This window comes from Dryobates pubescens, chromosome 4 (genome assembly GCF_014839835.1).
Source record: "Dryobates pubescens isolate bDryPub1 chromosome 4, bDryPub1.pri, whole genome shotgun sequence".
NCBI classification, from domain to species: domain Eukaryota; kingdom Metazoa; phylum Chordata; class Aves; order Piciformes; family Picidae; genus Dryobates; species Dryobates pubescens.
The window spans coordinates 2,176,260-2,244,451 of NC_071615.1; the positions used below are offsets into that span (position 1 = coordinate 2,176,260).

Consider the following 68,192-nt stretch of genomic DNA (forward strand, 5'->3'; position numbering starts at 1 on the left):
GTCTGCATTGGGCAGTGCTGTGTCCATCCTGGGGTGTGCAGGTCCTGCGAGCCACCAGTCCCCTGCCGGGGCTCACAGGGTTGTCCCACAGCTGGACTTGAGTATTCCCAGCCTCTTTCCACCCAGTGCAGAGGGGTGAAAATTGCAAGGCAGGAGCTTGGAGTGTGAATTTGGGGTGTCCCTGAGGAAATCTACCCCTGCAGAGGGAAGTGCCCTTGTTACCACTGGGCAAACCCAGTCCTGGACGCCTGCTGGCTCTCGGACGCCTTGTGGTGACTCAGCACCCTCCCTGCCATTATTTACAAACAGTCAGTTAGCCACAAAACACGTGCCCCCAGGCACACGAGGCAGCGGGGTTTGCCCTCTCTGTATGCAACCATGGCCTTGAAGCAGTGCTGCAAGAGCCTTCACCAGTGCCCAGGGCCCAGCACAGGCAAGGAGTTCTTCCCTCACCTCCTGGATGCACACCCTGCACCTTGGGAGGGTGATGGAGCAGGAGAGACAGCACATATGTGTGTATGCCTGGACACACACATCCCTCTGTGTGTGTGTGTGTGCATCCCTCTGTCTGTGTGTGTGTGTGTGCATCCCTGTGTGTGTGTGTGTGCATCCCTCTGTCTGTGTGTGTGTGTGTGCATCCCTGTGTGTGTGCATCCCTCTGTGTGTGTGTGTGCATCCCTCTGTCTGTGTGTGTGTGTGTGCATCCCTGTGTGTGTGCATCCCTGTGCTCATGTATCCCTCTGTGTGTGTGCATCCCTCTGTGTGTGCATCCCTGTGTGTGTGTGTGTACATCACTCTGCTCATGAGTCCTGTGTGTGTGCATCCCTGTGTGTGTGCATCCCTGTGCTCATGTATCCCTCTGTGTGTGTGCATCCCTCTGTGTGTGTGCATCCCTGTGTGTGTGTGTGTACATCCCTCTGCTCATGTATCCCAGTGTGCATCCCTGTGTGTGTGCATCCCTGAACTTGTGCATCCTGACTTGCACTCCTGTGCTCCTTCATCCCTCTGTCTGTGCATCCCTAAGCTAGCTCCCTCCTTTTGGTGACCATCTCTGGGCTCTCTTTGGCAACTGCAGCTGAGCCCAGAGTCCCAGGGTGCTGCTGAGCCCCATGCCTGGAGCTGCTTGTCCCCCTCCTTGACCACACTGGCAGCTCTCGGCCGTTCTTGGGGCTGGCAGCCCAGGAGGCAGCTTGTCACGGTCAGGTGTCCCCGGCCCTAAGGAGCCCTGTTTGCCAAGGGTTTAATGTTTAGCTGCTGATAAACAAAGCATATCGGAGAGATCTTGCTGACCAGGTAGCCAGACTTGCCTAGGAATTTGGTTGGCTCCTGCAGCACAAACAAGGCCAGGATGTGGTGGCATTCTTGCCTCAGATAAAGTTTTCAATGGGAGATAGCCTGTGATTTCCCAGAGCAAGGCTCCCCACATCTCTCCACCTCCATTTCCTCACTCCTGCCCCCTGCCTGGGCATCACCTGGTGGTCAGGTGCACAGCTGTGTGCCCAAAAGCTTTCCTGCCATCCCAGCCACACTCTGCTTTATCCAAGAAGGAGCTGCTTGTCAGAGTGGGATTGGTTTGGGGTTTTGGCTCTGAGGAGCTGTCAAAGAGTAGAGCTTGCTTCCAGCAGCATCAAAATGAGGTTTTCAACCAAAGTCAAGGGGGAAAGACCACTCCTCCTTGTTGTTGTGACTGGAGAGAAGAGTGGAGTTGTCCTTTGTGCCTTTACTCCATGGGTGTTTCTCAGCCTCAGGTTTAAGTTTTTCCTCCAAAGGAACGTGCCTTAAAGCCCAGCTCAGCCAGGTCACCACTGCCTTTCTTGGTAACCATCATAGCTTGATCCAGCCTGGAGCCAGCTTTTGCCCATTTCTACCTTGTGGATAAAGCTGAGCCCAGCCTGGCTTGTCCCATGCTAGCAGAGAGGGAGGCCAGAGCATCATGCAGAGCAGCTCTGTCCATCCCAACAGCTAAAGCCAGCCTGCTCAGCCTGTTGCACCCTCAATGTGAGTGCACACAGCTGTCATTAGAGAGGCACAGTGGCTCTCAGCTAAGCACCTGCCCACCCTTGCTCTTGCTGCTGCACAGAGCCAGGCTGTGCACGTGGGGGTTTCGGTGTGCTGATGGAACCCAGCCCCAGGGAGCTGTGTGTCCAAAGGGGCTTCTCCCACCCAGACACAGAGTTCTTCCTGTGGGATGCAGAGGGCTGGAGATGCTCCAGGCTCTTTGGATGCTCCTGCTCTATTTTGCTCTTCCTCTACAGCACTGGCAGCTCCTGGCAGGGCTGGGCACTGCATCCCACCCGGAGCTGGCCCCAGGAGCTGGCCGCCGGCCGGCCTGTTCCGGCATCGCTCGGCAACTGCTGAGATAATTGCCGTAAGTCTAATTGTTCCTGCTGGATAATGAGCATTTTGCATCATCATCATCCCCAGCTGCCGAGAGCATCATCTGAGCTGCTATTTCAGGGGTGAAAAGCGGCTCCTCTGAGCCAGGAAAGACTGAACCAGGCTGGATCCAGCCACTCAAAGCAAAGCCCCACAGGCTGAGCCCCTGCTGACGGCAGCCACAGTGTGCAAGCATGACTTGGGACCAGGCATGAGCCAGGGACTGTTCCCCAAAGGCAGCCTGCAGATGAGGGCATGCAAACGTGGGATTTGCAGTGTGCTGAAGGAATGGGTGGCTCTCCCCTGCTCTAGAGCTTGCATGGCTGCAGCCCAGCAGTGAGGAGGTAGTGGGGGTCCATGCTCTACTGCCTATGCCCTGTGACTGTGGCCAACTTGCCTTTGCCATACCCTGCCTTACCTGCTGGAAGGGTTTTGGGGACATCAATGTAGCAAAAAGTTGTAAGGTTTTGCTTCCAAATTGCCACTTAAGCTGCTGGTGTCATGCACGAGACTCTGGAAATGGGTTTCGAAAGGATGTTGCTGAGCATTCCTTGGACAAGGGTGAGTCGGGGCTTGAGATAAGAGTCCTACAAGCTGGCTGGGAAAGGAGAGAGAGGGAAGAATGTGTCAGGGCAAGAGGGGGGAGAGATAAGAGGCACATCCGGGCTGGGAGCACGATGCCATCAGCCTCCCTGGCGCCACAGGGCTGTGGGGTGGCCAGATCTGGGCCGTGGCAGCCTTGGATGGAGCCAGCCCCACGACAGAGCCTGCCTGCTGGGAGCCCTCTGCCAAAACCAAAGAGAGCAGGGTGGAGGCAGCCCTGCCCAAAGGCCTGCCCAGCTCCCAGGGGCTGTGAGGGGAAGAGGTGATGGGAGTTGCTCCTTCCAACCCCATGCAATCTGCATCCCACTCTTGGTACTGCTCTGTGCCAGGGTTGCCATTGCTGGGTACATGCCAGGGCCCAGGGATGCTCAAGAGGGAAAGATGCTGAGCACCATGAGCTTGTTCTGTCATTGCCTGAATGTTACACCTTTGGAACTGCAATGTCCTGCATTTCATATCAGCTTGAGGTTTTGAGGCTGGGGGGGGGGTTGGTACTGACACAGCCTTTGCTGCTGCCCAGGGTGGGTTTTTGGGTGGCCAAAAGGGAAAGCTCTGTCCTCAGGAGCCAGCTGGGCCCTCGTGGCTGATTTTGCATGTTGTCTCCTAATTGCAGTTCTTCATATTCTCCCAAAGCAAAAGGAGTAATTAGCTGGAGGATGGGAAACACAGGAAGCTGGGAGCAGCCTCCGGAGCTGCTGGTGGTGAGGGGGTGGCTGCTCGAGGGCTGGGCTGCAGCTCCTGCTTTGGCAGGATCACTCCATCCCCTCCACCACCAAAACTGCTGCTGGCATTTCCCCTGCCAGCATCTCCATCCTTCTCCCTGGATGCACCCGTTCACTTGGGTATCCCAGGAGGAAATCCAGGTGCTGGCAGCAGCTCCTTGCTCCCATCCCAGCACTGTGGCACCCCTGTGAGCACACAAAAGCCTCTCTCATCGCAGCTCCCTCTTTGCAGCCACTGTATGTACAGTATCATCCACCCACGGGGCAGCCAGGCTGTACTTGGCTGGGAAGGACAGAACATCCTTGTGATTTGAAAGGTCACAATGAATGTCAGTACCCTGTCAGCTTGAGCCAGCAAGAATGCCAGAGCTGCCTTGGGGACACACTGTGCTCAGGGGGACAGTTGAGGCTGTTGGGTAGGCTGTTCCCTGCACAACAGGCACAAGGTTCCCTAAGGTGCTCTGCTTACTGCAGGGTGAGCAGGGCAACTATCCCTGATGATAACAACAACCTCATGGTGTGCAAACAGCTTTGTCTGCTCAGCCCAGGGGTCACAGAATCACAATCACAGAGTCACAGAATTGTCTAGATTGGAAAAGACCTTTAAAATCAGCAAGTCCAATCATTAGCCTCACACTGATAAGTCCTTGACTAAACCATACCCCTAAGCACCTCATCTACACAACTCTAAGTACCTCCAGGGATGGAGACTCCACCACCTTCCTGGGCAAGCCATTCCAATGCCTGAAACTTGTTCAGTGAAGAAGTTCTTCCTAATATCCAACCTAAACTTCCCTTGGCCCAGCGTGAGGCCATTTCCTCTTGTCCAGTCACTTGTTACTTGCTTGAATAGATTGACTTCCATCTCTCCACAACCTTTCTGGTTCCTGTATCTGCTGTCAGCTCCTGGACAGCAAGGAGGTAAGCAGGTCTTGATGCCCCTCCACAGCATCCTCCCAGACTCCTCCATTTCTGATTCCAAAGCCCAGCCCTGCCTCCTCCCCAGGGCTGCAGGGCAGGATTGTCCTCCCAGGGCTTGGCCATGGAGGCTACTCCAGATCCATAGGCAAAATGCAACCATTTGCTCTGGGAGCAGCCACCCAGGGCTCAAGGCTGGAGCAGGACCAACATCCACCTTCCTCTTCTTCCCCTGTGGAGAAAAACTGCAGTCAGTTCAAGGTGGGCTGGAGGAAACTCAGCTTGGGGGGATGATTGATTTCCAAGTGACAATGGCAATCCTGTGTCTCTGGAGCTCCCAGCCCTGTGCCTAACGATTTTCTCTGCTAATAATCACTGCTGAGCAGGCACAGCACAAGCAAGCACTGAGCAGGGGGGTGAGTGGGATCACTCAGAGGCTGATATGGCAATGGCAAGGCCATGCTGCTGGTCCTGGTGTAGACAGCCTTTGCAGGAGGGCTGCCCACTGCCAGCAGCACCAACCCCTCTAACCATGGCTCTGTCTAATGAGAATGAAGCCTTCTAGGGCTTGGGGAATTTGGAGGTGAATTAGGAAATTTCTTCATGGTGGCAAGGCAGATCTTGGGAGCTGATGGTGTTCTGTAGCAGGGCTTTGGAGGCTTTGAGCTGTGCTGGGTGCAGGAGGGCTGTGGTGTGTTTCTCCTGGATGCAGCATTCCAACATCCTCCCTTCTCTCTCCCCATCCAGTGCAGGGAGCAGGAACAAGAGCATGGCCCCTGGTGCAAGAATCACAGAATCACTGTGGTTGGAAAAGACCTTCAAGATTCAGCCCAGGCATTATCTAACTCTACCAGGGCCACTGCTACATCATCATATCCTTGAGAAAGGATAGAGGACAGATGGGGAAAGAAAGATGGGGCAACCTTTTTAGCAGGGCCTCTTGTGATAGGGCAAGGGGGGGTGGTTTAAACTAAAAGAGAGAGATTTAGACTGAATAGAAGGAAGTCATTTGGGACAGTGAGGGTGGTTGGACACCGGCCCAGCTTGCCCAGAGAGGTGGTAGAAACCCCATCCCAGGAGCCATTCCAGGTCAGGTTGTTTGGGGTTCTGAGTCACCTGTTCCAGGTGCAAATGTCCCTGCTTGGGGCTGGCCTAGATGAGCTTTAAAGGTCTCTTCCAACCCAAACCATTCTATGACTACGATGCTCAAAACCTGGGCTTTGGGGAATGCCTCTGCTCTCCCCAGCCTGGCACTGCCAGCAAGGAGCTGCAGGGCTGGGCAGGAGCAGTGCCACCCGTCGGTCCCTGCGTGTGCCAAGGTCAGGAGGGTGGCAGGAGCTGGCAGTGCTGCCCAGCCTGGCAGGGCTCTCGCAGCCCCGACCTTTCCGGCTTTACAAACAGGATGGGAACAAGACGCACTTTTGTTTTCAGTTTGGGAGCTGGAACAGGACCTTCAGGCTGTTCCTGGGATGTTACAGCAGCCTGGCTGGCTCTGGGGGGGGACACTGCACACTGGCACCTCGAGGGCGGCCGGTGGCCTCGCTGCACCCTTGCTCTGTTCCCACTTTGTCCTTCGGCGGCGGAGCCCAAAGCTGTTCCTGCGCTGTCCTGCAGCCAGGCTAGCTGGGGGTGCTCCCCCAGGGCCACCAGCGGGTGTGAGTGGCCCTGGCAAAGGGACAGCCTTCAGCTGGAAACCCCTCTGGCTCTCACCACGGCTCACATGCCTGCAGAGCCCCTGGGGGGTCAGGGAGTTTATGCTGCTGCTGCTCGATGCAAAACGTGACTCTTTCTCTTGCTGGCTCAGGGCACTGAGGTAGAAAACTCAGTGTATGAGGGATGTGGGTTCCCCCACCTCGTTTCACCCCTAAAATCCAGCTTGTGGCCAGCAGGCAGCCCCTGGCCAGCGACCCTGAACCATGCTGCAGGGAGACAGCAAGGCACAGCAGGGCAGGGGATGGCTGTGGCTTGTAGCAAGGCCATGCTTATGCCTGTTGCATGGGGGAAAAGGGGTTAGCAGGGTTAGCTAATCCTTACCCAGGGACCTGGGAACCTCCAAGTCACAGGAGTTGGAGACAACATGACCCTCCACCACCAAAAACAGGAAGATGCCCTTGGGGGTGCACAAGGCTGGCGCTTGGTTTGCTGACCACTAGGCAAGCAGGCAGCAAATGATGAGGGCATCATTTCCTCTGATGTGGAAAGGGCTGTTCCTAGAAGAAAAGGCAAATCACAGCATCCCCTCAACAACCAGTGGGCACCTGGCACCTCACTGGCACCTACCACCGGCCCTGGAGCAACCCCAAGGACAAGCAGCTCTCTGCTTCCCGGCCCCACTCCTTATCAGCCTCCCACACCCACAAACAGAGAAATAATCTGCTGGGTTTCCGTGAAAGAGATTGTGGAGCCAGCCGGTGAGAGAAACAGCCAGGGCCCTGCCCCGGCCCTGCCCGTGCCAGGGGCCGCCCGCACGGAGGCTCCTCCGCTGCTTCAGAGCAGATCTCAGCACGTGCCTGATGCAGCTTCCTGAGAGCCATTTGTGCTCACCTGCTGAGGTCACCTGGCCCTCGGGTGCCCAGAGCCCATTTGGAATGGAATGGGATGGGATGGGATGGGATGGGATGGGATGGGATGGGATGGGATGGGATGGGATGGGATGGGATGGGATGGGATGGAATAGAGTGGAATGGAATGGAATGGAATAGAATAGAATAGAATAGAATAGAATAGAATAGAATAGAATAGAATAGAATAGAATAGAATAGAATTAAGCAGGTTGGAAAAGACCTTTGAGATCATCCAGTCCAACCTATCACCCAGCACCATCTGATCAACTAAACCATGGCACCAAGCACCCCATCCAGTCTCCTCCTAAACACCTCCCATGATGGTGACTCCACCACCTCCCTGGGCAGCACATTCCAATGGCAAATTACTCTTTCTGAGAAGAACTTTCTCCTCACCTCCAGCCTAAACCTCCCCTGGCACAGCTTGAGACTGTGTCCTCTTGTTCTGGTGCTGGGTGCCTGGGAGAAGAGACCAACCCCCACCTGGCTACAACCTCCCTTCAGGTAGTTGTAGACAGCAATTAGATCTCCCCTGAGCCTCCCCTTCTGCAGGCTAAAACTTTGTTGGGTGACAAATTCATGGCACCCTTTGCAAGCTCAGGCTTTCATCAGGAGCTGGCACAGCAGGAAAACCATTTCTTTTTTCCCCAAAGTAAATGAAGGTTCCCAGGTGATCTCCCAGGAAAAAAATCAGAGAAATGGTCATCAGGAAAACTGAAGCCTGCCCTCAACTGCCTGTGCCACAGGGAGCTGGTGTGAGGCTGTTTGTGTGTCCTGTGGTCCAAAATCTCCCCAAATCCTTCTGCCAGCAGAGCTCAGCCAGGGCAGGGTAGGGGCAGGTCCTCCTGGGCCAGGAGGTGCTCTGGGGCTGGGAACAGAGGGCTTCACAGAATCACAGAATCAGAGAATGATTTGGGTTGGAAGGAACCTTAAAGATCATCCAGTTCCAACCTCCCTGCCATGAGCATGGACACTTTCCACTAGCCCAGGTTGGTCAACCTGGCTTTGAACACCTCTAGGGAGGGAGCAACTACAGCTTCCTGTGTTACATGTAGGATGTGGGGCTGGGAAAGGGGCAGGGATTGGCAGGGATTGGCAGGGAATCTCCATCCCTGTATCCTTTGGGCACAGCCCCTCTGCAGTGTAGTAACACCCAGCATGGCTTGAACCCCCAATACTGAGTATTCCTGCTCCAGGAATCAGTCCCTTTTCCTGGTGCTGGCACAAGGAATCACGCAGGAGCTGGGTCAGGGACCACATCCAGCTGGAAGCATCTGCCTTGCCGAAAGTTTGTGCTCCAAGTGTTCCCCGCACGGGGCGGGCTGGATGGGTGCCACGGTGCCAGCACCCCGCTGCTCCAGGCTCTCGTTGGTGCCTGAGGGTAATATCAGCCCTGTGAAAAACATGATCTTTGGTTTTGCTGCCTCAGGGTTGAACCATTGCCCTCCCCAGGGATGGCTCCCTGAGGGCTGGCAGGGATTTATAGCTTGCCATGATTTATGGTGGAGGTGGAGCGGGACAAAGCCGTCACAGCCAGCACTGAAGGAATCCAGCAGCAGGACTGTCCTGGCATGACCTTACCAACCCTGTGGGGCAAAGCCCTGGGGACAGAGGTGGAATCCACAGGATGGGTGACAGGGTGCAAGTGTTCACTTTCACCCATCCCCCTCCTGGAACAAACCAGGTGTGAGATATTAAAATGTGAATTTTGGCCTCTGGTTTGGGGGTTTGCTCCTCTGCCCCCATCCAGGAGGGATGCTGTGGGAGCTGGCACTGCCAGGAGGGACACTGGGTGACCCAAAGGCAATGCAAATTGGGGCAAGTGGCAGCAGATGTGGTATTGGACTTGGGGAAATCAGCTGAGCAGTAAAGCAAAACAGAGGGGCTGAAGAAAAAAGGCAATAAAGGCTTGGGGGTTGTATGATTGAGAGCAGCCCTGTGGAGAAGGACTTGGGGTTACTGGGGGGGGAAAAGCTGGACATGAGCCAGCACTGTGTGCTCACAGCCCAGACCCATCTGTGTCCTGGGCTGATCCCTGGCTTGGGCAGCAGGTGGAGGGAGGAGATCCTACCCCTCTGCTGTGCTTTGCTGAGACCTCACCTGTAGTCCTGGGGCCAGGTCTGGACTCCTTAGTACAGGACAGACATGGACCTGTTGGAGCAGGGCCAAAGGAGGCCACAGCAATGATGGAAGGGCTGGAAGCTCTCTGCTGTGAGGACAGGCTGAGAGGGTTGGGGTTGTTCAGCCTGGAGAAGAGAAGGCTCTAGGAAGACCTTCTTGTCAGCTAGGGACTGACTTTAGCAGAGCCTGTTGTGAGAGGACAAGAGGGGATGGTTTGAAACTAAAGAGGGAGATTCAGATTGGAGAGAAGACATTTTTTAACCTGAGGGTGGTGAGACTCTGGCCCAGGTTGCCCAGCGAGGTGGCAGATGCTCCATCCCTGGAACCATTCCAGGTTGTCTGGGGCTCTGAGCAACCTGCACTAGTGGAAAGTGTCCCTGCTGACTGCAGGCAGGCTGAGCCAGAAGATCTTTACGGGTCCCTTCCAACCTAAAGCAGTCTTTGACTCTAGAGTTACCAGATCCTGGGGACAACCCCCAGGCACCTTTTCTCCTTGCACCATCACCTTCCTCTCCAAAGCAAACCCTGAGAACCAGCCCCAAGGCCCAAACCGCTTCCCGTTGGCCCTCGGCCGCCGCCGCTCCCTTCCCGCTCGGCTCCTCCTTATCTCGGAGGGGTTCTGCGGCCAGACCAAACAGCCACCCCCGCTGCCGCCGCACGTGGGGCAGCACGGGCGAGGGTGGCAGCCAGACATGAAATAAAAGCATCTTGTCTTCTGCAGGCTGGCAAAATCCAACCGTGGGTGCCCCCAGGCGGCTCCGCTTTCCTCCCTCCTCCTCCTCCTCTCCTGGGTGAGAGGTCTGTGGCTGCTCAGCTCTGTTTACTAACCAAGGATTTTCCCCTCCAGCTGTTTCTTTATTTTCACTGCAAAGCGATGCAGAACCACCTTGGCTGGAAGCAGGTGAAAGCTCAGGGCTGATGCCTGCACTGGTTCAAACCAGCAAGGAGCTGGGCACCCTGCTGGGGAGGTGGAAGAGGTCCCGAGGGGACACAGGGTGGTCCCTGTGGTGGCACTGGGGGCTGCCATGAGCTGGTGGACACCTGTGGTGCTGGGTAATGTGGGAATCACACCAAAACCAGTGCTGGCTGAGGCACTGCTGGAGACCTCTGTCCTCCTTGGCATCTCAGGAGGGTCCTGGAGTCATCAGGATGGGGCTGTCCTTCCAGTCTGAGAGTGGAGGTGTCTCACACCTCCCAGATCACCAGCAGCCCTCCTGGGACATTCAGGGACAGTGGCTAACTTTCCAAAGAGCCTTTGCTAATGAAATGCCTCTTGAGCAGCTCTGTACCAGTGTGGCTGAAATAAAGCAGCCTGCATCAAGGTCATGCTCTTCCCACTGGGATTCTACCAGCCAGTGAGTTATTGCAGCAGGAAAAAGAGATGATTTATCTTTAGTGTGTCCCTGCCACAAAGAGCTGAGTGTCTTTCCCCACAGCCCCAAACCTGCATGGATCCAGGGTGGTGGGACCCTCACCCTGTTCCCTCCATGCCCCCCATGCATCCCTCACTGCTTCACTCCCGTGATCTCCCTGCCACCAATCTGTTGTGTTTGGGCCCATGTGGATCCCCCCACATCACAAAATGCATCCAACACACTTCCCACTCACTGGAGCCTCTCAGGGACCTGGGCAAAGCCTGGATCATCCCCATTTTGGGTCATTCACAGGTCCCCAGGCTGCCCCACTGCCCAAGCAAAGGGAAGGCAAAGGGCACCAGCACACAGGGGCTGTGCCAGCCCTGTCCTGGTCACTGGTGCTGGGGAACACCCTGGAGAGCCTGCAGGTTTGTACTCAATGGAGTATTAAGCAGTCCCTGTTACTGATAACAGCTTTTTATGGCTCTTACCTGAGCTTTCCAGGAGAGGTGAACTGGTTCAGCCCTAGGGAGAGGGAAGGGAGGTGCAAAGAGTTTGGGGAGATCCAGGGCCAGACTGTGCCAAGCCCTTCTGCCTTCCCAGCAGGTATCAAGGCAGGCATCACACCCTGGGAGAGCCCAATTTGCCTGCCACTCACCCCCTGCTAATGTTTTCCAACTCCAGTGCTCATTTTCACCCAAATTGCCCACAGAGGTAGAAGTCAAAAGGCTATTTCTATGCACACCAGGAGAATTGCTGATGGAGAGCAGAGACAGCTCCTGCTGAGAAAAACGCTGCAGCGTGAGCCCAGGCCTTTAGCAGGCACCGGAGCAGCCCCCGAGCAGCAGAACTTCCCAGGGAATTCGGCTTTCTTGGGCTGGCTGCTCACGGTGCTGTGGGGTTTGCTTTGTTCTGGGCTTGAGATACTGGTCTGACAGGGGAGGGGGGGAAAAAAAAAGAAGAGAGAATACTGCTTTGTAAGTGCTGAATTAAGCAGGATGATGCAAAAGCTGCGGGGTGCTTTGGCTAGGAAACGTGAGGGGTTTGCAGTTGGCCGTGGCGGAGCCATGGCTGTTTGGAGAACATGGGGTTCCTGTGGTTATTAGCCTGCTCTGTGACTCAATATATAACCAGCAATTGCACACAAGATTTAATCTGGGGTCAAAAGTCAGGGACCATTCAAACCACGCAGAAAACGTTGCCCACACGCTCGCTGGAGCTGTGGTTTTCCCCCTTTTGCTACTCTTTGTTTAGCCCAAACAATCTCTGCGGAGCAAAGGCGCCCTGGCTCCAGGCAAGGGTGGGTGGGTGTTGCTTCTGCTGGCTCCTGCCCTGACTGGAGGGAGCTCTGCTCCTGCTCCAGGAGCTGCTTGCTCTGCCTGCATCCCACACCCAGCTTGCTGAGGCTCATTTCATCTATCTCGTGCACTTGCTAGGTGGGGGGACCACAAAGGGAGAAGTTTTGCCCTGAACCTCCCGCTGGAAGCACAGTGCTGGGCCTCAGCACAGTTGTTTGGCAGTTTGTGCAGGGGACAGCAGGAAATCACAGAATCAGCCAGGTTGGAAAAGACCTTTAAGATCATCAAGTCCAATCTATCACCCAGCACCATCTAACCAACTAAACCATGGCACCAAGTGCCTCATCCAGGCATTTCTTAAACACCTCCAGTGACGGTGACTCCACCACCTCCCTGGGCAGCACATCCCAATGACCAATCTCTCTTGCTGGGAAGAACTTCCTAACTCTCAGCCTAAACCTCTCCTGGTGCAGCTTGAGACTGTGTCCTCTTGTTCTGGTGCTGGTTGCCTGGGAGAAGAGACCAACCTCCACCTGGCTACAACCTCCCTTCAGGGAGTTGTAGAGAGCAAGAAGGTCTCCCCTGAGCCTCCTCTTCTCCAGGCTAAGCAACCCCAGCTCCCTCAGCCTCTCCTCACAGGGCTGTGCTCCAGACCCCTCCCCAGCTTTGTTGCCCTTCTCTGGACACATTTGGAGGTGCCTTCCTCACCCAAAATCAGCAGGGCTGTGGATGCTGCCTGCTGTCCCTGCAGCAAACTGAGTACCTGGCTCAGCACATTCTCTGTTTCCATCAGTCCCTCTCGGGTGCTGCCCCAGTTTCTTGTTTTGGCCAGTTTCTTTCCAAGGCAAGTCATGAAAGCTACTCTGGTATCAAAAAGATGTCACAGGGATGCTCAGGAACATTCTCCCTGGCCAGGTTAATGGAGCAAAGGATTTCAAAGCAGTGCCTTGCAAGCATCGCTCAGGGTAAGGATCTTGTGCTCCGAGCTTTCGGTGTGGGCTGTGGGCATTGGCTGCTCTGTGCATCCATGAGTGGATTGTGGCCTTCTCCCTGCTTTCTGGAGGCAGCAGCTGTGATTTCTTGTGAGCTGCTTCTCTGGTGAAGGCTTCACTGAGCAGGGAAGGGAGAAGCTGTCCCACAGTTTTGCAGAATACCATCTTGCAGGGATGGTTATTTGTAGGGAATGCTTTGTCCCATCTGCCAGTGGCAGCAGACGTCACTGCCTGGCTGTTGCATGGGGACAAGGGCCTGTCACGGACTACAGCTGAGCTCATCCATCACTGATCCTCCTCTGTGCCTTGGGCTCCTCTTAGGTCATTAGGAAGGATGAGTGATCCCTCCCTTCTCTTGCAAAACCTTCTTGCCATGCAGTGACAGAGAGGATACAAATAGCCCCTGCAAGCACGGGAACGCTTTCTCCTGTGGCATCATGAAGGGAGGCAGGGAGGCAACATTCTGTCCAGTTTGCAATCAGGAGAGGCAGCAGGACAACCATCTCACCCTTGCCTGGGCATAATGCTAAACCCCATGTCTGGACAGAACCTCCCTGTCCCCACCTGCCCCTGCCCTTACCACGGAGTCCCAGTGGCTCCAGCCTGGTGATGCTGGAAGAACTGGAAGGTATTTGTCAGCAAACTGAGGATCTGAGCTTGGGCTAGAGCCAGCCAGAACCTGGGAGGGCTGATTCCTCTTCCCAGCCTCAGCACATCTGCACAGGGAAGTTGAAAAGTCCTTTGGGACAAGGAAGAGAAAGCACTGGAACAGGCATAAATAGCTTAGTAATAATACTAATGATAGCACTTAGCACGTAGGCAGCAGTTTGCAGAGCAGAGAGCTTTACAAACATTAATTAGTGCTGGTAGACAGTTCAGCGATATGGCTCCCATTTTGCCAACTACCAAGAGCAGAGAACCAACCATCTGCTTAAATCCTCTTTAATTTAATCCTGGGGCATTTGCAGGAAAATCCTGAGCCCGTTTCAGCGTTGGGTGAAACTGCCTGAGCATGCATGGACCCTCCAGAAGCTCTTGGAAGCGTGGCAGGAGAGCAGCGTCTCGGGAGAGGGATGTTTTGAGAGGTGTTGGTGGCTTCAGGTTGTGCCCTGGGCACAGAGCTGGAAAACACGGAGGTGGCTGGCTGGTTTCCCTGTCCATAAATACATGAGGTGTAGTCAGGCCCTTGGTGGTTTCCCTGAAGACATGTTGTGTTGTTGGAGCCTGTGTTGGGGTTTGGCAGCTGGGGATGGGAGGCCTGGTTGAGCTCCTCTTGCTCTTTGCTGGTCTCTGCTTGACCTGTGGCAGTTTTATGAGCTCTTGGGACATCCAATTTATTAGCAGAAATTAAAGCAGCTGCCAAGAATCATTGGGCCAAGTCATAGAATCCCAGAATGGCAGGGGTTGGAAGGGACCTCTGGAGATCATCCAGTCCAGCCCCACTGCTAAAGCAGGGCACCCACAGCAGCTTGCCCAGGAGCACAATGTCTGGGTGGTTTTGGAATCTCTCCAGAGAAGCAGACTCCACAATCTCTCTGGGCAGCCTGCTCCAGGGCTCCAGCATCCTCACAGCAAAGAATTTTCTCCTCCTGTCCAGATGGAACCTCCTGGGTTCCAGTTTGTGTCCCTTGCCCCTTGTCCTGTCCCTGGGCACCACTGACAAGATCCTGGTCAAGAATCAGGTGGGTTACAGCTGTAGCTGGGGCTCAGCTCTGTGGCCATCCTGGCCCAAAGGGACACACAGAGGAGCACTGGACATGCCAGCTGAGGATGCTTGGCACCAAGATAAGCTAAAACTCCTTAATTTACTGTAGCCAGAACTATTTTTTCCCCTTCAAAGATACCTGCTTTGTATTGCCCAGCAAATGACATCCCTGCAACATGCTGCAGCAGGGTTTTGCTAAGGATGGGGGTTAGGTCTGGGGGCTCAACCAAGGGACTGGAATCAAACTGACCTCTAGCATGAAATGGATGCAGGAGCAGCATCCCAAAAAACCAACCTGGGTGAAAGGCAGATAGCACAGGGTGCCAAGGCAGGAGGGTGAGCAGCTGTGGGCAGCAGCTGGCCGGCACTGGCACAGCTGGGTTGGAAGCAAAGCTGCAGAGGGTGTGTGAGGCATGCAGCCATGCATGGGCTTCATTTGCAGCCTCCCCTCTCTCCACAGATGATTTTCAGGCATGAAAGGCTGTCGATGAAAACACAGGAGATGGGCAAGGCCAACCCACCCTCGAGATCCCCTTCCACATTCAGCAGCAGGAAAAAAGAGCAGAGTTTGCCTGCTTCTAAGCTAATCTTGGAACCTGCAGCCCTTTCCCAAACCCTGCATTTCCATTTCCCACTGCAGATGAACTCATCAAGCCTACAGATGGGAAGCCCTGCTCAGCTATGACACCAGCTACTTTTCTCAGGCTGATTTGTTAGGATTAGTGGCCTTTTTTTATTATTATTAATATTAGGTATAGATTTAAAAGCCTGAAATGATGGCATTCTTCCTCCTCTCTTGGGAGATGGGACCTAACTCAGAGCATGGAGGAAAGGGTCAAGTAGGGCTTACAATGCATTTTATTTCTTCTCCAGTCGAAAGGAGCTCCTGAGTCACTTTGTCCCTGCCTGAGCACACCACGTATCTTGCTTAAATCCCTTGCTGAGTCGAGCTGGACCTGCAGCTACATTGCAGTTATGCAGATGCTTAAGTGCTTGGCTAAGTCAGAGCCTGCTGCCTGCTCATCATCTCCAGGGCCTTCCCAAATTATCCCACATCTTGGGTCCAGGATAGTACAGGGGGTCCAGACGAGGCAGATTTCAGCAAGATGCTCTAAGCTCAGGCGCTCCTCGGCTTTGCCTTGCGGATGGCTTCCCTGGGCAGCTCCTGCATCCCAGCTCCACACCAGGATGCCTTGTTAAGTGCCTGATTTTAATTTCTCTCAATCAGGAGCTGGGCCTGAGCAATTACATAATAACGAGCTATTCATCCGGGGGGAGAGCGTGGATCTGGGTTAATTGGGCTGACAATTGAACCCAATCCTTGCCGGTTTTGCCCAGTTTTCCTTATTTTTCTCTCCTTCTGCACGGTATCTGCAAGGCTCTCAGCCTTGTTAATTAAGAAGGTAGCTTCACCCCCAGGGTTGTTTTGTTCTCTTCTCCCTCCTTCAAAAGCAAGAGCAGAGAAAGCAGCAAGAATTAGCTAGCCTGGGATGAAGCAACCACCTCTGAGCAGGATGGAGCCGGTTGGGTCTGACAGGGTTCAGCCCACATTTGAGCTGCTGCTGTTCTCCTGGGCTTTGGGGAAACAATGCTGCATGGTGCAAGCAGGTGCTGGAGCAGAAACACTTCTGCTGGCACGTTTGATGTGTGCAGTAGACACGTTGCAAAGCTGAAAACAACAGAGTCCCTGGGGCAGGCTGGGTGCTGAGTCGCTCCCAAGGCTGCAGTGCTGCATGTCCGGGGGGAGAGGTGCAGAAGGCTTCATGGCTTCTTGGAAACATGCAGCCTTAAACGTTTGAGCACTGCTGAAGCATTTTTTTAGCCAAGAAACAAGGCTGCAAAAGCCTCATGTGCAGGGGGCTGATGAGAGTGGGATGCTGGAGTCCGGCTTCACGCCCCAAGGCTACATCACACAGAGCAGAAATGAAGTTTGCCTTTCTCATGGACTCTCTGTGGTCTCTGCTTCTGGTCACCCAAAAGTGGGGACCTCCTCCCAGAGCCAGGCCCTGACCTGTGCTGATGAGGGTGGGACACAGCTATTTATTTCTCTGTCACCCACAGGTGACAGGCCAGTCTCAACCCCACTACATGGGCAAAGACTTTTGAGCAGGGCCTGTTGTGACAGGAGCAAGGGGTGATGGTTTTGAAGTCAAAGAGGAAGATTCAGACTAGAGAGAAAGAACAGATTTACACTGAGAGTGGTGAGACCCTGATCCAAGTTGCCCTGAGAGGTTATAGAAGCCTCATCCCTGGAGCTATTCCAGGTCAGTTTGTTTGGGGCTCTGAGCAACCTGCTCGAGTTGCAAATGTCCCTGCTGACTGCAGGGGAGTTGGACTGGATGACCTTCAAAGGTTGCTTCCAACCTAAACCATTCCATGATTCTGTGAAGGAACTGGAACATGTATGGTGCTTTCATTTTCATCACCTGGGAAGCCGTGGGTGCCCCAGAGATTGCTTTTGAACTAAGCAGGGGTTGGACCAGCAAGTCAGGGATGTTTCCCTGCAGACTGCTGTATCTTGCAGGCAAACTGGCATCTGCAGAGAGGAGCCCCACTGCAAGAACCAAGTGGTCCCAACATGGTAGGACTTGTGTCCTGAGCTGCAGTGGGGGGTTGTGCCTGGCCAGGCTGCAGCTGCCACCTGCACCTGCCTGTCCCCAGGAGCCAGCCCAGGAGCACCTTCCTTATGATCAAAAGAACACGATGCATGAGCAGGAAGCACAGCTGTGAGACCACACTGCTGGGCTGGGAAGGGAAAATGTGTAACAAAATGGGCAGCCAAGGCAGGAGCCAAGCTCTGCCAGAGGCTACAGGCAGCCGGGGGGAGGTCTGGGACCGAGAGCAAAGGCGATGCCTGCAAGGTGGTGAGGGGAAGTGGGGAGGTGGTAACACCTGAACAGCTCCAGGGACCTGCTCCCTGTGATGCCTCCTCAGGGCTGATAGAGTCATCAGCTGGCATGGATGTGACTGTGAGAAGCAGCAAGAAGGGCCCTGCAGCAGGATAGAGCACAGCTCACCCTGGCAGCCCCCACTGGGTTGGGGTGATGAGCCAGGTGCTTCCCAGCTGCTGCCCGGCCAAAACCTTCATGCAGATGGGCAGGGTGCTGCAAAGGGCAGCAGGGACACCAGTGAGCACAGTCCCACTGAGGGGCAGAGCTGGCTGAGAGCAAGCAGTGCCTGCTGCCTGCTCCCAAGCCAGTGTCTTCAGCAGCACTATGGTGGCACTGGCTACATGTGCAGGTGGCTTTGCAGCACTGGGTGCAGCAGGTCCCTGCCTTTCCCATCTCTTCACCCAGGAAGGACTCACCCCAGGCAGGAGGAGCTGTTCCCTGTTGTGGTACATCCCAAACACACACAGTGAGGCCACCTTGCTACCCCTGTACTGAGCAGAGCCCAGTTGCTGGCATCCACAGCTGCCACTGCTTTGTCTCCCAGCACTCTCTAGGAGTTTCCCCAACTCCACTGGCATTTTGGAGAGCCCCCAGGAGCCATTGGATGACTCACTGCCATCCCTGCCATTGCTGGCAGAGGTGCAAGCGTTGAAGGCAGTGCAGGTGCTGCCCAGCCAGGCTCCCACTAGGCTGGCATGATGGAAACATGCCATGGGCAGGGGACCTGTGGGACCTAGGGACAGTCAGTTGTGCTTCCAGAGGCCCTCAGGTGCTCTCACATAATATTCCACTAACAGCTTTCAGTTGCTGTTGTTAATATCCCTTTTCCCTGGATCTCGAGAGACCAGACACAGCTCTAGTCCTGGCTGCCTGGGGATGCTGAATGCAGACTCCAAGACTTGGGGATGGGCTTGATCCAGACTCAGCCAAGGCAAGTTTCCCCCAAAGTCTGGCAATTCAGGGTGAGAATATTCAGAGTGAGCCTGTTCTGGGAGAGGAGCAGCACTATGTCCCCAAGGCAACCTCCTGGGAGCATTGCTGGCACCCACCAGCCAAGGAGGAGTGGGCAGACAAGGGATCTGGGGATGAGCTCAGCCCCATGCAGGGTGGCTGTGGGAGCAGGGTGTGCAAACTCAGCTCCACAGGTGTCTACCTATGGGGTGGCCTGAGACCAATGTCCTCCCCTGTGATGGGTATTTATTGGGCAGAACAGGATCCTTGGAGGCTTGGTGTCTATGACCCAGCAGCTGCAGGGCACCAGGGCTCCATGAGGTTGTGGTCAGACCCTTCCCCTGGCTGCATCTCCACTCCAGGACCATGAGCTAGGAAATTCCAGGAAGGAGTGCCTGATGGGACGTTCCTGGCAGGTTTGGTGGCCTCATGCTCGGGGTTGCCAGTCACAGCAGTGTGCCTGGGCACAGAGTCAGCAGCTGGGTTTTGGCAGCCGTGAGCCCTAGCCCCACATCACCCCCAGGCTCAGCCCCAGGGAGGCAGGGAGAGGGTGGCATGCTCACGTCTGAACTCAGCATGTTCCACAAGCCTGTTTGTTACCAGTCACAAACAAACATTTTGCAGGAGCTTTGCCAGGAGGATGGGCTGAATGTGTGTGGAGCCTTGAAGGACGTGAGAAAGCTGATGCAGCCCATCACAGTGGGCTCTGCTCTGGCCTCCCCAGCGCTGCTGGGGCAAGGGAAGCTTCACTCCTCTCTGGGGAGTGCATTGCTTAACTCCTTGTGTGCAAACAGAGAAGCAAAGCCCATTAATCCTACCGGGAGGGAAATGATGTCGTGGTTCTGGGGGACAAGGGGAGGGTGAGAGGAAACCACCAGAAACTGCCCTGGTTCTTCCTGCCCTTGTCACCTGTGGCTCTGCCCCCCACAACTGGCTCCAGCTTCAGGGTGAGCAGGGAAGAAGCAAAGAGCCCTGGGTCCTTGGGGAATCTGGGACTTGCAGGGACAGGATGAACAGACTCAGCCCTGGGAGAGCTGTGGGATCCTGGTGGGGCAGTGGGGGCAGAGATGAGGAGATGACCTGGCATACTGGGGGCCTGCAGCCTGCATTCTTTCCGGGGATATTTCTGAGATGGAACCCCAAGTTCCTCATCTAACCCACAAGTTTTTCATGCTTTCGTCCAGCTCATTCCCTGTCCCATCCAGCTGGGATGAGCAGCTGGGTGAGGGCTCAGCTGGTGGCTGGGACCAGCCCAGCACATTTCCCAGCACCTGCTTTCTCGGTATCCCACAGTGCTCCACTTAGCCCCAGGTGAGCTGTGCCAGCCCCGGGCAAGCTGTGCCCAGCGGGAGGGATGTGAAGGACGTTGGGAGCTGTGATAACCGAGAGGGCTGAGGGCTGGAGGAGCCGGATCCTGCTCTGCGGCTGCTGCAGGCTCCCACACACGATCACACAGTCCCCTCTAGTGGATATTTCTCCTCCATCAACACTGCTCACGGGCAGCGCTGGGCTCCAGACCCCGGTCCTGAGCAGTGAGCCTGGGCCACCATCCTGCTCCTCGCCCCAAACCAGACACGGTGGCCCTGAAGAACCACAGCCTCAGCCAGCTGCCACCATGGGCTTGAGCCATCCATCTCTGCCTTCACTCCCTCCCCTCCTGCGTAGCTGTGTGATTCATGCTGCCGCCAGCCCCTGCCCCGGCTCCGTCCCACAGCACCGCACCGCCCGCTGCCCTTGCGCCAGGGCTGGCCCCGCTGGGCCCCCGCAGCCCTCGCCCTGCCGCTCCGCTCGGTTTCACACCAGCCTGAAGCTGTCTGGGCGCTGGCCAGCCTGAGAACGACCTCACCAACACCCGCCTGGTGACAGCTTCCGAGGGGTGCAGGAGGCAGCGCTGCTTGCTCCCCACCCTGCAAGCATCGTCCAGCGTGGACGGGGACGAAGGAGCTGCTCCCAGGGGGAATTCCCTCACACACCTGTCCCACTCCCCAGCAGCTGAGGGGGGGTCCATGTGGTGGCTGCCGGGAGGCCACCCAAACCTCACTTTGCCAGTGGGTCTGGGCAATGCCTGACGTCTCTGACATCTCTTACAAATTGGAGATGGTGATGTCTTTGCTTTTGTCACCCTTTCCTCTGCAGTCAGCACTGCTGCTCTGGCCAGGGTCACCTTCACCCAGCAGCTCCCTGGCCATGGAAAGGGGGTGAAGCTCCCACCAGCACCAGTCTGGAATGTTCCCGTGTGCTCAGGGCCAGGCCAGGTCACCATCACCTCCTTCCCACCTCCTCCTGCCTTGGAAAGTGTGCTTGTCACCTGGAAGATTTGTGGTATCTGCAACCTGAGGCTTTTCAAGGGGAAAAAAGGCACACAGGAGAGAGTGGAGGAGTGAACACAGCTGCAGAACCACAACTCAGCTGCATGCTGGTGGCTCATGGTGCTCCACCAGCCCAGGATGTGTTCCCTCCACCTTGCTCAATTCTTTGCTGGGAACCATGTGGCCCTGGTCCCAGTGCCACCAGCTGGCAGCCCCAGCTTGGGACAGGGCTGGTGCCAAACCTAGCTCCAGCAGGGTGACCTCTTCAGCTCACAGATGTGATCCCGTTCACACCCCATGTCCTGGAGTCACACCAGTGTGAGGTCCACACATCTCAGCCCCAGAGCAAATGCCCCATCCACCTCCCCACTGTTTCATGGTGCACTGGGGCAGGTCACTGCTTCCCATGGGATGCTCCTGCCTACAGCATGAGGGCAGCAGTCAGACCTTGTGCTGACACAGCTGAGCACAACTGAGGCCCAGAAATGCAGATCTCAGAGCTGAATGATGCCACAGACCACGATTTCCCTTGCTGCACCATCTAGGCAGGGGCTGAGCTGCAGCAGGAGTGGACTTGGCAGTGAAAGGGCTGATTTAGCCTTCGAGTGCTTGAAACTGCATTCAGAACCCTGACCTGCAGGAGACAAACCAAGCTGGCTTGAATGGGGTGGGGAATTACTGCTGCTCTGAACACCAGGGCAAACCCAATTCCCTTGTTTTGTTCCAGCATCAGTGCTCACTTCCTCCATGCTGTGCTGAGCCTGATCTGGGCAAGGAGAGCCTTGGATGCGCTTCACTACCTGGCTGGAGCACGCCTCCTTGGAGCCCAGTCCAGCCCTGTCAGGATAGCCCTGCAGTCCTCCCTCCCCACCTCTGATCCTACCTGTCTGAAAGGGCTATGGCATTGCTCACTGCCTGCAAGGGCTGGGCAAGCAGAGGTCACCTATGGCATGGCCCTGCAGAGGGCAGGGGAAGCCTGTGGGCATCTGAGGACTGCATGTGTGGATGTGGATCACCCCACAGCAATGGACAAGGTACCAAATCCCAGGGAGATACAGCCCATGTGACAGCTCCAGCCTCTTTCATTGCTTCTGCTCTGTGGCCCACACACTTCACAGCTTGCTTTGTTATCACAGATCTTTAGGAAGCTGATTGCTACCTAACCCCCACCCAAGTCCTCACAAGGACTCTGTCTGATGGGGTAAGGGCACTGATGTGGGCTGGTTTCAGGCTTTTTGAACACAAGGACTTGCCCAAGCCTTCAGGTCCCCAGGCAGAGGGCAGAGCCACAGGTGGGAAACTGCAGAACCCAAACTCCATTGCTAGGAAGCTGGATGCCAACAAACCTCAGTGTTTATTGCAGTGCTCCTCAACAGCCCTGGGTTTATAAACGTGCAGTGACAAACCAAAGCTCTGTGCATGTGAGCTGGCCACAGAAGGGCTTGAATGCTGAAAGGGCTGATCCTTGGGCAACAGAGAGCCACCTCCCAGCCCCCTGCTCAGCAGCTGCACACAGGCCAGCTACCTGCTCTGCACTTCTGTGCTGAGTCAGATCCTCAGGCATGAGAAGCTCCAGCTCTGCTTTCAAGTATATTCAGTGTGAAGCCACACAGGCTCTCCAGGACCACCTCCCACCGAGGGGGAAAGACACACTGGGGCCAGAGAGCCACATGCCTCACGTCCAGCCCAGTCTCCACGTCCATCATCCCACCCTTGGAGGAAGGTGGCTGCTTTGGGCAGCTGCTGGAATGACATGCCAGACCCAGCTTCAGCTTGAGGACAGGCTGTGAGAAGACTGTGGAGAACTTGATGAACTCACATTTAAATGGTGGGGAAAAAAACCAAGCAGCTGGGACCTCATGAGGCCACCCCAGCTGCAGGAAGGAGCTAGTAGCTGCTGGGACTCCATCTGTGATGCTTGGTGGCCTTAGTGGCTGCCCATGGTGCTCTACCTGCTGTCCCAGCTCCCCATCTACAAAGCCCCAACCAAGGTGATTCTTGGCTGCATCTCAGGTGGCTGCTCCCACACCAAAGCCCCCACCTGGAGAAGTACACAGTGGTTTAAACAGAGAAAAGGAAGAAGAGGAAAAAAAAAAGAAGAAAAAGTAAAAAAAAAAATCTTCAAACTAATAAAAGATCCTTGTGGTAACTCCTACCAGCCTGGGCCAACCACAGCAGCTTGACACCAACCATCCCAAGAGACAGCAGCCTTCAGAGACACCCAAGATGATGCAGACCCTGGCCCTGGCCCCACAGCAGCTAGAGAAGGCACAAGTTTGAAGCACCGACTTCAGGAGCCCCTCCAGGGGGTGGGGGCAGCTGCTGCAGCTGAAATAGGTCATTTCTTGTCTATGCAGCTTGAAACTCACTTTTTTTTTGCTGATGGGGGGGGCCCATAGAAGAGAGGAGAGGCAAGTCAAAGGTATGAGCAGACAACACAGCAATGCCTGTCCCTTGCCAAGCCCTGGCTACCACCCCTGCCCACGGGGCGAGATGTCCCAACAGGAATTTTAGTCCTTGGAGCCAGCAAGTCCTCAGGCCAGGAGAGCAGGAGCAGGCTGTGGGATCCCAGGTGGCATGGGGGCAGGCAGGAGCAGGGGCAGAATGGTGCCAGCAGTGATGGGCACCACATCAGTCCTGAAGCACCCAACACATCCCCAGAGCTTTGCTGGGGCAGTCCAGCATGGGGTCCTGTTTGGACTGGCCAGGCCATGTCCCCAGCAGCTGGGATGTCTCTTCTCTGAGTTCAGGTGGAGGCTGATGGCTGCTTTCTGGTGCCAGCTGGGTCACTGCAGGTCAAGGCCAGCCTGGTGCAGGCTTGGGGAGACAGAAATGAGTCAGGCAGCGAAGGAAGAGGCTGTGGGCACAGCTCTGCAAAAGCATCCCTCCTGGAGCTGCTCCTTGGTGCAAACGCTCCACTTTTTGTGCCCAGCAGCCCTGGCACAGTCACCTGGCAGTGGGTGGCTGGTACAGGCCCATATGCTGCAGGCCCTTCACACTGGCCAGGCAGCTGAACACCTCACTGCAGGGTGAGGCGAGTGGGACTGGCAGCACGCTCTGTCCCCAGATACCCAGCGGTGGAGCTGCAAATGAACCAACCCTGTGATACAACCTTGTGGGCACCTCTGATGGGCTCCCCAACTGTAAACAGCAACAGCCCCCCAACATGTGGTACTTGAGGACTGAAAAGAGCATCCACAGATGCAACCATGACAGTCCTTGACCAACGCAACCTTCAAGCTGCCCTCTGGACCTCCATGGTGCCTCTGCTTTGCTCACTTCCTAGCACTGCCAGAGCTCCTCCACCAGCCTCACTTCTCCACCCAGCAGCATCCTTCCAGGTGGCTTCACCTGCACTGTGGCATCAACTGTCCCTGTCCCTGATGGGATGCAGCACTCAGGACCTTCTGCATGGAAGCAGGGTGCCCAGAGGATGCTTACCCAGAGCTTTCCTGGCAGGCTGAGGTCAGACACTACCAGGAGGAGGAAGATGAGGTGATCTGGGCATGCAGCCTGCATGTGCAGTCCTTCCTGACCTTGAAATCCTAGGAGTTGCTTTCAGATCCCTGGCAGGGTGAGCCATGAGCTCCTGCAGGAAATGCCCACTTCCCAGGAAGGGTTCTTGCTGGCTCTGCTGCCACCTGCTCGCTGCCCCAGAGGTGCCCTGGGCAGGCTGCCCCTGCGCAATGAGCTGATGAGCAGGTGGGAGAAGAGCCTCCTCTCTTCAGCCCAAATCAGCTCTAAAGCCCCAGCTCTAAAACTGTGGCAACTCCTCAGGGATGGGGGCAGGTGGGGATCCCTCTGCTCACTCCTCCTGCCCTCTCCCTAGACCCAGGCACTGACCAGGAGGAACCACGGCCCGAGACAGCCCCTCGATGGGAATTCCTTCAAGGACAAAACGAACCACCTGTGTGATGCCCACTGTCATGCAGAGGAGGAGAGCTGGTCTGTGCCCCCTGTGCCCCAGGCAAGGGCAGTGACACCATGAGGGTGACCTCATCCATCAGAAACACTGGGCTGGCCTCACAGTGGGTGCAGATGCAGCACAGAGACCCCAGGAGCCAGAAGCAGAAAGCCCCCCAGCTGGGCTGCCACATCCATGGGTCCAATCTTGTTGCTGGGCTCTTGTGGAATGGCCAGGCTGGGGTCTGCTCTCCAGGTCAGGGTGGCCATGGTGCTTCAGCTCACCCTCCTCTTCCTCCCTACAGCAGGGACAGCGTGTCTGTCTGTCTGCCCAGCTTTCAGCAGGACTCCATGGGGACACAAGGGGGTGGCACAGCCCGGGGTGGCTGTGGGAGGCTGGTGTTTAGGTGGCTGGGCGGGGGGGCAGGCGTTTGCTGTCCAGAATGGCCTTCCAGTCGTCGGTCCAGGACTGCAGCCTGCGCCTTGGGGGCTTCAGCTGCAGGTGCTTGTTGTGGCAGGCTGTGAAGAGCACGTGCTCCCAGCTGGGGTTCAGCTCAGCCCCTGCAAAGCAAGGTGAGAGGTTGGATCTCCAGGTAACTCCTCCAGGTTGAGCTTACTCCACAAACCCCTAATGAGAGCCTAATTGAGCAGAGAAGGACCAGTGGCCATCAGCCCATCAGGGCTGCCTCCAGTCACTCCTGCCACCCCACACCTGCCTTACCTGTTATATCAGGTCTGTCATCTATAAGCAGGTCAGCAGAAACCACAGTCTTGTCTCGTGTCAGAACGATCTGCTCAAGGAACTCGGGGCCAAAGTGCTTCTCCACCCAGGCATACTGGAAGGCAAGAGTGAGTGGTGAGCACTAGGAAGGCTGATGGATGGGGCAGGAGCTCCAGCATAAGCCCTGGCCCCACACAGGGAGGACATCTCTCTTAGTAAGTTCATTACAACTTAAGAGAGGTGCTGGAGCAGGTCCAGAGAAGGGCAATGAACCTGGGGAAGGGTCTTGGGAATAAGTCTTGTGAGGAACACCTGAGGGAGCTGGGGTTGGTTAGTATGGAGAAAAAGAGGCTGAAGGGAGAACTTCTCACTCTACAACTCCCTGAAAGGAGGTTGCAGAGAGTTGGGAGTTGGTCTCTTCTCATGAGTCACAACTTGGAAATGGCATCAAGTTAAGCCATTGGGCATTAGGAAAATCTTCTATACTGAAAGGGTTATCAAAGACTGGAACAGGCTGCCCAGGGAAGTGATTGAACCACCATCCCTAGGTGTATTCAAAACCTGTCCAGATACGGTGCTGAAGGATGTGGTGTAGTAGTGGCCCTGGCAGAGTTAGATAATGCTTGGAGTTGATGATCTTAAAGGTCTTTTCCAACCACAGTGATTCTGTGATTAGTGAGTAAGATCTGGATGCTGCTGGAGCACAAGTTCTTTAAAGCCAAGCAGCCTTTGATGTCATGATGAAATACTGAGACCCAGCGCCTCAGCGCATGCAAATGGCAGAGCTCAGCTAATGGCAGAGCTGTTGCTGTGCAGAGATGCTGAAGAACACAGCTGGAGGAGCAGAGTAATCTTGCTGCCATTTTCCACCTGGAGGCACACAGGGGCACAGCAGTGGGGAGCTGGGACTGGGACCTGCTCACCTTCTCATAAGGGCAGTAGCGATACTTCTTGATTGGGCTTGTGCAGATGAACACATCAGTGCTGTCACGAAGAGAAACACAGGGGCACAATGTCACTCTGTGAGACCCCACCTCGTGCCTCAGCAGCCAGGTGCCCAAAGCAGACCCCTTGCCACGCACAGATGAACCTGGGGTGATTTAAGATGTTCATCCCCCACCTCACAGCCCCAGGACACGCACCCACAGCCATGCACAAGCACGTTCCCTCTTTCACCACCCTTGCTGGCAGCAGAGAGCTAAAGGGAAGGGGCTGCACGTGGCTGATTGTCTTGACAACTGCTTCAGGAGTCAAAGCCCTCCTTTTCCTCCCATGCCTGGTGGGCCAGGAGGTATTTTTGATGCTGATGTTGTATTCAGTGCTCGTGCCAGGAGGCTGATGAGCCTGCAAAGCCAACGCTACTCCCCCAGCCATTCCCAAATACCACAGGCAGGTTCCTACTCACTCTGCCAAACTTGCCATTTGCTTGACAGCTTCCACAGCCCCAGGGAGTGGGTCCAGCTCAATGAAGAAGTTTTTGGATTCCCAGATGCTGATGGCTTTCTCCTGTGAGGGCAAAGAGCACAGTTACTGCACAGGTCTCTTGGTGTGTGTATCCCCCGCCACCCTTTGCTAGGAGAGAGGATGGTGACAGTGAGAAAGGTGGGAGTGCTGTCTCTGCTGCCTTCCTGCTAACCTGCCTTGCCCCTGTGGCTGCCTCCATTCCCCACCTGCCAGCCTGCATCCATCCCATACAATTGAGATGGGAGACGCTTTGGAGCAGACTTGGTTTTGCCTGCACAGCCCCAGACGCAGAGGGAACAGAATGTTCCTTCAAGGCAAAACACAGGAGATTGTTCAGAGCTGAACCAAACCCCAGGTCTGCATCCAGAGAGGCACTTCCAGCTGACGTGGCCCTGCTGTAACACAAGGCTGCTCAGCTCCAGATGCTGTCTGGCCCATTTGTCTCAATCAGATCACTCCAAATAGCAGCCAGGCTGCTCTCAAAGGACAAAGCGTATTATAGGATGAAACGCACGTCGGGATGAATGCAGATGCTCTTCCTCAGGGATGCCTGGGCAAGGTCTACCAGGCAAATGCAGCACCTCCAGGCAAGGGTTTGAAACATTTACAGCCAAGTTGTCAGCTGAGGTGCATCAGTATGGCGTGAAGGGAGAGCAGGGCAGAGAGAGACCACAGGGAGTAAAACCTTGGGATGAGGGCAGAGCCTGTGGTCTGCCTGCAATGGAACCAGCACAGCTCTAAAACAACAGCATCCTCTGCACTCCCTCACAGAGGTAACAGCTTGGCAGCTGCCAAGCAAAGCAATTATTTTGCACAGACACTGGGTCTTGGGGGAGGAAAGCCTGGGAGTGCTGCAATGTGGCTGCAGGCAGGGGAGCAGCCTTGTCCTGGTGTTGTAGTGCAGCTGCAGCTAGGAAAAGTTTGTCTGAAGGATTGATCTTCATTTTGAGCACCTCTGCTTCTGCATTTGAAGAAGTGGAAGAGGGACAAAAAGAACTGCATGCCCATTTTGGTCTTCTAGTATTGCACAGTGTGCAGGAGCTGGTAGAGCATCAGGGTAGGAAGAGCAGCCTCAGTGATGCTTTTTGCTGGTTCTTAAAGCTCACAGCAACAAACTGGCTGGTTGGACACCTCAGCTAGATGTGCAGCTCCCTCCTGCCCAGTGAGTGGGAATCTAGTGGGGCAGCAACATGTTTTGCCTCTACTATGCCAGTACTGGGGAAAGAAAGTAGGCAACCATGAGCCACTGGGGCTTTGCTGGAATCCAGGCTCAGGGCAGCAACACCCCAGAGCAAGCACAGGGCTCACTCAGCGAGCCACATTCTGCTCCAGCCCACAGCCTGCCCGTGCCAGAACACCAGCTGCCCACCTTGGCTGCTCTCAGGAAGATGAATCCATGAACCCACTGAGCATTTAATATGACATGTCAGAATTAACCCCAGATCTAGCTAAGATTTCCTGCTCACTGCAGAGGTTGGACTAGATGACCTTTAAAGGTCCCTCCCAACCCAAACTAGTCTATGATTCTATGATCTATGATTTCTCCAAATTCCCAGATAAACATGAGAAGAGCAGACACCCAACTTCAAAGCAGACCACTCAGATCAACTGTTGCATTCTTCCATTTCGCCTGAGCAGCAGAAAGCACCAGTGGTTCAGAGCAGGGGGGGAGAAACAAAAGCCTTCTTCACATGTGTTCAATGCTGATCTGGTGCAGGAGAGCCAGCAGAAATACCTCCTGGCACCGTGACCAAGACAGCTACCCTAAACAGTTTGCCAGTGTTGGCCTGGCCAACACTCAAAGTCCTGTTGCTTTGCCTCAGACCAGTGAGCAGCAATGTTTTATTTTTAAGACACTGGCTGTAGTTGCACAAGAGACATGTGAAGAAGATGGCCTGATGCAGAAAAGCACTTCAAACTGCACTGAAGTGTTTTCTTCCAGCAAAGACTTCCGCAGCTATTCTGCTTCCACTTATGTCAAAAAGCATTTTGCAATCAAGCTTGATGGGGAAAGAACTAAGCTCATCTTGAAGAAAAGATCCACTTGGCTCCCAGAGCCAGAGTAACTCCCTGCAGCACTGCAGTCAGCATGCTGCCCAGCATCTGGAAACAAGAAAACCAGGCTGGAAACCCCACCATGGCCAGGCAGGACAGAGCCTCCATTTCCTTCTTCTGATCCTGCCCCACGAGCAATCTCCCTGACTTATCAGGGCTGCCCATCCTTCAGGGTTTGTGTGCTTGGTGTTTTGATGAACTGTGTCCTCCATTTCAGAGCTGGGACCTTCAGCTCATCTTTGGCTATTTTCTGGTCTCCTACAGCAGCTTGATGGTGCTGAGGAGCAGGGACTAGAACAGCCACTGTGCCTATAGCCACTGAGCAGCTCTTACTCTCTTTATCCACAGTCTGAAACCACTGGTGAACTCAGGGATGCCCTGTGGAAGTTTTGCTACTTGTTCAGCCTGAGATTTTACATGTTCACAGCAGATATAGGATGAGCTCACTTCATTTAACACATCCAAAATAGTTAAGATCAAGAGAAAAAGAAGAAAAAAAAAAGATAAAGAAAAGTTACTGTGCATTACCCCCAACAAACTTCACCATCTGCCTTACTCCTCCATTTCATTTTCATCAGCCCCAACTAGAGAGGACACATTATTCCTTCACCTTTTCATACTGCTTAGGACTCTGTCAATGGAAGAGCCCTGGACCTTGAAGAGCCCTGGACCTTATTCATGCTCCCTGGTTGCCATCATACCACTAACAACTGGAGCACTGTTATCTGCTCTAACACCTTTCAACTCCAATCCACAGAGGAGACCACAGACATCCCATTGAGAAGGGAAACTTGCAGATACAAAACCTGACTTTCTGCAGTGGCTCAGCCCTTCATTGAATGGTAAAGTACAACACAAAGAGAGCTTTAATTATTAAAATGAATACAGTAACTTCCAGGCATGGGAGGGCTTGAGGTTGATTTAAATAAGCCCTCACATGAAGCATCAATTGCATGGTTTGTTCTCAACTTTTCTGCTGCATCCCCCTTCCAACCCAGTGCAATCTGTGAATCCCACCTCTCCTGTTGCTGTTGGAAGAACTAAACAATTCATCCAGGAGCAGTATCAAACCACACAGCTTAGCCATTCTAGAGCTACAATCATTTCTGTTGGAAAAGACCTTTAAGGCCATCCAATGCAACCACTATCTAACTACCAAGTCTGGTGCTGAGCCATGTCCTGTGAGACATCTACACACCTTTTAAACCCAGGTATGCAGTTTGGTGTATTCTACAACAGCTGTTCTGAAAGATCTCCTTCCCTTGCATCTATCTCCATCCACACATGCAAGGGTAAAGAGACAGACGTACATGGAACCCACTGGATCTCTGGGGGAGAGGGGGAAGGCCTCCTGCCTGCAGACCCCTGTGCCTGTGTTTCAGTGGGAGCTGTGGCTAGCACCCACAGCCCTCCCCAGCATTGCACCCATGTGCTGGGACCCAGCGGGTGCCAGATCTCCAGCTGCAGGAACAAGAACCACGCGCAGAGCAGGGGAAGGAAGCAGAAACTCACACTCAGCTCACGTCCCAGGCGCCCGTATTGCTCTGACACCCAGAAGCCCCTCCGGTCCTCGAGGGCAATGTAGGGCTTGTCGGGGTACCTGGCCCTGAACTTCTTGAGGAAGCCTCCCTCGAAGTCAGCCAGCACCCCGTCCATGTCCACCAGCACCCGCAGAGCCCGGCTGGACCCGGCCGTGGGGCTGAGCCCCCTGCCCAGCCCTGCGAAGGGGCCGCAGCGCCGAGGGCGAAGGTGCAAGAAGCTGCTCAGCAAAATCATGGTGGCAGGGAACGAGGGGCAGGGGATGGAGGGGATCTCCGGGCAGGGATGGGGAGGGGGTCCTTTATTTCAAGCACGCAGCCTGCAAGCAGAAGGAAGGTGCGGGAGGGATGCAAGGGGGACGCAAAGGGGAGCAGAGGGGCTGCAGGAGGGGCGCGGTGGGGATGCAGAGACCCGACCTCGCCCCACCGCTTCCTCCCCCTCCATCCCTCCCTTGCAGCGAGCGCGAAGCAGGCAGGAGCAGCTGCGGCAGCAGCGGGGCTAGGGGGAAACTGGTGCCGCCCGGTGCTCGGCCCGACCCGGCAGTACAAAGCCCAGTTCCTCTTCCCGGTGCCTGACCAAGCTCGGAGCGGCGGCACCGCCTTAAAGCGGCACAAGCGCCTTGCGACGGCGCGGCAGCACCGCGGCTCCCGCCCGCTTTAAGCGCCGCTCCCTCCCCTTCCCCGGAGCTGCGGGGTACGGAGCCTAGTGGGGTGCCGGGTACCATGCCCCTGCCTCAGATTCCCTAACAGCCTCGGAGGCACCCCCCGGGGCCGCTCCCTCTCTCCCTGCCTGCTGCAGACCCTCTCTCTGTCCATCCCCTGCCCACACTCCCCTCTGTCCCCGTGCCCGTCCCTGTCTGGAGCAGGGGGGGGGGGTATTTCTTTGGGGGCTCTTGTGCCTGTTTCGGGGTGATTTTGCAGCTGAGCCTTGACACAATGTACCCATCTAACCCGTTCACGGGGATTAGGCACACTTTGCCCAGGATCCTGCTCACTGTGACACTGCGGTGTCCCCACGGGTGACAGGAATCTTTAAAAGACAATGCCCAGACCTGAAAGGAGAACTGACAGCACACCGGGGAAGGTTTGTATGTTCTAACGCAGGACCAAAGATCACTCTGGTCAGAAAACACTGCGGAGATTAAAGCTGCTGAAGAAGGGGGAGGCCTCTGAGTGCAGCTAACAGGATTAGGCAACTGCTGAGCTGGGAAAGAAAAGATTCTGGTTGACAGCAATAAAATGGCTTTAATGGGTCCAAAATATTTCATCTTTCAATTCTGGAATGGTTTCCAGTGAAACACATTGCCCTTGCTCCCAGAAAGGGCAAAACGAGCTGTGGAGATCAGGTGACTTGGGGAAGGTCACAGCGTGAATGAATGAAGGAGAAGCACTGGCAGCCAGGCTGTACACGATGGTGATCGTAACAGTGAGGTTAGGAGGGGGAAATGCAACGTTTCAAGTCAGTGTTCTGCTTTGGGAACGTGTTGTTTACGGCAAGGAATGGGATTTGAATATAACTTGGTGTTTCTGCCCAAGCAGCAAGGGAATACATGCACGTTTCCATGAGAGGCAGAAAAAAAATCTTGCTTCTTCATGATATATTGAAGGACTGACAAACTCCCTGCCTGCAGCTGCTCAGGACCACGTTATTTCATCACTTCAACTCCTGCAGGGATGGAAAATAAGGTTTTTATTTATATAAACCCAATGAACCCGAACGAAGAACGCAAATCCTGCTCCCTGATAGCAAGGTGAGCGTTACACAGGATCAGACGACAGCCACCACGTTCAGCCACCGCATTACGCCCGTCAAAGAGGATTAAAGGAATTAAGTCCCTTTGTAGGCACGGGCGGGCCTTCAACACTCGGAGCAGGCCCCCGCTGAGGGCCCCGTGTCGCGGTATGAAGGGTTGGCGGCTCGCCGGTCGGCAGGCCGCCACGCCGCCACCCCCTCACACCGCGACAAGGAGCCCTGATCGGCGTGACGCCATCGTGACGTCACTAAACCCACCCCCCTGCAAACCCTGCTGAGTCACGGCTTCTCCCTTTTGCTTACCGCGGGGTCGCCACTTCCGGGCGGGCGGTTGCCATGGTGATCTCACTTCTCGCGAGAGTTACCGAGGCGCTGGAAGTGACGCACGGCGGCGGGCCTCGCGCGGCACCCGCAGCGGCACCTGATTGGCTGGAAACGGCGGCGGCGCCCGTAGCGGTGGTTTCCTTCCCGCTTCCCGCCCCCCTCCCCTCCGCCCGCCGCTCCCGGCCCGCGCCACCCCCCCCTTCCCTCCCCGCTCCTCCTCCTCTTCCTCCTCCCTCGCCCCGCCTGTCCCGCCGCCAAGATGGCGTCGGCCCTGGAACAGTTCGTCAACAGCGTCCGGCAGCTCTCGGCCCAAGGTGACCGTGGTGAGGGGGGTGGAGGTAAAGCCGCGTGTGGGCCCGGGTGGTGGCGGGGAAGCAGCGCGGCCTGTGGAGGGGGCGGCGGCCAGTGGAGCTTACCAGGCCCTGAGCGGCGGGTTGGGGCCTGGGCTCTCTCATGGCTTTCCCTCAGGTGTGGGGCCGGTGTTCTGCTCCCCAGGGTGTCTCGCCCGGCTCCAGTGGACCGTCGGCGGGATCCCGGCGGGGTTTGACAGGGCGAGAGGGCGCTAGACTTGCAGATTCCTCCTGCCTGATGAGTGGGAATCCGGTGGGTAACCACCACGTTTTTCTTTACTATATCTGTACTGGGGGAAGGAAACAGGCAACCGTAACCACCTGGGGCTTTGCTGGGAGCTTCAGGCTCACGGCAGCAACACCCCAGAGCAAACGCAGGGCTCCATCCCGCAGCCTGCCTGTGGGGCACTGGCTGCCCACCTTGGTTGCTCTCAGGAAGATGAATCCATGAACCCATTGCATGTGTGGGCACTAAGCATTTAACATTAAACGCGACGTCAAGCCCTTTATTTCTCTGGAACGCCTAGATAACATGAGAAGACCAGACACCCAGTTTAAAAGCAAAGATCAACAGAGGAACAGTTCCACTTTCCCCTTTTGCCTGAGCAGCAGAAAGCATCGGTGGTTCAGATGGGGCCTGGCCCCTCTCAACTTTCTTTCTCAGGCACAGAGCCAGTGCTCTGCAGCCCCAGGAGGCTGGCATGGTCCTTGCTGCACACAGAGGTGGTCTCAGAAGCATCCTGGAGGGGTTTGACAGGGCATGAGGGTCTAACTATGTCCTTCATGGTGCTCCATGCTTTCCCAGCAAGGGGTAATGGCTTTTGGTAGCCTGAGGTTCTGGATTAGTGGAGTGAATCTGGGAGCAGTGGTCTACTGAAATCCAAGCCTTGAGCATGAGAAAGGAAAAGCAGGCATCAAAGGGACTTTGACTGGGATTGTATATCCCAGGCTGTCACCTAACTGATGAGCCTGTAAGTTGTGGGATGTGTGATTTAAAATACGTTTCAGCAGTATTAGCTTTATTAGAACATGATCAGAAGAGTCCTGCCTTACCACAAAAGTGTATGGTGGGAGGTCTGAGACTGCAGATCAGAACTGCCATGAGCAAGTCTTCAGGAAGTGTTCTAATATCTGTAGTTAGAATCCCATATTTTCATTGCCATTCTTCCTGTGTGCTTGCACAGCATTTCCTAGTTCTTGAGCTTCCACTTTGCATTGATTCTCCCTGAAGTGTGTTCTGAGTGTTTCTAAGACGTGGGATGCTTGATCCCTGCAACTGATCAGAAAATTGATGCTTTCCTGTGTGGCCCCAGGCTTTATCTCTGGCAGTTACTTTTGGGTGGAGCCCAAACTTGCTCTTGCTCTGATTTAACTTATTAAGTAATAGAGCATTTTTATGGGGATGTAAGGTCCAAGAAACAAATTCTACCTGCAAGGTGCAGGTACAAATCAGATGGAAGATGATTCTTTGGTAGTTTAGCTGGAGAACTTTTGCATCCACAAAACCTTGTAATGAAAAGGTTCAAGGAGAGACTGGTTGAGTTTATGGAAGGTCTCCTGTCAGGGATGAGCCAGATAAACATTCTCTGTGAGAAAGTAAATCAAGACACCAAAGAGGCTGCTGGAGAGCATACAGGAGTCTGTGTACTCGTGGTGGTGTTGATTTCTGATTATCAGCACTTGGCTGCATGGGAGGTGGCATAAATAGACATTTAGTTGGGCCTGGTGTGGGTATCTCTGCTTACCCTGGAAGATGGCTGGGGGGGGCTTGGGGGCCAAGGGGTTTGGGGGGGGGTTTGGTTTTGCTCTGTTCTTTAGGGGAGTGCTTGGTGATAAAATCATAACACGAAGCACAGACTGGTTTGGATTGGAAGGGACTGTCAGTGGTCATCTCTGCCAACTGCCCTGCTGTTGGCAGGGACATCTGTGACTCAAGCAGGTTGCTCAGAGCCCCAGACAACCTCACCTGGAATGATTTCAGGGATTGAGGTGTCTTCCACCTCTCTGGGCAACCTGGTCCAGGATCTCACCACCATCAGTGTCAAACATGTCTTCTTTCTCTTTAGTCTGAATAGCCTTCTTGTAGTTTCAAACCATCACCCTTTGTCCTGGTGCAGCAGGCCCATAGAGTAGCTGCAGAGCGGGTGGATTTCTCTACAGGGAGGACACAGCAGTATGATATTGCAGTGCTTGAATACCAGTATCAGCCCATCAGGGGTTTTACAAGCCCTGTTCCTTTCCATCATCATGCTTGGAGTTTTGGGGAACATGGTTTTGGGGACAGGTTTCTGGAGTTCCTAGGCTCTGGTCACCCATTTGGATTTATTGATCCTTCCATTGCTTCAAAGCCTGGCAGGGCTACAGGGCTTCCCAGGTTTTCAAAGGAGAAGGCCAGAGAGATGGGGGCAGTGTAAATCCCTGTGAATAGAGGCACTATTCCTCATGCCATGAAGATTTTTGTAAGGGTCAGAGAACCTCTGGTTTGGCTGTTTGGTTTTTTTTCCTCTCTAATCTGCAAGGATTGAACATTGAAACAATACTCTGCTTCAGAAAGGAGTAATTTTAGTTCAAGTAATTGAGGGAGAGAGAGAGTTTTAAAGCACTTCATGATGATGGGTCCGCTTTCTTTGTGAGGGGTTTGGAGCTTTCCCTACCTTCCTAATCCAAAGTAGTTGCCTTTTGTGCTGTGCTCATGGCTCACAGCAAATAAAATAGCATTGTAGTTTTAATTATACAAAGTACATTTAAAAAGAGATGCTTTAATCCTTTTGTTGTAGCTACTTGGTTGTGATTTTAATGTCTGCTTCCAAAAGATGCTCTTGAGCAGGCCTGAGAAGTGGATAGGGACCTGGAGATGCAGCAAGGACTGAGCTTACTATTGGGGTTTTCTTAGGAAGCAGAGAGGATGTTTTGTTTACTGTTTTGTTTTGGGTTTGTTTTGGTTTGTTTTTCCCTTCAGCACCCAGAAAGCACAACTGTGGATAAATAGATCCACGTGAGGCAAAATTCTGCATCAGTTCTCTGGGCAGAGTTTTGTAGATGTAGTTTAGATGGAGCTTGGCTTTGCTACGAGACCCTTTCTAAGGAGGTGAGCCCATGGTGCTTTTCATGTGAGTTTGTGTCCTCTGGGCATCCTTTGCAACCCCAAAGGTCAGAAGCTTGACTGTCACCTTGGTAAAAATACCCAGTGGCCACATCACTTCTTGCAAATGAACATCTCTGAAAGAAAATGGAATCCTCAGGGTGATGCTGTTCTCTGCTCAGGTGTGATGAAGTGTGGGCATGCCTGGGTGCTCTCTGGTGAGAGTCTGACACTGCTGTTTTGTGTTTCAGGACAAATGACCCAGCTTTGTGAACTGATCAATAAAAGTGGAGAACTGCTAGCAAAAAATCTGTCCCATCTGGATACAGTGCTTGGTGCCCTGGATGTGCAGGAACACTCTCTAGGAGTTCTTGCTGTCTTGTAAGTGTTGCTTTCTTTTAGCTAAGCACCTTCAGGTGAAAATTTCAGGCAGCCTGCTGAATTGTCAGCCTCAGGGTTTTCTTCTGGACAGAGATATTTTCAGTCTGCATTTCCTAGCATGGTGCATAGTTTACTTTGGTGAGGCACATTTTTATTAATGAAAATACCAAGGCAAAATTGTCTTCTCAGAAGAGAAATGGAGCTTGTAAATGCCATTACTGTCAAATGGTGATACTGTGGGGGGTTGTTTTCATTAAGGTTCTTGTGTTCATAAGTATTTTACCATATGTGTTCAGCAAAAAGGCATACAATCAACTTTTAAGACTTGGTTGGCAGGACATTGGCATGCTGAACTGTAAACATGAAGGTTCTTATCATAGTTGTGGGTTATTTGTCTCTAGACAGCACTGAGGCTCTTGCTGCTGCCTGTAGGTTAAGATAGTACTTGAATTGCTTTGGTAATGCTAAGTTAAAGATATTTGGCCCTGATGAAGGGGTCCAGCAGTTGCAGTATGGACAGGATCTGGTATCTTCCAACAGCATCACAGAGAGCTTTTTCTGTGTGTGTTTGTGCCATTTGTAACATACATAGCCAGAGGTTTTTGTCCTCAGATGAGTGTAGTCATAGCTCATCCTGCAGAAGCAGCAGTGTGCAGGGCTACAGCTTATAGGATGCTAAGGAACCCCCAGAGATGGAAAGAAACTGGAAGTGAGGAGAAAGAGATTCGATCAAGAGATGCACATCTAATAAGAGAAGAGTTGAGAAATCTTGAGCAGGAGATGGTTGTAGGATAGACAAAGCTGTCCAGAGAAGTTCTGTGGCTGGGTGTTACAGTTCATCATCATTAGCCACTGTTCCCATTGTGATTGTAAGTGTTGTACCAGATAAGATGGTCTCTGTCCTCCACACTTTGTTCTGAACTGAGGTTTGCACTAGGCCGAGAATGGGGGTGTGCACAGCAGCCACCTGCCGTGAGCACTTGGGGTTTGTTTGCAAACATCCACATGCATTTCTAAAGACTGAGTGAAGCTTCTTTTATTCAGCTCCAAACTTTGAGTGCTAAACCTCTTTGTTTGTTTGTTTTAGGTTTGTGAAGTTTTCTATGCCCAGCATCCCTGACTTCGAAACCTTATTCTCGCAGGTGCAGCTTTTTATCAGCACTTGTAACGGGGAACACATTAGATATGCAACAGACACTTGTAAGTTCAGTTGCTTTCAGACTTGGTGTATGTTTTGGGTGGTTTCATACTGCTGCTTTTTCACTGTGGTGTTTTCTTTTTTCCTTTTTTCTTTTGCCTTAACTGTATTCAGTTGCTGGCCTGTGCCACCAGTTAACAAATGCCCTTGTGGAGAGAAAACAGGTGAGCAAATATCATCACAGAATAACTAGTACAGTAAGCTACCTACTAGTAGTACAGTGCAGTAGCACAATAAACTAGTAGTGTCTACACTAGTACAATAAGCTACCTACACATCCAGCTCATAAAGGGGATGTTACCACTCTCTTACTCTCATCATAAAGGTTTGCCACTGACTTCATGTTGAGTATTTTTGTGCAGCTCCTTACTTGTGACTTTCAATTGAGAGGTAATGAGCTAAACCAAAATGTTAAGGTTTCTTTAAGCACAGCTGAAAGAAGATGCATTTGGGGGGAGGGGGGAGGGACATTGCCTGAAAAGGTGCTCTTGCACAAACTAGCAAATCTCTAGTACCTCGAATGTTCTCCAGATGATGTGTGTGTGAGTAGGAGAGAGCTGCAAAAGTTGTTATCCCTGGTGAGTCAGCGATGCTAGTTTTGGTGTTACTCTCACCAGTGTTATATAATGCTCTTAACAAAATGCCTTAAAATGTAAAGGAGGCCTGGTTAAGAGCTAGTTGACCAATGGTTTTGTTGCTAAGCTACTGACTTTCAGGCTACTTGAGCAAAACCTAGCCTGAAATAGAAGTAGAGACCAAATCTGGTAAAGCAAAAGCCTCACCTTTGTTATTTGGTGGGAGTCAAAATAGTGTCATGGGGTCAAGAAAGATTTTCTTATTGATCCAAATCACTGTACTCCTGATGAGCTTGGCTCTGGGGAGCTGAATTGATGACTTCATTTAGTTTATCAGCAGAAATTATATAGCCAAGGTTAATTTTATTTTTGGAGAGCCTTCAATACCCTACAAAAAGGGAGCCTCAGGTTAACTATTACTTAATGGAACCTGTCAATTAGTGTTATTTTTCATTTGTAAGTGTCAACATAAGATCCAATGTGCTGCCATCTATGAGAAATTATCTGAAAGAGATGTAATTTCTGACAGCCCCTGCGAGGAATTAGCATTCTCAGACAAGCCATAGACAAGATGCAGATGAACACAAACCAGCTGACCTCAATACATGCAGATCTCTGCCAGGTAAGGGGAGCAAAAGGGCTTTTTATGAGACATAAAGCTTTTAAGATACTTAAAACCCTTTGAAGAAATACATGTTCGCATTTTGCAGTGAAAAATGTCTTTTAACTGTTGGGGTTTTACTTTGGTCCCAGAAATAAATGATACAATCTGCTGCAATAAAATCCCCTTCTATTAATTTTAAGTGTTCAGTGCATGTCCCCAGATTGTGGTTCTGCTGATAACTTCTGAAAGTCCTTTGAGATCAGTTCTGTCTGGGCTCAAAGTCAGCCACAGCTTCTCTTAGGCATTTTTAAGTGTAATATCCAGATACTGTTTGCTCAGCGCTGACAAAAGGCCTGTTTGTCTCGGTGTCTTTGGCCTGGATTTGCACTTCTGTCTCACTCTTGGCTCCTGGGATTTAGGGCTGGACAGGAATGTTTAGTGCAATATTTAGTGCTGCCAGCTTGGTAGCCTGGAAGGTCTGGAGTTTCAAACAGCTTTGTCAGAGTCTCATTTCTTTAGGATTCAGATCATTCCTAACAGCTCACAACCACTGATGAGCAATCTGTGTTACAGCACTGATAGCTTTTCACCCTTGGAGGAATGAGTTTTCTTTGAGTACTAGGTGAATTTTAGTTTCAGCTTCTTCCTCGTGGATATTTGCATGAAAATGGCTAATCTCTTAAAACTTGCTGTATTTTCTTGTAGCTCTGTTTGTTAGCAAAATGCTTTAAACCTGCCCTCCCATATCTAGATGTGGACATGATGGATATTTGTAAAGAGAATGGGGCATATGATGCGAAGCACTTTTTATGTTACTACTACTATGGTGGGATGATATACACTGGGCTAAAGAATTTTGAAAGAGCACTCTACTTTTATGAACAGGTAACTTTTAAATCAAGTGGTAAGTTTCAAAATGTGGTGAATTGAAAGGCAAAAGCAGGCTCTCTAGTAGCACTGAGAGAGCAGATCATCTGTGGATCTGCCACCCAGGACAGCAGTAAAAGCCACAAAGCTAACCTAAAACTCAAGCAGCCTCCAATTATTTCTGTCCTTCACCTTAAGGATGTCATTCTGCTAACAGATCTGTGCTGCAGTTCATCATTCCCATAGGTTTTGGGTTAGCACCTGCATGCACTGTAGTAATGCACAAAAGCTCAGTTGGGTTGATGTTTGCTGTTAGCCCTTTTATGAAGGGTACACCCTGAGCACTACTCCTCAGCATAAAAAGTGAGGTAATGAGCAAGCTGTCTTTTGAGGTGTTTTTCTTTAAGAAGATCTCTTCCAGCCAAGTACCTCATGTCCCATGAAACTATGCAACTCAAAGGTTGATGTTAAATTTATCTCACTATAAATATTTCTTTCAGATGCCTGCTTATTACTGCTCACAGGCTGGCATTCAGATTTATGTGTTCTTAAAGGAAAAATAGTCCTGTGGTTTTGACAAGACCTGTGCTAATTTTAGGAGGCTGTTATGCTTCTTTAGGGCTATTACAATATTTGCTACTTTTACTTTGTGTGAAAGAAGAGAAAAATGGCAAAATTGGGAAGACTCTGGGGGTGTGTCAAATGTGCAAAATAAGCTGGTGCAGCATTTTTCTGTAAACAAGGGTCAGCTCTTGAGCTGTATTCCTAGTAAGCTAAAGTCCTTTCTCCCTGCTCTGCAGACCTCTTTCAGCATTCTGAAATATGAGATCTGATGACATAATAGCTTTATAAAGGTCTTTAAGGATCTGTGTCAGTCCAGGTTCCACAGGAACTGTATCATCATTCCTGGTAACAAGTAGCTGCAGGTGATTTCTAGTACAGCTTTAGATAAAGATACCAAGGAAAAAGGGCTTAGTTTGATCTTAACAGGGTTCTTCCAAGGTAGCATCACTGTAACATGTTTTGAGTGGCTTGTATAGAACAAGGATAGACAGAGGAAGCTGGGGGGTTTTCAGCCCAGAGAAGAGAAGACTCCAGGAGCACATTACAGCTGCCATACAGTACCTGAAGGGATCCTACAGGAAGGCTGGAGAGGGACTTTTTATAAGGGTGTCTTGTGACAGGACAAGAGGGAATGGTTTTAAGCTGAGGGAGTGTAGGTTTAGTCTGAATCTTGGTAAGAAGTTTTTCAGTACAAAGGTGGTGGGACTGTGGAATTTTGTTAGTGCAGTAGCTGCCAGTATAAGTATACTAAAATTGTATTCCATTTCTTTTCCTTGCTTAGGCAATAACTACTCCAGCCATGGCAGTCAGTCATATTATGTTGGAATCCTATAAAAAGTATATTCTAGTTTCTTTGATACTACTTGGCAAAGTTCAGCAGCTACCAAAATACACTTCCCAGATAGTTGGTAGGTTCATTAAGGTAAGTCATGTGAATGCAGCTAATTAACAGAACAACAAATCTGAAGTAGTAAATGAGTATTTTTTTCCCTACCCTCATTTGATGGCACTGTGGAATATTGCAGACCATGGGAAACAATGCACAGTATGCAGAGGGCAACCTCTTGCTATCCTTCCAGTGTACTGTAACTAAAGATTGGCCAATTCTACAAACTCCTGTTCATATTGATTACACAGCTTTTAAAACTTACATGTGAAAGAACTTTAGGGCTGGTTGGTATTTATCAATATTTTCTTCACTGCCACATCCCTTGATAGCATTTACAAACAAAACTCAGATTTCACTTGGCTTTCAATAGGCAGTGGCCTTGTAAAAAACATTCAGCCTGGGACTTCATCTAGTTGAAGTCTGAAATGCTAACTAGTTTATTCCAAACTCCAGCTGTTTAAAGATAGCTCTGAAAAAGCTGAAGGCTGGGAGTCTGTAAGCATTCTGATAGGACATGTAGAGAGGAGGACAAAAGCTGCTAGTGAGAGCATTCTGGTCCCAGGTAGATCACAGAGTTCTAAAAGTTAGCTCTTACTTAGCAATTATTTTGTTGATTCGTGACCAAAACTCTTAAGAGCTCCAAAAATCTTCCTCTGCTTTCAGATGCAGGCTCAAACAACTGGCATTTTAAAGTCCTTTAGGTGAATGACTCCTCCCCCTCTGCTGCATCTCTGTTGTCCATGCTGTGATGCATCATGACTGAGGATGAGGGTGTCTTAGAACAACTGGAGCAGCTGGGCAGTGACTGGTCAATGTGCTGTTAATCTTGAATTCAGCTTACTTCATGTGCTGGTCAGCTGATGGACTTGATCTTGCACTGCCATAACTAGAACTGGCACACAGGGAGTGGTGTTTGCTGGAGGTGGTATCCCAGGAATACAGATGCAGTGTTTGAGGATCTGTCGTTGCCATAAAGCTGTGGAGGGGCACCTTGTATTTTTTATGAGAGATGCTCGAGCCGCTTAAATGCACTTGGATGCCTGTGTAGCTTTGGTGTTGAAGCAGTGAGTAGATTCTGTGAGGCTGTTTGAACACTGTTCTTTAAGCAGGGTTCTCACTTTTCTCCTTGCAGCCCCTTAGCAATGCTTACCACGAATTAGCACAAGTTTATTCAACCAATAAACCCTCGGAGCTTCGAAACCTGGTGAACAAACACAGCGAAACCTTCACAAGGGATAACAATATGGGGCTGGTGAAGCAATGCTTGTCATCTCTCTACAAAAAGAATATTCAGAGGCTAACCAAGGTAAGATGCAGGAGTTTTGCTCTGCTGAGGAATTGTGATTAGTTTTTTCTCGGGTGTGTCAGAGAATCACACGATGGTTTGGCTTGGAAGGGAACTTTAAGATAATCTAGCTCCAGCTCCCCTCCCATGGGCTGGGACACCTCCTGCTGGACCAGGCTTCTCAAGGCCCCATCCAGCCTGGCCTTGAACACTTCCAGGCTTGGAGCCTCCACAACTTCTCTGGGCAACCTGCTGCAGTGCCTCACCACCCTCACTATGAAGAATTTCTTCCTAATGCCTAATCTAAATTGATCTTCTATTTTGAAACCATTAACCCTCGTCCTGTCACTAGTGTGGTAGTGTCACAACTAGATACCTTTGTGAAACATATCACCACCTCTTCTGTATCTGCTGTAAGGTCTATGCAGAGCCTTCTCCAGGCTGAACAGCCCCTACTCTCTCACCCTGTCTTCACAGGAGAGGTGCTCCAAGCCCTCTGATCATCTTCATGGCCCTCTCCTGTACCTGCTCCAACAGTTCCATGTCCTTCTGGTGTTAAGTGGCTCCAAATCTGGACTCAGCACTGCAGGTGGGGCCTCACCAGAGTGGAGCAAAGGGGCAGAATTCCCTCTCTTAACCTGCTGCCCATGCTGTTGGGCATTGCAGCCCAGGATGCTAGAAATGTACTCAATTTAGAGCAAAAGGAGAATGTGGTAATGTCACAGAGAAATGACCCAACCCGAGATTTGTGCCTCGAACAAATGGGACTGAAACGCTCTCTATGGGAAGCCAATTCCATTGGCTGCTTATGCATTATTTAAAAGGTGGTTCAATAGGTCTGCTTATAAAGGGCTTTGCCCATGAGATTCTCACACAAAACAGTTGAGAGAGCTGCTACCCAGTGACCTCCTTCTGTTTGGAAGATAGAACTTTACAGGCTACTCAATTAGAGACTAGGGAGTGACTAGGACAGATTTTGGAAGTGGTGGAGTTTTGTGCTCCTTCAGCTGAGAGGTTGATTCTTGAAGATGACTGCAGGGGTGGGGCTCTTTTTTGGCAAGCTACTGTTTGCTACTGTAGAAATAATCTTATAAGGAATGCACTGCACACATCTCTTGAAAGAAACTCATTCAAGGGATGGACAATGATTTTTTTGTGAGTAAAAAGGTGAGGGAAGGGGTTGGGTGTGTCAGGACTGTGTCTGGGGTAAAAAGAAATTGCAGGAATGGAGTAATGACTCCCTTGGTTTGGTCCACATGTATGAGTAACTAACAAATGAATGTCTGGAGGAAGAACTGGCTCCACTCTCAGTGCCTTTTGAAGCAATAACTGTGTGTTCCACTTGTTCTTTCCCATTGGACTTACAAAGTAACATTTCATAGGCCCTGAAGGATTGGCAGGGAAAGCCCTCACCCTCTAGTTCTAATGGTTTGATACTTGCTGTGTTTCAGACGTTTTTAACATTGTCATTACAAGACATGGCAAGTCGAGTGCAGTTGTCTGGGCCCCAGGAAGCAGAAAAATACGTCCTCCACATGGTAAGGCTTGGCTGAACTAGCCTCATTTAGAAACTGAGCCCCCAGAAGACACTCTGGAGAGTTCTGCATGGCTGGAGAATGGCTCTTTTAGAGCATGAAGCAAATGCTGTTGGTCTGCTGTGGTGTTCAGACCGTTCTCAAAAGATCCTGAAAGATGTTCTCTGCCTGAGATAAAACAGGGAGCATTTGCTGTGGGAAGCTGTTAGGGAATAAAAGGCAAAGAAGTTAAAAGTGATTCCATGAGGAATCTGTGTTACAGTCACCCGAAAGTCTGCTTTTAGTGGCAGCTTACATGAAAGCTTCTCTCATTTCAGATAGAAGATGGTGAAATCTTTGCTAGTATTAATCAGAAAGATGGTATGGTCTGTTTCCATGATAATCCTGAAAAATACAACAATCCAGCTATGCTTCATAACATTGATCAGGAGGTAAGGCTTCAAGATATTTACTGCTTTTTGAATTCCTACTGAAGACCCTTAGTCTGTAATCAGAGAGCTGCTGGGAGAAGCCAGTGTAGGTAACTCACAGGGTAGAGATTAAGGGCTAGGAAAATCAGCATTTGGCTATTTCACAGTACTGCTATTTAGAATGATAGAATTGTTAGGGTTGGAAGGGACCTCAAGGATCATCCAGTTCCAACCCCCCTGCCATGGGCAGGGACTCCTCACACTACATCAAGTTGCCCAGAGCCACATCCTGCCTGGCTTTCAAAACCTCCAGGGATGAGGCTTTTACTGCCTCCCTGGGCAACCTGTGCCAGTGTCTCACCACCCTCATGGGGAAGAACTTCTTCCTAACATCCAATCTGAATCTACCCATTTCTAGTTTTGCTCCATCCCCCCCAGTCCTATCACTCCCTGACACCCTAAAAAGTTCCTCCCCAGCTTTCTTGTAGCCCCCTTCAGATACAATTAGGTCTCCTCAGAGCCTTCTCTTCTCCAGACTGCACAGCCCCAACTCCCTCAGTCTGTCCTCACAGCAGAGCAGCTCCAGCCCTCTGCTCATCCTCGTGACCCTTCCCTGGATACCTCCCAGCACCTCCAGATCCTTCCTGTACTAGGGGCTCCAGAACTGGACACTTAGATTTTGTATTGATGGTCTGTTCCTATCAGTGCATTCCCTGTTGTATCTTCTCTGTGCATGCTTGAGATGTTTCAGTAGATTGACTGCTTGACATTAGTGATGTGAAGTTCCTGGAACTGAACTGATCAGAAAGGTTGTGTTTAGAGCTTGAGATTTCAGGGATCAGTGTCAACAACCTACCTGGAGTTTGAGGTGGGTTATCCACACAGGACTATCTATCAGTGGCCTTAAAAGGGGTTGTTGGGAAGAGTGGATCAAAATAAAGGAATGAAAAATGCTCTGACACTTCTGGTTGGGAGATTGATGGGATGGGAACATTCTGACATGGAACTTGTGTGATGGCAGAAGTTAGTGGTTCCACAAAGCACAAGCCATCTTCAAGGTCATAGAATGTTAGAGGTTGGAAGGGACCTCCAGAGATCATCAAGTCCAATCCCATGTCATACCCTGGCTGGGCAAAGTAACCACCTTCACCTTAATTGTTTGTTTTTAAGATGCTGAAATGTATAGAGCTTGATGAACGACTGAAAGCCATGGATCAAGAGATCACTGTGAACCCTCAGTTTGTGCAGAAGGTAATTCATTTAATGTCTTGCAAGAGTGTGTAAGAGACTCAGTGCAGCGGATGTTGGTGTTTACACTGTTAATAAGTACATGCTAATAATAACCCATGCATAAGCAGCATGCCTTACACTGAAGAGGAAGTGCATGCTATTCCATCTGCACTTTATTTTCCTACCTGTTAACTTCAAAGAACTGTCTTGTCTCGAAGGTAAAAACCTCCAGACCTGTTTTGAAAACAAATAACTCTCTCCCTTCCAGAGCATGGGATCTCAAGAAGATGACTCAGGGACCAAACCATCCAGTTATTCTTGAAATTAATGTTGCTCACCACTCCGCTTTCAAGTAAAGGCTTATGAAAGAGTCACGCCTGGAATAGGGCATTGAGGAGTTCCACGAAGAGAGCAGAGAGAACTGAGCTTTGCTTTTCACCTGGACATTAAGAAAATTAAAAGGAAAACAAAACAAAACACACACAAAAAAAACCCACCCCACCCCGAGAACACCCTCTCAGTACTGTATAATACCAGAAATATTCTCTGCAAAGAAAAAAGGAAATCTCAAACCTGAAACTTTCAAAGTCTGTTGTGGATTTATTTATCTTCAGATTAACATGGTTAAAATGCATTAAATCATCAACCTTTTGTTTTAAAGGGTTTGAATGTTGCTGTGTTTCTGTAGCAGTCTTCTCTTTTTTTTTTTTTCTTCCCTCTCCTCTTCTGCAAAAAAACAAAAAGTGTTATTCAGGGAAAAATACAAACTAGTGTTGGTTCACTTGCAAGGGAATTACTGGTTCATTATTCTGTGTTTAAAGTTGGCTCAGAGTGCAGATTGATCATATGTGTGGCAGGGCAGGGAGAGGGGTGGAGTTTGAAGTCAGTTCTCTGGGTTATGGTTTGTGTATGCCTGGTGTAGCTGGCTGTTAAATGAAGCAAGGACAGTGCCCTTCCTAAAAGGATGAGCCTGTTAACAAGTCCTTGTAAGGCTGTAGGGATTTATGTAACTATAGGAAATCCATACCTGACAGCCACTTAGGATTTTAAGTTTCTGGTACAAAATACCTTCTGATAGTATTTGCTCTTAGATCAAATTTATTAGACCTAAACAAAAGGATATTTGGTGTTTTGGAGGCTGCTGGATGTGAAGTTGTTCACACTGAAAGAAATGTAAATGTTTATTCCTATATATTTGATGTGAAGTTATTCAGTGCAGTGGGAATCAGTTTAAGTGAAGGCCAGGCTGTAGATCTTTGTTTCCAAAGAAAACAGTTTTCACCTGGAACACAGAATTCTGTAGAGCTCTCAAAATGGAGGCTTTTATTTGGAGATAATATGCTGGAATGTTCTCTGGGTTTTAACTCACGATTTTAAACATGAAAGTGGTGTTGGATTAAGTGCTTCACCCCTTAAATCAATGAGCTTTTTAATTCTCTGTGGTTCTCAAGCATCTGAAGGTTCTCACTCTTCAAACACCTTTGAAAACACTTCATGTCAGTGCAGATCTCCTACTGTCAGGCATAAATAAACCTGTCATCAAGTCAGAGAGAAACTCAGCATCCAGTGCTTCCTACTTAAATGCCTGACAAGGAGCTGCTTGCTGCTGCTAACCTGCCAGCTTTTTTTCAGGAGCCTAAGTGGGAGCTGAGCATTTCTGGCTCTTGCCACCTGCAGCTTGTATGTATTGAGGTCAGCCCTGGTTGAAAATGCTCCATTTGTGCTTCCAGTGCTGATGCAGAGCTGTTGGGGTTGTCACTTAAAATTGGTGTCCTCGTTCTAGCAGAGCCTCTGTGGCAGCAGTATGCTTCTAGTAGGAGAGAGATGTCCCCAGGTTGTTGTCAAGGTGGTGAAAGATGTTTTTATTTAAGAATATAAAATAGCAGTTTAGTGTTGAACACAGCCTAGATCCATAGTGTTAGTAGCTCACCACTGAGTATTTGTGCTTCCTATCATAGAGACTTCCATATTTGAAAGCAGTTGTTACACCTCACCTTAAAGCAGATCTTGGGGTTTTTCCATAACTTGCCTTACCACTCATGTAATTAAAGATATGGAAGATTTCTTGAAGGGTTCTTTTTTTTCCCTCCCCCCCTAGTTAATCCTGCAGTGATTTAAATGCTGAACATGCTTCTGCAATTTTCCTCTCTGGTCCTGTGGAAGTGTTAATTTAGAGGATTAGTAATGCCGTGGGCTCAGGCACGAAGCGAGGTTGTTGCAGTGTTGACAGCCATGAGCAGCAGTCATAGAAAGGACAGCAAATGACTAACCCCAAACTGCCACCCCTATAGAAATGTGGATGGATGGGCTCTTGTTGCCAGGGGAGAATGTGTGCAGGCTGCTTTCATAGAGTTGGAGAAGAACCAGATGTGTCCACTTGGCAGTGGCTGAGCTTTTATATCACTAGTTCCCATTAGTGAGTGCGGATTTACCTGCTGAGAGCTGCAGGATGGATTTCTATCTATGGAATTAGAAATGAACTAATACAGGCAGCCAGCAAACAGCAGCTACATTTTCTCTTCTGCTTAGAGTAGGTAAAAATAAATCCATGCTCACATCAAAAGGCTGCTAGAAAGAGCTGTGTAATAGTTTCAAATGATTTATTACCCTGTTCTTAATCTGATTTGCAAGAGGGCAAATGCTTTGAAAGTTAGAGAACTGCTGAGGCTCCTTTTCTGACGTGGGTAGTTGTGCTGTTGAACTCTGCTGCTGGGAATCCACAGCCAGGTCCCACCTGTAGAATCAGCAGATAAAGCATCCACCAAAAGTGCTTCAGGGAAGGGCTTTTAAGTAATAGTTTGATAAACTTTTGATGGTCTGGCATCTGCATGTCTTGAGATACTGATAAATCAGATATTTTAATGAAGTAGCTCCTTCATGTCTTGGAACTAACTGCATGGGCCTGTGGGCAGCTGAGATGCTTTGAGAACTCTTGAGCTTTCTGGCTTTACCTCTGTATTTATTGCAGGGAAGGACTTCTGATCAAATATAGGAACACTGTGCGCTCTGCTCCTCCAAGCTTAGACCATCAGAGGTCTTGTGGCTGGTTCTTCCTCCCATGCATGGCCACAAGATGTGTTCATGAAATGATAATAGAGTGCATGCTTTGATAGCTGCAGCCTGTTTTCATGCATCTGAATTAGCAAAGCTACAAAATGCACTTCCTAAGGGTAGCATTAGATGTGCAACTACACTTCTTAGCCACAGGAGGGGTCTCTAGCTCAATCGTTAGCAGGTATTAAAACATTGCTACAAAGAAAATGATTAGAAGCTGTTTTGTGTACGACCACCCCTGCAATTTCTGTGCCACCCCGGGAGCCGCAGTCAGTGACCTCTGCTGACACACACAGGCTGCCACTGCTCCACGTGCTTTGGTGTAACTCCAGCTCTCTCCTCCCACACAACCACCTTCCTCTCTCCTCCAGTGCAACCGTGACCCGGTGTATGTCTTGTCATAGGCGACCTCTATAACCCAGGAAATGTTTTCTGCATGGCCAAACTGGCTGAGGAGGTTAGTCCTGAGAAGTTGTTTTAAATGTACTATTGGAAAATAAAGATAACAAATGAGTTGCTCTTAGTTTGTCTTAAATGAGATAGTAGGTCGTTTGTATTTGGCTTTTCCTTAGGTCTTTTGGGAGGGGAGGGTCTTGTTGCTTCTCAGGATGTGTCATTCTGGCTGACTGGCAGGAGGTTGCTAGTTGTCTGCTCCGTGAGGCAGTGCCCTCTGCTTGGGAGTTGTTCCAGCGTTGCTGGTGGCTTCTTGGAGCTCTCCTGAACCACCTCGAGTAGAAATAGCAGTTGGTGTTGTGCAGTGTATTTTCCTTGGGAAGTCCTTGTCCAGGATGGGCTCTGGGATTAGATGGGTTTCAGATCAAACACTTCATATTTGATCATTGTGTTACAATAATCCTCACTCTTGCTGGCCATCTGAGTATCATTTTCTTCAGAGGTGTAGCTACTAATGTAATGGCTGCTTGGGTCCAGAAGTACGATGTGATGTATCAGCTATGGCTGCTCTTAGGGTTTGAGTACAGGCATTACTCAGGTGAATGATCCATGCTGCTGCCTTGTGTTAGACTTAATACTCATTTTCAGACTTGGGTGTTTAAAACTCCAATGCAAAGGGGAGGGCAAATTCAGTACTTTTATTATCTTGAAGCCTGAAAGGATTAACAGTTCAGATGGAATTTATTTTTCCATTTCTAGAGATGAACAGTCCTGTACTAAAACTTGAGGCCCTGAACAGAAACTCTAGTAGTGCAAGGGACAAAGGGTTTGTATTGAAGAGCCTACAACAGGCTTGTTTAACTCAGCGTCTTTCAGAAGGTGTTACCTGTGTGAAACATCTTGCTTTTAACTGCTTTATAAACGGGGTGGGGAAAGCCCTCACCTTGTATTTTGAGTAGTTTTGAGAATTCAAACACAGGATGGGTGCTGCCAGTGCTTGTCTTTAAGCGCAAGGTCGGGCCCAGGCTGCAGTGAGCACGGCAGTGCCCTGCGGAGGCACAGGAGAAAGAAAAGGGGGTCCTGCGGAGCCGATAGAGAGGCTCTTTCCCCTGCCCAGGCTGCCCTAAACCCCGCATCAGAGCCCCGCTTGGCCTCCGCCGGGCGCCGCCCGCACACGGCACATGCGCGTGGCCCGCCCCGTGCCCCCGCGCTGTCACGTGACCGACCATGCGGCCCCTACCACCTCGCTCGGGGAGGGGGAGCAGAGCTAAGCCCACTCACGGTGCGGCGCCTGCGGGGCGGCAGCTGATCATCTCACGACTCCGGAGAGTCAGGCACTCTGCATTCTGCGGTGTGACGGCAGGACAGGGAAAGGTGAGGGAGCAGGGAGACCTCTTGCTGATCTTCTCATCTGTCTCCCCCCTTCTTTTGAGGTAATGGCTCTGCCCAGCCCCTGTGGACAGGGCTTCCGTGGGCCGGGTCACTGCCTCGCCCGGGGGGAGCAAGAGGTCCTCGGGAGAGCGGTGGGACGGGCGGCCTCGGTACCGCGGGACTAACGACCTCCTCTGCCCGCCGTCCATCGTCTTCTCTCCCGCCTCGTCTTCTCGGCGCTCTGAGTGGGCAGCTGGGAAGCTGCCATTCTTTTTCCCCCTCCAGCCGCCGGTAGGGATGGTACGGGCCGGTGGGTCAGGCCGTGTCAGGCGCCCGCTGACACGGGACGGGCCGGGGCGGGGGAGCCCGGAGCGGCGGTGAGCGGGGTCGGGCCGCGGGTGCCTGGGCGCTGGCGACCTGGGCCGGGCCGGTCTCGGAGAGGGGAGGCTGTGGTCCGGAAGGGTCGGTCGGGTTGGACTGCACTGAATCCGGCTGGGCCTGAGGCGTTCGGGGCGGGGGGCGCGGAGCAGGGCCGGGCCCGACCCGACCCGTTATGGCCTCCAGGCACGGGGAGGCTATGCCAGGGCCAGCGGAACCCAGGGTGTCTGGACACGGAGGTCTGGTCTATGAGATCCCAACCCGTCCCCATAAGACCGGAGGCATCCGGGTAGGGGGTCCCCTTCAGTCCTGTGCCACCCCGACGAGGCCTGAGGTGCCCCAGCTCAGAGTCAGGGACCTGCCTCGGGAGTGTCGATCGGCTCTAGTCCTGTCCCATCAAGGCACGAAGGGTTGGTCCTTGCTGCCGTTGTGAGTTGTGCTGATCCCTTAGGCTGAGCTTAGGACCCACTGCCCCTGGAGGAATGCAGAGCAGAACTTGTACCAGTCAGACCTAGGAGATGCTTTAATACCCACTGTGCTGATCTGTGCTTTCTCCCTTGCCTGCAGGAGGCCTGACGCATGTGCTGAACCCTCACTATGAATGCTATTGTTGCCCTCTGCCATTTTTGTGAGCTCCATGGTCCTCGCACCCTCTTTTGCACCGAGGTTCTGCATTCACCACTTCCCCAAGGTGCAAGCAGCGGGGACATCTCTGGGCAGAATGAGCAGGCAGAGGAGGAGGAAGGTGGCATTCAAATGAGCAGTCGGATCCGCTCACACAGCCCTGCAGAAGGTGCCAGTGCTGACTCCAGCAGTCCAGGGCCAAAGAAGTCAGACATGTGTGAGGCAAGTGTGCAGATCTCTGTGTGGACATCAGTGGTCCTTGGCTTAACCAAAGGTCTCTTGGATTCTCTACTGCAAATTCAGTTAAGAGAGAGAAAAAACAAGTGAGCTGCACTTGGTTTGTGTATGACAAATCAGAAGATCTTCAAGTCCTTACAAACTGCCATGATTTATGACAAGAGGATGAAGGAACTGTTGTTGGCTGTATAGATCTTGACAAGATGATGTCTTGAGGTCTCTTTAAGCCCTGTGATTTGTGATTCTCATGGGGCTGAGAAGTTCTTTCCTTGTTACTGAAGAACATGTAGTTTATTGCATTAGGTCTGGTCATTTATTAATAGTAAGAGAGAAAATATATGCTCACTGCCATTCCTCTGCATAGCTACTGTTAGTTATTGTTGTGAGGTATGTGTTGCTTACTCACCTGTAGGTTAGGGACAGTTTTGTTAGGCCAGTTGGTTTCACAGCTGCTCATAACTGAATTTTACCACTTGCAGAGCCAGCAGCAAGTTTATAATCAAACTGAATAGTGGAAAATGAGCATAAGAGCAGAGGAAGTATATCACAGAGCTCTGTGTGAGGAGCTGCATTCAAATCCTGACCCTGACTCAGCCTTCTTGTCTTGAAAGTATTTCTGTTCTTACCTGCATGTGTAGCTAATGCTTCCCAACGTTCTGAAGGGAATATGCAGAAGCCTTTGGAAACCTCAGGCCACTGCTTGCTCATTGATGGCTGGATTTGCTTTTCTACCTTCAGGGTTGCCGCTCTCTTGCAGGAGGACATCCTGGATATGTGAGCCATGACAAAGAAACTTCCATCAAGTATGTCAGTCACCAGCACCCCAACCACCCCCAGCTCTTCAGCATCGTGCGCCAGGCCTGCGTCCGCAGCCTGAGCTGCGAGGTAACTGCCGTGGAGCGCAGGGGGAACGCTCTGGCTTTAGGGATCACTTCAAATCCAAGACAGTGCTTTGCTGAGCCTGGCTGCTCTGTGCAGCCTGAAACGAGGATGGAATGGAAGGGGAAATACAGGCACTCAAATCCTCCTAATTCCAGGGTTGATGGTTTTAAGGCTGATGTTTGCTAACCCTGAGGGTTTCCTCCTCTCATTTTGTGAGATCAGAAATTTCCCCTTTTTGTTTTCACTCCTGTGTGCTTACTGGTTTTCTCTGTAAGACAAACTCCTTTGTGAAAACCTTGGAATCTGTTACTTAGTACCAAGAAGTATTTGCTCTCTGCAGAATGTTAATACTTAGCTTCTAATAGAAGTGAAGGGAGAACCTTACAGATTAGTACATGAGTACTGTGTCCAGTTCTGGGCCCCTCAGTTTAAGGACATTGAGAGACTTGAATGTGTCCAGAGAAGGGCAACAAGGCTGGGGAAAGGACTGGAGCACAGCCCTGTGAGGAGAGGCTGAGGGAGATGGGGTTGTTTAGCCTGGAGAAGAGGAGGCTCAGGGGAGACCTTATTGCTCTCTACCTGAAAGGAGGTTGTAGCCAGGTGGGGATTGGTCTCTTCTCCCAGGCAGCCAGCACCAGAACAAGAGGACAGTCTCAGGCTGTGCCAGGGGAAGTTTAGGCTCAAGGTGAGGAGAAAGTTCTTCACAGAAAGAGTTATTGGCCATTGGAATGTGCTGCCCAGGGAGGTGGTGGAGTCCCCATCCCTGGAGGTGTTCAAAAAAGGATTGGATGTGGCACTTGGAGCCATGGTTTAGTTAGTCAGAAGGTGCTGGGTGATAAGTTGGACTTGATGATCTCTGAGGTCTCTTCCAACCTTATTGATTCTATGATTAGTGAGCATTTGTGTGCCAGGATCAGCAAATCCCTTGTGGATTCTCCACAGTGTCATAGTTGAACAGAGCTGAGTTCTTCAAATATTGTTACATTAAAGTTTTTTTAGTGTTTGTGGGAAACATCTGGAGGTCTGCTTGACCCTGGGGCTTGGACAGCAGCCTAAAAAAGACTTCTTTTTCTTGTTTACTGCGTGTTAAAGAGCAGGAAGCTTTGCTCAGTTTATTCCTGTTTGGTTGGACTTGATGATCTTTGAGGTCTTTTCCAACCTTCTTGATTCTGTGATTCAGCTGTGGGATGTGTTTAACCACTCTGGTGTTCATGTCCCTCCCTTCAGGTCTGCCCAGGACGGGAAGGGCCTATTTTTTTTGGAGATGAGCAGCATGGCTTTGTGTTCAGCCACACCTTCTTTATCAAAGACAGCTTGGCTCGAGGTTTCCAGCGCTGGTACAGCATCATCACTATCATGATGGACCGGATTTACCTCATCAACTCCTGGCCTTTCTTGTTGGGAAAAATCAGAGGCATTATTGATGAGCTCCAGGGCAAAGCACTGAAGGTAGGTTAGTGTAAGAGAGACTACTTGACTCACTGTGGGTAAAACATGAGGCTGGTTGATTTACAGCTCAGTCAAAAGCTGATCCAGCTTGTTGCAGCCAGGGTGGTCATTAAGGGACGAGAGGATGGTGTGTGTCTGGAGATGGAGGAGAGAAGGAACAGGAGGCTTTCCACCTTTTAAGGCAGTCATAACACATTCCAGAGCTCTGAACTGCTAGGCAATAGCTCTGTTAGAAGTTTAAGTAACTGAAGTTGTGAAGGACAGCAGCTTTGGAGCACCAGTGTGAATTAATGATCATTTCAGTCGGTCTAAGAACAAAATGTCCCTTCCCTTTCCTCTCCTGTAACCTACAGGCTGGATTTGCACTGCCTGTGTGTGACTGTGGAGGGTTGAAATTACCCCCCCAAACTAATTTGGAGAAACTACCCCCAAAATCCAATCCCCAGACTAGCTCAGGTTGGGGTGGAAGCAAGTGAAGCTCTGTTTACAAGTAAGCTGCAATCTAGCAACATGAAATGCAAGGAATATCTACAAAATCTACAAGATGTGTAAAATATATATATATATATATAAAAAATGAACACCACAGAAACTCCTCAGACTGCCCTGGATGGATCCAGGGGACTGTGCACCTCCTCTCCCACTCCCTCCTTCCTTCCCCTTACCTCACACAGCAGTCAGAACAGATATCCCTGGCCAGGCCACGGAAGAGAGAGAGGAAAGCTGCAAGCAGAAGCAACAGAAGATGAAAAGAGGAAGAGAACTGTTTCCTCCACTGCTCTCTATCCCCATTAGCAAACCAGTGAATTGTGTAGACCTCAGCATTCTTTTTCCTTTGGTTATCCAATGGTAGCTTTTTTGCTCTCAGTCTTTGCAGTCGGGGACTAGGCTAAAGTTCCTCCTTCAAACGGTTAACAGCGACGTGCCCTTTCCAGATGGTATTGTGATGGGGTTTTGTTTGTCCCAGCTCTGCTGTAAGCATTTTATCTTCTCCAGTCTCTGACACTGCCCTTCTTGTGTGGTGCAGGTGTTTGAAGCAGAGCAGTACGGGTGCCCTCAGCGCGCCCAGCGCATGAACACAGCCTTCACTCCCTTCCTGCACCAGCGCAACGGCAATGCCGCCCGCTCCCTCACCTCGCTGACCAACGACGAGAACCTCTGGGCATGTTTGCATACCTCCTTTGCTTGGTAATGCCACTGCTGTTTCTGCCTTCTGCAGCTCCTTCGTGAGGAGAATTCCTGTCTTACCCTGAGAGGGTGAAAATGGGCTTTGGGTATTTTTTTCCCCTTAGGTAGTAAGTAGCCTGGAGAAGAGTCGGCTCTGGGAGGGCTTTGTTGTGGACTTTCAATACTGAAAGCAGGGGTCTGTGAAAAAGGTGAAGGTACACTCTGTAGCAGGGCCTGTTGTGACAGGACAAGGGGTGATGAGTTTCAACTGAAAGAGGGAGGTATAGATTAGATAGGAGGAAGAAATGTTTTACACCAAGGGTGGTGAGACCCTGGCCCAGGTTGCCCAGGGACATGGTAGATGCCCCATCCCTGGAACCATTCCAGGTCAGGTTGTTTGCAGCTTTGAGCTATCTCCTCTGGTTGACAATCTCCCTGTTGACTGCAGGGAGTTTGGACTAAATGACCTATAAAGGTCCCTTCCCAGTCTGTGTTTCTATGGAGTTGGAACTTCACTAAGTAGTCTTTGAATTGGGAGAAGCTAAGCCTAGAAAGACAGCAGCCTGCTGGTGCCTTTAGGATAAAATTCCTCATGTTGTGAAGTAAACCTTCTCATGTGGCTGCTAATGGAAACATCTGTCTAGAAGGAAAGGCTGTGCAGTATGGAAGAAAGCAAGAAATCGAGATGCTCCTACCCACAGTGCTAAAGGTTGGATTCACATTTGAAGCACAGTGGTGGCTCACCTCAGAGTGCCTGTGTGTTGTGGGAGGTGCAGCCATTTGGCACAGCAGACTGTCTATGGGCATCCAGTTGCTCCAGTGCCTGACCTGCTCATCCAACTTCCCTGGAAAGATGCCACAGAGATGGCTGCAGCATTGGCATGTGACTTGGGTGGGGGATAACTACCTTGCACAAAGTAATCCCACAATGGGAGGCCTCCTGGTGACCTTGGGTGGCAGCTGTTGTATGGTGTGTGGGAAGTAGAGAGATGTGAGGAAGGAAACAAATTGGTTAGGAGTTGGATTTGATGTTGTTTAATTCAGTATTCAGTATCACTAAGGTTGGAAGAGACTTCAAAGATCATCAAGTCCAACCTGTCACCACAGACCTCATGACTAGAGTAGGGAGGACACTTTGTTTGTTGTTGAGCTCATCAGCCTGAGTTTCTTACTGGACTTTTGCACCTGTCAAGCAGGTGTAATTCATGCTGCTTTCATTTCCTCCAATGTCTGCAGGCTTCTGAAAGCTTGTGGCAGCCGACTTACAGAGAAGCTTCTGGAGGGAGCACCAACAGAAGACACCCTTGTCCAGATGGAAAAACTTGCAGGTGAGATGGAATCTTCCAGAGCTGGAAGACCCTCTGGGAGTGCTTCTGGTGATGAAAACATCAGAATCATAAGCACCTCCATCTCTCATAAGCAGTACCTGAGTGGTAGCCTCAGCAGTGGTTGATGTGCTCTCCCATGTGGAGGTGACTTCAGAGGAATGAGAAGTCAAGGCCCTTGGCCCCATAGGCTCTCTGCTTGCACACATGGTGTTTGTTACTCGAGTAGCAGTGTTGCATCATCTTTATTGTTCTCTTTGGCTGGGTCACCTCCCAAAGAATCTCTACAGCCAGCAGAGTGCAGTCCCAGCATCAGGACTCATTTTCTACACAATTTCTAAAATGATCTTATTGACCTGTTTAGAGCAGAACCTGCAAAGCCTGCCCCAAAGCTTTGGCCATGGCATTTAAAGCAAGGACAGAGAAAACCTAGCTGTTCAAGAGACATGGCACTGGGTTTGCTAGGTGGTTAAAATTCCTTCTTGACCCTTCCATGGTTACCTTGTCTCTGAATTAATAAACCTCATGACACTTCAGCTGTGCCTGTGGTGCTGGTGCTGTCATTTACTGTGTTCTGATCTCCTCACATAGAGCCAAAAGCCAGTGGCTGCAGCATGGTGCAGGCACTCGTGAGGCAGTTCCTGCTCCTGGAGGGCAGCAGTGTTGATGACCACTCTGCCTTTTTTTGTTTGCTAGATCTGAAAGAAGAGTCAGAAGGCTGGGATGGTGCTGAGGAAGAAGAAAAGCCTTCCTCCCAGCCAGAGGTTGTGGAAGGGCAGGAGCTCTCCAAATGCTCACCAGAAACCTCTCTGATGCCGGATTGCAGCAGCTGGAATGTGGCTCACAGAAGGTTGTCTGTTTTTCGCTCGCTCAGGCACATGAGACAGGTAAGAGGAGCACAGTTCCCCTGGTGCTGAATTCACAAGCTAAGGACCACTTTTTCTCCTCTTCATGGTTTTTGAAAAGACACATGTATTTCCTGCAGCCTACCCTTCTTCCCTGGTCCTGTGTTCACAGGAGCACAGGATGTTAGGGGTTGGAAGGGACCTCCAGAGACTGAGTCCAACCCCTGTGTTGAACACAGTGCCTGCACACCCAGCAGCGTGGTGTTGGATGCACCTCTGAGGTCTCCCCCTTCCTCTGAGGTCATGTGGACCTCTGGTGATCATTGGTCATGTGGCATGGGATCTTATGATTGCTCTCAAAATTCTGCACTCTTCCTCTTCCCAAGAGCAGTGCCAGTAATTTAATGCAGAGCTCATGCAGCATCTTCAAAGCCAAGCAGTATCTGCTTAAGACAAAAGCATTTCAGGAGGGGGAAAATCAATTTGCTGACAAACCCAAGGGCTCTGTTCAGATCTAGCTTCCCTCCAGCGCTTCCAGTTAACCTGACTGAGGGGGAAGGGTCAGTGCATTTGACCCCCAGTCTTGCACAGCAGCTTGCTTTCCTGGACACTCCTGACAGAACTTCCTACACTTTTAAAATGGTTTTCTTATCTCTTTATTCTACTTTCTCTTTATTTTGAATGCTTGAAGCTATTAAAACAAAGCTATGTTGCAAGTGTGTGACTGTGGAGGTTTGTCTAAGAATGTTGTTTGATCTTCCCTGCCTGAATCACTGTTGTGAACACAACTCAGATCAGGGAAATGCCTGACAGTTATCACCTAGTAAAGCCAGCTGAGCCAGCAGATGGGCTGATGGAGGCAGTCTAGCACCAGAGTTTGGAGCAGCCAAGAAATCCTAGAATAGAATCAATAAGGTTGGAAAAGACCTCAGAGATCATCAAGTCCAACCTATCACCCAGCACCTCCTGACTAACTAAACTATGGCTCCAAGTGCCACATCCAGTCCTTTTTTGAACACCTCCAGAGATGGTGACTCCACCACCTCCCTGGGCAGCACATTCCAATGGCCAATTAATCGTTTCTATGAAGAATTTCTTCCTCACCTCCAGCCTAAAATTCCCCTGGCACAGCTTGAGACTGTGTCCTCTTGTTCTGTTGCTGCTTGCCTGGGAGAAGAGACCAACCCCCACCTGGCTACAACCTCCCTTCAGGCAGTTGTAGAGAGCAAGAAGGTCTCCCCTGAGCTTCCTCTTCTCCAGGCTAAGCAACCCCAGCTCCCTCAGCCTCTCCTCCCAGGGCTGTGCTCCAGACCCCTCCCCAGCTTTGTTGCCCTTCTCTGGACACATTCAAGTCTCTCAATGTCCTTCTCAAACTGAGGAGCCCAGAACTGGACACAGGACTCAAGGTGTGGCCTAACCAGTGCTGAGCACAGGGCAGAATGACTTCCCTGCTCCTGCTGGCCACACTATTTCTGATGCAGGCCAGGATACTATTGGCCTTCTTGGCCACCTGGGCACACTGCTGGTTCATGTTCAGCTGCTGTCAACCACTGCTCCCATGTCCCTTTCTGCCTGGCTGCTCTCCAGCCACTCTGACCCCAGCATGGAACAGTTGCTCTCTTAATGTGCTTGGTATTGACCCAGTTCATTGCTCAGGCCTGTTGGCAGCGTGGCTCTTCACTGTTGTTTGTCTTTGAAGCCACAGATGGGGCAAACACCTCCCCGGCCGAGAGTCCAGCACCTTCGGCACCTGTCGAAGCAGTGCTTGACCTTGCCGCTGGGCTTTGCAGCCATGGCTCTGCACAAGGCCTGCTGAACCTGCATGTTCCTGTCTGCTGTTCAGCCCTGACCCCTTTCCTGAAGGGTCAGGCGTGGGTTTGCCATGGGTTGGACACTTGAGTGCTTTCCATCACCAACTCAGAAGGGCTCTGCTCTGTTTCGCAGGTTCTTGGGGCGTCGGCGTTCCGCATGCTGGCTTGGCACGTGCTGATGGGCAACCAGGTCATCTGGAAAGCTCGAGACGTGGATCTTGTCCACTCTGCTTTTGATGTGCTGCGGGTAGGAACCTTCTCTGACTCTTATTTCTGCAGAGGTCCTGCCTGCCCCTAAGGGAATCTTGCGGAGAATGTGTGTTGAGTGATGTGGTTTGGGGAAAGGAGACAAGCCAAACTGGAACCCCTGTGTTGTGAGGACAGGCTGAGAGAGTTGGGGTTGTTCAGCCTGGAGAAGGGAAGGCTCCAGGGAGACCTTCTTCTGGCCTTTGAGTACTTAAAGGGGGTCTATAAGATAGATGGGGACAGACTTTTTGGTTGTGACAGGAGCAAGGGGTGATGGTTTGAAACTAAAAGAAGGGAGATTCAGACTAGAGAGAAGGGAGAAGTTTGTTACACTGAGGGTGGTGAGACACTGGCACAGGTTGCCCAGAGAGCTGGTAGATGTCCCATCCCTGGAACCATTCCAGGTCAGGTTGTTTGGGGCTCTGAGCAACCTGCTCTAGTTGCAGATGTCCCTGTTGGCTGCAGGGGGGCTTGGACTGGATGCCCTTCAGAGGTTCCTTTCCAACCCAAAACATTCCATGCTTGTAAGGGAGGGAGAACATTTTTCTTTCCTGGTTTATCTCCAGTGCTTCTCTTGACACATTTCCTTCCTAGACCATGCTGCCTGTGGGCTGTGTGAGGATCATCCCCTACAGCGACCAGTACGAGGAGGCCTATCGGTGTAACTTCCTCGGGCTCAGCCCACACGTCCAAATACCACCCCACATACTGTCATCAGGTGAGAGCCTGCTGCAGGACCCTTCTCTTTTCCACACCATATGTTATGGGACACAGGAGGCTTTTATTTTTGTTTCAAGCATTGGCAGGCACAATGCTACAGGAACCAAAATCTGTATGAACCAAAGCCTCTAGCTCTTGCCTGCTCAGTAGCTGAAGGATGTGACACCTACTCGAAGCACTGTTCATAACAGAGCTGACAATGCTGGGTCCTCTTGAGCAAGGATTAATGCTGGGCCAGATACTGTAAGCTGGTAGAGCTGTGCTCTCTCAAAGCAGGGTGGTGAAGCACTGGCCCAGGCTGCCCAGAGAGGTGGTAGATACCCTGTGAATCCACCCAGGTCTGGGTGGATGGGACATAGAGCAACCTGCTCTGATTGAAGAGGTCCCTACTGACTGCAGGGGAGTTGGACTAGATGACCTTTGAAGGTCCCTTTCCAACCCAAACCAGTTTGTGCTTCTGCTCCATGATCTGAGACTCTGGGCTCCTGTGGTTAATGCTCTTCTGGGCTCTTGCTGCTCTAGAGTTTGCTGTCCTCGTGGAAGTTCGTGCTGCCACGCGCTCCAGCCTGTACCCGACTCTGTTTGACGATGAGCAGTCCCTCAACAAGTACGAGTTTGTTGTCACCAGTGGCAGCCCCGTGGCAGCAGATAGAGGTGGGTGATTTGGAAGCAGAAGGAACCTGGCTCACTGAGGTTGAAAGAGCATCTTGAGCTGTAACTGGGGTTTCTGCTGTTCTTCATGTACTGGCCCTGAAGGAAGGCTGAGCAGAAGCCAGGTCAGTGTGCAGCTGGGGTGCTGCAGTGAGGTTTGCCACAGCCTGGTTAGTTGCAGGAGGTTTGCTTTACCTCCTCAGCATTTTGCTACAGTAACTTTCAGAAAAGAGAAATGGATTCTGTAAGTGTAGGGGAAATCTTCTGTAACCCACAGGGAATGCTTTCTGTCCCAGAGTGCTTTGTGCATGTACTTTTTGAGTAAGTCTAGCTCCTAAGGGCCATGGCATGACTCATCTCCCATGCTCTGGTGGCTGGACAAGGCTGACTGCCACACCAATGCCCAGGCGTTTTTTCTTTTCCCTACTTCGTTGGAGGACTTGAACACCTGCACCTAGATGTGATTTGAGTCAGGTTTGTGAGCCTCATGTCTTCTGGGAAGTCTTAATTTAGATGAGTTAGCTTCACTGACTGTCTCAGAAGCCTTGGCGGATGGCTGATCCTTCCTTCCCTGTCCTCTGGAGGTACAGGTGCAGTGCAAAGCAGAGTCTTACTCCCTCTGTCATGTTCTTCCTGTTGTAGACCCCCTGTGTGTAATCACAGCAGTCTGCTTTTCATCCAACCAGTGGCATGTCTGGAAGCTTCTGAACAAAAACAGTCACTGAAAAGTCTTTTCTCCACCACAGCATCAAAATTAATAGGCCATGTGTCCCTGCCCATGGCAGGGGGGCTGGAACTAGATGATCTTTAAGGTCCATTCTGTGATTCTGCTGGGGAGAAAAAAAAGTCCTAGGGAATTCCACAAAGTAGTCCAGAAGAGGTTGGTGGTTGGCTTGGTGTTTGTTTTTAACTAAATATCCTGACACTGCACTGCAAAGGAGGAGCATTAAATCCAGAGGAATTGGAGACTTTGAGGGGTTACATTTTTACATCTGTGTGTATTGACCAAAGCCTGAAGGTTTGCCATGACTTGGCATTTGTTTAATGAGCTTTTGATACGAGACAAGAAGCAACAAAATCTGAACAGCTGCAGTCTCAAAGCAGGTCTTTAGAAATCAAAGGTCCCTGAAGCTGTGGGCATGTCCCAGGATGCTTCACAGGATTCCATGTTGTCCTGGATCAGATGTTTTTCTACTGGGATGGTCTGTAGCTCCTCCTCCATGGAAATGGAATCAAGGCAGGCCACCACAGGGCAGTATATTTTTCCACCTGGTAGCATAAGTAGATTTCTTCCTGACTTGAGGAAAGTTCACGTCTGTGAGCTCATCAAGGCAGATCCCATGCTGAAATTGGCTGTGCTGTTACTAATCCTGTGGCTCTGCATGTAGAGGAACTCCTGGTGAAAAATGAGGGCAAGATTGTGCTTGAGCAGAGTGAGAGTGGAACAAATGTGTGTTCTTGTCTGTCATTCCAGGTGGGCAGGTGTTCAGGCCCAGGTCCCAGAATAAATGGACTGGTCCTTGCTAACTGTAACTAGCAGAGGTATAGAGTAGGTAACCCATAGTTTGTATGTCCTCCTCCTCACCCCTTTCCCCTCTTCTTGATCCTGCAGTTGGCCCTACAATCCTGAACAAGATTGAAGCTGCCCTGACCAACCAGAACCTTTCTGTAGATGTTGTGGACCAGTGCCTTGTTTGCCTGAAGGAGGAGTGGATGAAGTAAGTACAACTGCATTGCTTTCCCAGAAACAGCTTTGCCACTAATCCTGGAACAGTTCAACAGAGTGCAGGACGGACTTGTAGTCAGGTAACTGCTGCTGTGGTATTGACAGTGGCATGGAACACCACGTTGGAAGGGGCCTCAAGGATCATCTGGTCTAACCTTTCTTGGCAAAAGAACACTCTAGGCAAGATGCCCAGCACCCTGTCCAGCTGAATCCTGAAAGTGTTCAATGCTGGGGACTGTGCCACTGCCCTGGGGAGGTTAGTGGTAGGTAGATCAGTAGTTGGCTTTGCTATTGGGAGCTAAGAGCATTGGAGTTGTTCTGCTCTAGTCCTGACTCTCTTTGGCTTTCAGCAGTTCTTAACCTTTCTGCTTCAGTTCACCCATCTGTCAGCTACCTTCCTGACAATACCTGTCTGCCTTGCAGCCATGAGGAGGATTAAGTTAGCAAAAACACCCAAGCCTGTCGACGTGGCTGTGTCCCAGGGCAGGAACAGCCAAGCAGATGTCGTGGCTGCACCTTCAGGCACCACATTTCAAGGATGCAAGTGGTTATGAAGGAAGACCAGACAGTCATGTGAGAAATATTTCATGGGATGTTAAGATTTTGTGAATTTCCCTGAAGGCCAGCTGGGCACTAGCTGTGTCTCACAGGGAGCTTCCCACTCACTTGTCACAGCTCATTACGTTGCTTTCCGCTAGAATGAAAACCCAGAGCAGACCCGTGCGTGTTGCTGCTGAGAATGAGTCAGCCCTCTGACTAATCCTCCCTTTTCTTCTGTTCTCCTTCCCCACACCTCCATTCAAAGCCTGAAAATGGTTTCCACAGCGTGTTGCTGAAGCTTTGGTTACCATTCAGCTGCAGTGGGTGCTGGAGGGGCCGCTGCTCGGTCCCTGCTTGCTCCCTCGTGGCGCTGATGGAGTTTCTTCTTTCTGCAGTAAAGTGAAGGTCCTCTTCAAATTCACAAAAGTGGACAGCAGACCCAAGGAGGATACCCAGAAACTGCTGAGCATTCTGGGAGCTGCAGAGGAGGACAATGTCAAGCTTCTCAAGTTCTGGATGACAGGCCTCAGCAAGACATACAAGTCCCACCTGATGTCAACAGTTCGCAGCCCGACCTCCTCGGAGTCCCGGAACTAAAGGGTGCCCAACCTCACTCGCTGCCTTCAGATCACCGCAGGGAACCCCGAGCTGGTCACTACCACTGCTGAGCCTGCAGCACCTGCACTGGGTGGGTAGTGACACTTCATCACTATTCTTCTGGTCCTCCAACTAACTTGAAGAGTGACTTGAGTCCTCTCTAATTGCTGTGAGACTGGATTAATTAAGTGCTAATCAACAGTGCTGCTGTCTGTCCTGAAACTCAACTCTTACATCTAGACCTCCTCACTCAAGGCTCCAAACAGCCACGCTCCAAGAGTCCACACCAGTCAATGACAACCCCCTCCTCTCACCCTTCGTGTGGTGTGGCAGCAGACCTCAGTTTGTTGGTTGCATTGGCAAGACTCGGATAACCTGTGACAACATCCAGAACTCTTGGGGGTGGATGCAGTTCCCCTCCCTCAAACCCCACAGGAATCTCTTCTAACACCTGAGAGAAGCAGACCCAAAAGGAAGCACCGTGTCACAGGGTGCAGGGTGATGTGTAAATTACTGCAAACCACTTCATGCTCAGATTTATGAAGAGACTTATTTTCTGCTGTAGCATAAGTCAGGCTCTCCTCCCGGAGGCCTGTCACTCCACTCTTATTTATTTATATCTTAACTTGAGACAGTTTCAGCATTGGCTTTGGAAGTCTTGTCTGAGAGGGAGAATCTCATGGAAGGTGTCTCAAAAAAACACAAACAAAAAAGCAGGCTGCTTGCCTCTCTCGAGAGGACAAAACCTTCGCCTTGTTTTGCCTCGGGGGTTGCAAAACTTCCAGGTAACGAAGCTAACCTCACCAGGGTAAGGCTGCTTGGTGGTCTTCTGTCTTCAGAAATCCTTTTCTAGCTTCCTAATTAAGTTAAGCAGAAAAAAAAACCCCAACAAACACAAACCCCAATCTGTAGGTGCTCCCTTCTTCTATAACTCTCTGGTAGCCATTTTTGCTTAATAGTTCCTGGAAACATTGGTGCATTTTTTAATGACCTTAAACAGATAATTCCTTACCTGGAGTGTGAGGAATTGCTGTTTCTCTTGTGAAGTCCTTTCTTGGGTTGTGGTTTTTTTTTTTCTTCTTGTCCTTTTGTTTTGGATCATTGTTGGGAAAACTTGACCTTACCTTAGAGATTTTTAACAAGCCAGAAGCAGGTTTTTACCAGGTGACCTTCTACACTCACTGCAAACAAGACCGAAGCTCAGCGAGGATGTTCCGACTTGTCACACTGAGTTCTGTTCTCTCCTATCTGAAACGTGCAGGGTGATTTGTTGTTTGTTTTGGGTTCTTTTTGTTGTTGTCTGGAACATCTGGAGAACGGTGACAGGCAATTAAATCTCATTCAGAGCTATTTTTGTAAAAGGGACAAAGCCTGGCTTTGTGGTGATCTGCCTCTGCGTGTGTGTGGTGGGGAAGCAGCAGCTGAGCCACGAAGTACTTCCTGCATCTTAGCTTTGAGCTGGTTTATAGAATTTAACAGTTTGGGTTGTTTGTTTTTTCCCCCCACTCTCAGTGTGTTAGTGTCTTGCACATCCAAAGCAGGAGATGCTCAGATGTGCTAACTGCAAATGCTCAGCTGCTCAGGCAGTGGAATGTGCTGCCCAGGGAGGTGGTTGAGTTGCCAACCCTGGATGTGCTTAAAGTATTTTGGGTGTGGTGCTTGGGGATATGGTCCAGGGGTGAACCTTGTAGAGTAGGGTTCTGGGTTGGGCTTGGTGATCCTGAAGGCCTTTTCCAACCTGAATGTTTCTGTGATTCTGTGACTGGACCAAGAGCAGGATATGGGAGCAGCAAACAGATGTTTGCATTGCTCTTCCACTTCCAAAGCTGAATTTTGAGGCTTGCAGAAAGGCTTTTGTTTCCTAGCTGTCCCTGAGGGAACATGGCCCAGAAATGGTGCTTGAGCTTCATCTGCAGGAAAGGAGGCTTGCCATAACATCCACATCTTGCTTCCTGTGTGCTAGGGGCTGCTCCTGAGGGAGGATCTAAGCCCACTGATGGAGATAAGTGACAGAAGTAATGAGAAGAGCGTGGCCTGGTAAATCAGGTTCCAGTGCTGGGTTGGTGCTTGCACTTGTGGCTACCTTTCATGTGATCTGGTGCTCCTTATTTTTGTACTTGAGAGCTGTTCTGGTCCAGCTCAGAGCTGTGTGACACACCAGGTAAGACATTTGGCACCTCGACCTTCTTGGGTGCTGAACTGTTTCTGCTCTTTAAGAGCAGCTGTCCTGAGCAATCCACCATTAAAACCCAGTCTCTGTCTAACCTGCACCCATTAGCACAGCCACTGCTTCTGGACAGGGGTGAGGCACCAGAACGGTGTGAGGTCAAGCTTGAGGCCTCCTCCTCTTCTCCATGTGCTGGTGATTTGTACACCGTGTCGACTGACCTGAAGCAGGGCTGTGTCAGGGGCTGCCAGTCTGGATAACATCATTCTTCAGCCAGGGCAAGGAAGACACTAAGGTAGCATGTACAGAGTGCCTGCAGGAAAGAAGGGAGGGAGCTGCTAAACCTGTGAACCCAGGGCTGCTGTGCAGCACCAAGCCAGCTGTGCCTGCCTGCCAGGACAGAGCTGGCCGTGGGATCACCGAATGCCTGGGCAAGTTCCTGCAGCTCGCAGGCTGCGCCGTGGGTGCTCCGCTTGCCATCAGCCGTGGCTGGAATGTGCACGCTCCTCTTAGCACAACTCAATTAGCACAAAAGCCTGTCTGCAGCCATCTCTCAGCACCCTCCTCGCCTCTGAACGACACACCTTAAAAGACAAGCTGATGAGAGCAGGATTTTCCTCTGTTCCAATGTGATTTCTGCGTGGCTGAGCAGCGTGTCCCTGGGAGGGAGAGGGGAGGGATGAGCACTGCAGCTGCAGGCTGACAGACACCCACCGGCAGCACTGGGCCACTGTTGGGCTGCAGGGACAGCCAAAGCCTTTCTGCTTTAGTGCTGCTACCTGGCTCCTTTCAGCCAGGATTCAGCTTCCAGGATTTGTTGAGTGTAAAGAGGAAACACTTGAAAACGGGCTGGAACAGGCTGCCCAGAAATGGTGTGGAGTCTCCTTCTCTGGAGACTTTCAGAGCCTAACTGGATATGTTACTGTGCAACCTGAATGAGGGTGAACCTGCTTCAGCAGGAGAGTTGGTGCTAGGTGATCTCCAGAGGTCCCTTCCAGCCTCACCGTTCTTTGGTTCTGTCATATGCAGTGCAGCCAGATGGTGTTCGGGGTGGCAGAGGGTGAGGTTGGCCTGGAGCAGCTCTTCACCACATCCAGGGGTGCCTATGCTCCTTTCCCCCACGCCAAACCAGCCCAAGGGTAGGACTGGGACTGCTCGGCGTGTCTTTGGGCGTCCAAAGAAGGTGACACAAGTGGTGAAGGGTCTGGGGGAACAGCTGAGGGGACTGGGGTTGCTCAGCCCGGAGGAAAACAGGCTGCGGTGAGACCTGGCTCCCTACAGCTTCCTGAGAGAAGGCTGGAGCCGGGTGGGAGTCGATCTCTTCTCCAGAGACCCTCTAGGGAGCAGCAGGGACCCTCCCGGGCGCGCTCCCGCGGCCGCCGTTTCGCCGCTGGGAGCATGCGCGGGGCCGCGCCGGGGCCATGCGCGGGGCGTGGGCAGGCCTGGCCGCGGCGGCGGCGGCGCTGGGCCTGGCGCTGGCGGTGTCGGTGTGGCGGCGGCGGCCCCGGCCCGTGCGGGAGGTTCTTTTCTTCCCCTCGCAGCTCGTCTGCACCGAGGCGCTGCTGGCCGAGGCGGCGGCGCCCGGCGCGGGGAGCCGGCCCTGCCCCTGCCCGCTGCCGCGGGGCGACTGCGCCCTCAGCCGCCTGCTGCGGCGCCTGCTCTCCGCCCGCCGCTCCCTCGAGCTGTGCCTCTTCGCCTTCTCCAGCCCGCAGCTGGCCTGCGCCGTCCAGCTCCTGCACCGGCGCGGGGTCCGGGTCCGCGTCGTCACCGACGCGCAGAGCATGGCGATGAAGGGCTCCCAGATTGGCCTCCTGCGGCACGCCGGTGAGGCGGGAGAGCGGCCTCGGACGGGCGCTCGGGGTGGCCGTGGCCTGGCTGCCGGCTTCCTTGGGAGCTGAAGGACCTGCGAGTGCTGGTGACGAGGTCACCGTGAGCCTCGTGGCCAAGAAGGCAAATGGTCTCCTGGGGTGAATGAAGAAGAGTTTGGCCAGCAGGTCGAGGGAGGTTCTCTTCCCCCTCTGCTCTGCCCTGCGGAGGCCACAGCTGGAGGGTTGTGTTGGGTGCTGGCCGTCCTGGTTCCAGAGGGACAGGCAACTACTGGAGAGGCCCAGTGGAGGGCCACAAAGATGCTGGGGGAAGCGAAGCACCTCTGTGAGGAGGAAAGGCTGAGACCTGGGGCTGTTTAGCCTGTAAGAGAAGAGGGAGCTCTTAGAAATGCAAATAACTATCTAAACGGTGGGGTCATGGGGATGGGGCTGGGCTCTTCCCAGTGGTGGTACAAAAAGGGGCAGTGGGTACAAACTAGAACACAGGAACACTTGGAACTGAAGGAGAAACTTTGCTGTGGGGATGATGTAGCCCTGAAGCAAGCTGCCCAGAGAGGTTGTGGAGTTGTCTTCTCTGGAGAGTTTCAAACCCTGCCTGGACAAACTCTGCAAGCTGATCTAGCTGCCCTGGCTTTAGCGAGTGGGGGTTG

General features: G+C 51.5%; 4 protein-coding genes across 6 annotated transcripts in view; 3 read left to right on the forward strand and 1 right to left on the reverse strand.

Annotated features, from left to right (window-relative positions):
- Positions 1-21,933: 21,933 nt before the first annotated feature.
- NT5M (5',3'-nucleotidase, mitochondrial) lies at positions 21,934-31,186 on the reverse strand. Its single transcript, XM_009897561.2, has 5 exons — positions 30,461-31,186; positions 26,835-26,935; positions 26,353-26,413; positions 25,430-25,544; positions 21,934-25,269 (listed from the first exon to the last, which is right to left on the reverse strand). Exons 1-5 carry the CDS (start codon positions 30,722-30,724, stop codon positions 25,112-25,114), a joined length of 699 nt encoding a protein of 232 aa, XP_009895863.1. The 5' UTR covers positions 30,725-31,186; the 3' UTR covers positions 21,934-25,111.
- Positions 31,187-32,744: 1,558 nt separating this feature from the next.
- Positions 32,745-46,025, forward strand: COPS3 (COP9 signalosome subunit 3). 3 transcript variants are annotated; one of them, XM_054180289.1, is made up of 12 exons: positions 32,745-32,901; positions 36,247-36,376; positions 37,464-37,576; positions 37,689-37,738; positions 38,679-38,771; positions 39,459-39,638; positions 40,966-41,106; positions 42,206-42,379; positions 43,810-43,896; positions 44,211-44,324; positions 45,474-45,554; positions 45,802-46,025. In XM_054180289.1, the coding sequence occupies exons 1-12, from the start codon at positions 32,823-32,825 to the stop codon at positions 45,853-45,855; spliced, it is 1,296 nt and encodes a 431-aa protein (XP_054036264.1). In that variant the 5' UTR covers positions 32,745-32,822; the 3' UTR covers positions 45,856-46,025. The 3 variants fall into 3 exon arrangements, with proteins under 3 accessions (XP_054036264.1, XP_054036265.1, XP_054036266.1); XM_054180290.1 differs by having other exon boundaries at positions 32,745-32,877; XM_054180291.1 differs by lacking the exons at positions 32,745-32,901; positions 36,247-36,376 and having other exon boundaries at positions 37,559-37,576; positions 38,611-38,771.
- A 4,561-nt stretch (positions 46,026-50,586) lies between these two features.
- On the forward strand, positions 50,587-64,543 carry FLCN (folliculin). The gene is made up of 12 exons (XM_054180292.1): positions 50,587-50,642; positions 51,297-51,575; positions 52,329-52,475; positions 53,700-53,921; positions 54,949-55,109; positions 56,325-56,416; positions 57,110-57,300; positions 59,203-59,316; positions 59,910-60,033; positions 60,558-60,689; positions 62,299-62,404; positions 63,348-64,543. Exons 2-12 carry the CDS (start codon positions 51,327-51,329, stop codon positions 63,547-63,549), a joined length of 1,740 nt encoding a protein of 579 aa, XP_054036267.1. The 5' UTR covers positions 50,587-50,642; positions 51,297-51,326; the 3' UTR covers positions 63,550-64,543.
- A 2,594-nt stretch (positions 64,544-67,137) lies between these two features.
- Positions 67,138-68,192, forward strand: part of PLD6 (phospholipase D family member 6) — a 1,378-nt gene continuing 323 nt past the window's right edge. The window contains exon 1 of the mRNA XM_054180234.1: positions 67,138-67,540. Coding sequence (XP_054036209.1) covers positions 67,138-67,540 — 403 coding nt within the window. The remainder of the gene's footprint in view (positions 67,541-68,192) is intronic.

Bases quoted from the DNA above. Each gene is read 5' to 3' on its own strand.
- COPS3 (XM_054180289.1), top strand. From the start codon at position 32,823: ATGGCGTCGGCCCTGGAACAGTTCGTCAACAGCGTCCGGCAGCTCTCG. The intron at 37,577-37,688 runs GTAAGTTCAGTT...AACTGTATTCAG, and splicing joins TAGATATGCAACAGACACTT to TTGCTGGCCTGTGCCACCAG. The intron at 43,897-44,210 runs GTAAGGCTTGGC...CTCTCATTTCAG, and splicing joins AAAAATACGTCCTCCACATG to ATAGAAGATGGTGAAATCTT.
- NT5M (XM_009897561.2), bottom strand. From the start codon at position 30,724: ATGATTTTGCTGAGCAGCTTCTTGCACCTTCGCCCTCGGCGCTGCGGC. The intron at 26,936-30,460 runs GTGAGTTTCTGC...TTGCCCTCACAG, and splicing joins GCCTGGGACGTGAGCTGAGT to GAGAAAGCCATCAGCATCTG. The intron at 25,545-26,352 runs GTGAGCAGGTCC...CTTGCCTTCCAG, and splicing joins GCTACTGCCCTTATGAGAAG to TATGCCTGGGTGGAGAAGCA.
- FLCN (XM_054180292.1), top strand. From the start codon at position 51,327: ATGAATGCTATTGTTGCCCTCTGCCATTTTTGTGAGCTCCATGGTCCT. The intron at 52,476-53,699 runs GTAACTGCCGTG...CCCTCCCTTCAG, and splicing joins TCCGCAGCCTGAGCTGCGAG to GTCTGCCCAGGACGGGAAGG. The intron at 60,690-62,298 runs GTGGGTGATTTG...TTGATCCTGCAG, and splicing joins CCCCGTGGCAGCAGATAGAG to TTGGCCCTACAATCCTGAAC.